A 72,089-nucleotide genomic window follows, 5' to 3' on the forward strand; every position below is an offset into this window, starting at 1 on the left:
TGCGAAGGTAGATAGACATAGGGCATGTTTGGATGAAACCCTGGTGATTCTCTTTTCAAACCCCAAACAACGTCTTCAGATGCACATGGTCCTATAGATGTTTTCTCCTCCTCCTCTATCTACACTTTGTTTCAGTAAATGGAATCTTATCTAGATGGGTTACGTGAAGATTAAATATGTATATTACATTTAACGTAAATACAAAAATGTACCTCAAAAGTTTAATCCAACATACATTACGAACATAGATTTTTATGTGTGTGTGTGTGTGTGTGTGTGTGTATATATATATATATATATAGACACACACACAAGATGAGATAAGAAGAATGTTGTTGAATAAGAATGAGACGAGGAGAAACGAACCCTAAAATAGGCGATAAGAGGGTACAGACGACCATTGTTGGAGTCAAAGATATAGTCGAATCATGAATTCAAAAGGTTTAAAATTATTTATTAGTCCAACCAAATGAAAACACCATAATATTTTGACAGCGTAGAGCACAGTCAGCACACACATAGCTTTGGAAAAAAAGTAGGGCCTTTGGCTGTTACTGTGCGGAGTGCGGCTACGATTACTCCACGTCAGTGTGACATCAGTGGTGTTAGAGAGGAAGAAGTCGACTGCCGGCTGTGTATACTAGACTAGATGCTACTCCCTCAACGCTTCCTCACTAGTGGCCACCTGCGCATTATTAAAAAAATTTCCTGCTCGCTCCTCGGTATGAGCTGTTTATGAGCGCATCATGATATAATCATCAGCCTGGTCAGCCTCACATAGGAACAGAGGCGTTCCAAACCGAAGCGGTTTAATTTGGCTTTCTCTACATCCATTTTGACCATTTTATTTATTAAAAAAATATAATTATTATTTATTTTAACTGTCATTTAATTTATCATATAATAAACTTCTAAGTATGACTTGAACTTTTTATATTTCTACAAATTATTTGATTAAATTTGGTGTTGGAAAGAAACAAAATGATCTATAATTTAGAATGGAGTGAGTATATGTTTGATTAACAAGATAGAATTCCTAATAAGTCTTCTGGCAGTGGCATGCGAATTCACCCAAGTTTATCTATGAACGTTATTAATGATTAATGAAATGGCCTATTTGTACATGACTATATGAAGATTGCTATAGGGATATGTTTTTGGAAATGAATGGTGCCTCGTACATATAGCATACTAGTGGTGTACCTACCTCGGCCGTTGAAAGATTGATTCATTGAGAGCTGCTCCCTACCTTGATGTTTATACGATGCAAACCGGGCATTGCTGGATATGGTCGTACAATTTTTTTTTTTGTGACAAAACTAGACATGACCCGGAGATAAAGAAGTGCAAAGCGGGATGCCACGTGCTTGTTTGCTCTCTCGTGCAAGTCAGATTTCTTGAGTAAAATTCACCGGGTTCCGGCGATATTTAAAATTGTTCAGATATACCATCTAGATCTCTAACATTTAAAAATACATTTCTGGTTACCTGAATTTGGTTTTGGGTACGGAATGATTGCCAACATAACCCGTGAAGTTGGCGCAGCTTACCAAACTAGCCCATATGGACCCACGTATATTTAGGGCCACATGTAAATCCCTCATCCGTTTTCTCTCTCCTCTCCTCTCCTCTCTCATATATACCATCCTCTTTCCCCCTCCATTACGGGCGGTCGGGGGAGCCACAAGGCCCCGCAACAGGCACAAAGGACCCGCAAAGCATAGCAGTTGGATGTCGAGGATAATGGAGCCACAACAGCCACTTTCTCCTCTCCTTTGCGTGGAATTCGCATCAAACAACTAATGGGCTCCCAAGGGATGTAGGGGAGGATGTGGTGGCGGTGCCATTACCCATTTGGCCACGCTTGGATCGGAGCAAGAGGACAAGGCCATCCTGGAGCGAAGCACGCATGAAACCTAGTGGCAAGCTGGCATGCAACGGGGTGGCAGCTGGTGACGGCATGCGGGCACAATGACGCCACTAATAAATAGGTTATACTTTTTCTTGAAAAAATTGGTACATGTTCCATATTTTTCTAATTTAAAATAAATTTATTATGGATTTTTAGAGATTGCACAAGACTTTATTATTTCTAAGAAAATTAAACCTCCATTGAAACAATTTTCAAATAGCTTAAGGGTGTTTTTTTTCCAGTTTTGGATAACCGGAGGAGGAAGAACCTAGGTTACCTGGTTTCATAGCTCAGGTTTGAAAATCGGACTACCGCGAAATGTTAGAGTTTTAAAATTGACTTTTCTCATAACAAAATGGTTCTTCTGCGGAGGTCTATGTCCCCTTCGAGAATTTATTTCATCATTAGTGATGTTCTAGTGGTAGCTTATATTTATATATTTGTGACAAAATTTTCATTACAACTAGTATTCAAATGCTACACGCAGAAGGCAAAGGTATAACGTGTTATAATTGGAAATCACAGACCACAGATACCCCAGATAAACTAAGGATCGAGTCATAATCCAGGGCTAGTGAAAACCAGGACGCAGCCGGCGAAGAAAAGCGAGGAGATTCCAGACTTGTTGTGCTTGCGGGTAAAAATCAGGTTTGATTTCTGTCTGTTGAAGCATGCCAATTCTGTTGTGTGTGTGTATATATATATATATATACTGAACCACCCCCTCTCCCAAACTCACAAAGCCAACGAGCCTGCTCCCCCTCGTCCCCTCCCGTGCAAAGCCATGTCCTCCCCCCGCGCGCCGCACGTCGTCGAGGACTGTCTGGGCATCGTGCAGCTGCTGAGCGACGGCACGGTGCGGCGCTCCACGGACTACTCCGTGTTCCCTCTCCTGGGCGGCGTGCCGACGGGGCTGCACGTGCAGTGGAAGGACGTGGTCTACGACGCCGCCCGCGGCCTGCGCCTCCGCATGTACCGGCCCACCGGCGAGCAGCAGCAGAAGCTGCCGGTGCTCGTGTACTTCCACGGCGGCGGCTTCTGCGTCGCCAGCTTCGAGCTCGTCAACTACCACGACGGCGCGCTCCGGCTCGCGGCCGAGCTCCCGGCGCTCGTGCTCTCCGCCGACTACCGCCTGGCGCCCGAGCACCGCCTCCCTGCGGTCTTCGACGACGCCGACTCCGTCCTCGCCTGGCTCCGCGCCCAGGCCTCCGCCGCCGCCGAGCCGTGGCTCGCCGAGTCTGCCGACTTCGGGCGGGTGTTCGTGGGCGGCGACTCGGCGGGCGGCACCATCTCGCACCACGTCGCGGCGCGCCACGGCGCTCCGCCTCGCGGGCTACGTCCTCCTCTGGACCTTCTTCGGCGGCTAGGACCCCACGCCATCGGAGGTCGCGTGCCCGCCTGTCGAACCCCTGGGCACGGCGCTGTTCCACCAGATGTGGCGCCTGGCGCTGCCGCCGGGCGCCACCATGGACCACCCCTTCGCCAACCCGCCCGCGCCGGGCGCCGTGCCGTTCGACCGCCTCGGCGACGGCGGCGCCTTCCCCCCGCCGGTACTCGTCGTCGACCCCGACCAGGACGTTCTGCATGACCGCGTGGTCGAGTACGTCGCCAGGCTGAAGGCCGCCGGGAAGGCCGTCGAGGCGTAGAGGGAGTCAAGCGTGGAGAAGGCGGCGAGGTCGGGCGGGAGGCGGCCGGCAAGCGCGGCGGCGAGGAGGCGGATGGAGACGAGGAGGAGAGCGGGGTCGGCGGCGAGGGAGAGGTTGGCGCGCGGCAGCGGGTGTGTACGCCAGCGGATTGGGTGAACGGCATGCGGGAGGAAGAAGGGACCGACACGTGGGCCCATAATGCCACGTCACACTCACACTCTAGCTGTGTCGCCATGTCATTTAAAACCACGGTGGTTTTGACCGAGGGGATCTGTGAATGGTTTTGTAAGTTGAGGGGTTCGGGGTGCATGGTTTTGTAGTCTAAGGGGACTCTAAACTCGAGGCATAGTTCGGGGGGACGGGAGGACTTTTTTCCGTTTGTCACGCATGATCTGTGCTTGCTTCTTGATTCTCTATTTTTGTTTTCCCTTCCTTTTTTTCTATTCTTTTTCGTTGTCACATTTATTTTTTGTTTCTGTTTTTAATACTTTGTGTTAATTTGTTTTTTCATCTTTTTTGTTTTGTGCTGTTTAATTTTTCCCTAGGCGTACATATTTTGTTTTCATGAGTCGAGAATATTTTACTTACTAAACTAGAATATGATATTCTTTATGTTAGAATATTTTTTGATGCTAGAATTCATTTGTGAAGCTGAATATTTCTCTTTGAAGGACTGAAGGTAGACTATTGTATTTTAAATTTGGAATATTTTCTATGAAGATATAATATTCTTCATTTGAAATTATATATTTTTTCCAGTGAAGGTCGAATATTTTTCTAGTACACGTTGAACAACGCTTTGTGCACATCTTACATTTTAAAGCTATTTTCCAAATATAGTCAGGTGGAGTCTTGTTTGAAGATTTTATTGGAAAAACAGGATGGAGTGATTGGATTTTGATTTAGAGTCAGGGTTTGGCAGCTATGGCTTTTTTAGTTTGTATTTTTATGGGACCCACACTGACTAAAAAAATAAAAAAATGCCAATCAATAGCACGCTATTGAGTGCCATTGTGAAGATGTTGCAGCCAGCTGTTTTGTTTACTTGCAGACGCACTCAAAGCGCGTCGGTTCAGCTGTTTTGTCTACTTTCTAAGTTATTGGGCTAAACAGCTGCGGTTTGGTAGTTTACGCAGTTTTGGACTAAAGTTTAGTCAGTTTAGATTTAGGCCTAGCTTCCTCAATGGTTGGGCTAAATAACTGCGCAATAGCTAAACTACCATGCCGAACATCGTTTGCGGAGACTTCTTTTACAGCAAACACAGATGATGCATCCGAGCATATCTGTCTGGAATGTACGTATCAACCAGGGCAATTGGGACTTGTGGTACCCATAGAGCAAATTTTGAAGATAGGTGGTACCTGCCACCAAACCAAATTGATTCAATATGCCTACCATGTTTGGATACTTTAGAGCTAAAGTTTAGCTGGTGGGTGTTTGTATACCATGAGCTAAAGTTTAGATGGATGGAAGTGTACATTGTCAATGGTACCCTTTATTTGTTGTTGTATTTGTATTGATAAGATAGGGGGAAGGGGTGGGGTAAAAAGGTCTTTTCTCAATTCCAGAGGCGAGGACCCCGCGCCGTCGGAGGCGGCGTGCCCGCCCGGCGAGCCCCTAGGCAAGGCGCTGTTCCACCAGATGTGAGATGTGGCGCCTGGCGCTGCCGCCCGGCGCCACCATGGACCACCCCTTCGCCAACCCGTTCGCGCCGGACGCCGTGCCGTTTGACCGCCTCGTCGGCGACGGCGGCGCCTTCCCCCCAGTGCTCGTCGTCGACCCCGACCAGGACGTGCTGCATGACCGCGTTGTCGAGTACGTCGCCGGGCTGAAGGCCGTCGAGCTCGTCGTGTTCGCGGGGCAGGGCCACGGGTTCTTCGTCAGGGAGCCCTGCGGCCAGGCCTCCGACGAGCTCATCCGGGTCGTCAGGCGATTTGTGCACGGCGAATAATTCGTTCGTCTGGATTAATTAGACTGTCGTCGTCGAAAGTGTGTGAGATTATCGGGAGAAATAAGGTGTGTCGTGCGTGCGAATTACTAGCAGCTTGAGCTTTCAGAAGAAACAAATCAGACGCGAACACGACGACAGAGTTTGCTGTCGGAATGATGGCTACGAATGCTATGAGCTTTTATCTTTCAGTTAACTTGGTAAACGGTTATCGTGAGTTTCATCTACGAATGCTCTGATCTTTAAGGAGCAGCAGTTGGCAGTGTACCACTGTACCATATCGAAAAGATAAAAACGCCATCCCCCCAAGCCCATATCATGCTACGTAAGTAAAGAGGGTGATACGTAACTATACATGTCCACGTGGGCGTGCCGGGCCGGCCCGGCACAGATCAACCAAGGCCTGGCACGGGCATGGCACGGCCCGCTTAGGCCCGCCAACCCCACCGGGAATTGCCGGGCCGGCCCACAGGCCATGGCGGCGGTCCAGGCACGGCACAGTTAAGGATGAACCTGCCGGGCCGGCCCGTAGCCCGCTAAAGCCTAGCGTGCCCATACGATTTAATTGTGAAAATGATAAAAAATATGCATAAGTTGAGATTTGAGCTCAAGACCTTAAGGTTCATCTCACTACCCTAGAAACCAAGTCAGACATGTTTTTTTTTGTTTGAACTCATATAGTTTGTACTAATATATGTATAATTACACCAAAAAAATAAAAAAAACAAAACATGCCGTGCCCGGGTCGGCACTGCGGGCCTGTCCTTTGGCCCAAGCACGGCACGGCGACCGTGCCGGTGCCGGACTCGTGCCGTGCTTTGGCGTGCCGGGCCACTGGCCGTCCGGCGGGCCGGCCCGGTTTTTACATGTATATACGTAACAGAAATTAAGAAGATAGCTCAAGCATCCTATATATATATATCTAATGGTAGCCACTATTTTTACACCAAGATCCTCCCACCCCACTAATTAGCTCTTCCTTCTTCTGACGGTGCGTGTTACCCTTGTGGAGCGGGAGCGCCGGCTCCTGATTCCAACTCCACTGCACGTTGTCCTTCAATAAGAAAACCTAAATGTGGCCCTCTCCTGCCCTAATACACACGTCATCCTAAGCTCCAAGCCTGCACTGTTAACTTAACTAACAGAATCTACTTGAATGGCATACAGTGGACCAAAGAAACTAGAACAGTGGCAGCCAAGGGATCAATATATTTGCGATGGCGTAGAAAGGATAGGTATAAATTGGAGGCATATAGGAAATTTATTCATTTAAACATGAGACAAATTTCATAACTAATCACAAAATGCTAGGCAGTAATATATAAACATGAATCATAATTAAATTAACCACGTCCAAGTGGTTTAGGAGCTTCACTATTCCGACTATTGGATTGTGAGGCTGTCCTCACCAGGGGCTTGCATATGGACTTGAAAAAAACTGTTCCCACTGTAGATGTACTGTTCACATAGAAGGTGGGATGCAAAGCCACTAGTGAGGACAGCCTGATAGGAGTTGGTTAGTCGCTCCTTCCTTGTGAAGATTTGATGCAGTGACGAATTGTTGCTATGTAGACCATAGAGAGAGTGTAGAACTGCCATGTAGATCATAGAGAGACAGTGTAGAACGTAGTCAGATAGCTTCAATAGTCGTGTAGTTGCACTACCTAGAAACATTATGGCTGCCCCTAGTGCAAGCTACACGGCTGCAATGGCTCAGAGATATACCACTCACTCTTCTCCTTGGTGCACACCAAGGTGAAGAGCTGGCGAAATCCAGCAGTTCAGTAGCGCAATAGAGGGAAGCAAATGGAAATTGTAGTGAATTGAATGTTTTCAATGTGTTCATATTTGAAATTTGGGCCTCACCATACACGAATCTTCAGTCGGACCCGATTCGCCGGACGACCACCTTTTTTTCTTTTTCTTGGTGAGAGAGTAGATATATTTGAGAACAGAAGCCGCACGTTGTCAGTTTGTCACGCATGATCGGTGCGTACTTGCTTCTTGGTTCTCTATTTTTGTTTCCCTTCCTTTTTTATTATTTTAGTTGTCTTTCATTTATTTATTTTTTCATTTTCTTTCTTTTTAATAATTTGCTTTAATTTTGTTTTGTTTCATATTTTTTATTTTGTGTTGTTAAATTTGTTTTCTAGGCGTACATGCTTTGTTTTCATGTGTTGAGAATATTATACTTACTAAACTAGAATATGTTATTCTTTATGTTAGAATATTTTTTCAGTGGCAGAATTCATTTGTGAAGGTGAATATTTCTCTTGTGAAGGACTGAAGGCAGACTATTGTATTCTAATTTAGAATATTTTTCTGTGAAGATATAATATTGTTCATTTGAAATTAGAATATCTTTTCCAGTGAAAGTAAAATATTTTTCTAGTACATATTGAACGATGTGTATATCTTACATTCAAAAATTATTTTCAAATATAGTTAGGTGCAGTCTTGTTTTGAATATTTTATTAAAAAAACCGGATGGAGTTTATTGGATTTTGATTTAGGTTTAGGGTTTGGCGGCTATGGTTTTTTAGTTGTATTTTTATGGGACTCACACATACTAAAAAAATAAAAAAATGACAATCAATAACCCGTTATTGAGTGCCATTGTGAAGAAGTTGCAGCCAGCTGTTTCGTCTACTTCCTAACTTATTAGGCTGAACAGCTGCCGTTTAATCTGATTCTTCAATTATTGGCCTAAATAACTGCGCAATAGCTAAACTGCCAGGCCGAACATGGTCAGCGGACGACGAGGGTTCCGACTAGTCAAAAAATAGTTGCGCCTATTTTCTAGCAGTATCTTTTCTTTTACAGCTAACACAGATGATGTATCTGAGCATATCTGTCTGAAATGTACATATCAACCGGGGTAATTGGGACCGGTGGTACCCATAGAGCGAATTTTGAAGACAGATGGTACCTGCCACCAAACCAAATTCATTCGATATGCCTAGGGCACGTTTGAGGGACATAGGAGTAAAATTTAGCCAATAAAATTTAGTCCATTTGTACGCAAACAAGCCAACTAAGTAGACTACAGTTTAGTCAAAGGTAAGCTAGACTTTAGGGGTTTTTTCCCAAAAAGCGAGCTAAAGTGGACTAAAATTCTTTAGAATTGCGAAAAGACCTTCTTACTCCCTTCCTCATATCTTATTGAGACAAATATAACAATAAATAAATGGTACTGTTGACAATATACACTTCCACCCATCTATTAGCCCATGGTATATAAACACCCACAAGCTAAACTTTAGCTCATGTATGCAAACATGCTCTTTTCATGTGTTGTGCTTAGATTATTATTGGAAAATGGAGATTCATCGAGCTTTGCCCTAACACTACGTATTGCGAGAGTACATTAGCTTAATATAAAAATGGTCTATATAAATTGTTTGAATAAGACGAATAACTAAGGATGTGTCTATTTGGCGGTTGATTGATATTTTACAATTCCGCCAGTCAACTATAGTGACCATCAGATCTATATCCAACGGTGAGATCCTACCTTATCCACTCACCCATCCCTCCTTTCTTCCTCCCGCAGCCCTGACGGCCCAGCATCCCCGCGCGTCACCCAATCCCCGCCCCGCCTCGTTCCTCCAGTGCTTCGTCTCCGGCCCCAGCATCCATTCCTCACCCCAAGCTCCCCCGCCGCCACCGCCGCCACCGCCGCCGGCTTCTCCGCCTCCGCCTCCGCCGCCGCCCTCCACCGCCGCAAGCTAGCATCGAGCTCCCCCGCCTACCGCCCTCCTACCTCGTCTCTAGGCCGCCGGATCCGGCCCTGCCGCCTGCCGCCATGCTAATCCAGTGGCGTGACGCCCCCGCCACCAACCCTCCCCAACCGCCGTCCTCCTCTGCCCGACCGGCGGCGCCCTCGCCGCCGGTCTCAACCACCGGCACCCCGCCACAACCGTCGGGCTGGCCACCGCCTAGGGCCCTCCTTCTAAGGCCGGAGGTGGAGGAGACAGCCCCAACCCCGAACCGCAAACCCCAACCCCAAACTCCGGTGACGGCATCTTCCCCGGCGAGCTCCCTTCTTCCCCAGCGTGGTGGCGTCGTCGACTAACGGATTGAAATCCATCAGGCGACTGCAAAGGAGTAAAACTCAATAACTAAAGATAAAAGGGCGTACCCAGTGCCGTAGGCTTCCCGCACCGTGCGGGGTCTGGGGAAGGGTATCAAGCCCCCGGCCTTACCCGCATAATATGTGGAGGCTGGGGCTCGAACCCAGGGCCTTCCGGTTACAGACGGTAGGCTGCTGCACCAGGCCCGCCCTTCAAAACTCAATAACTAAAGATTTTAGAGAAAAAAAATCAACTGCATCAAGTTAACCCGGCACATGCCCAGAAATGCTGTCAGTTCTTAGGCTAACCTCAGCAAGGCCTTCTATCCCACCACCGGCCCCACACTCCACTCTGTGAACAGTGTATCTACGGTGCATAACAGTTTTTATACTGCTAAATAAATATGCTGTGAACTTACTTTACTCTTTCATTAGCCGGGAAATCGATAAAAGTTGTGACAGTAGACTATCACAAAGAGATAGCGCGAGAGCTGTAGGGGTCTCCCAGGCTAGCTTCTAGAGCCAAGTCTCCGGAAGGATTCACAATTTCGTGGCTGCACGTTGCTACAGCCTACGGTACCAATTTTAAAAAATTATATTTTGAAATTAGATTGTTGTGCTCTCATGTGAAATCCTTCACATGCCACTGCCCTGTGTTCTGATCCCGTGAAATCACAAGTTTAGCAGGGCATCCAAAACGAGTAATATTCCGCAGCTTCTGCTTCTTATTCTCCTCTTCAAATCCTTCTCTTCGCGGAAACCTTCACAACTGCAAACAAAATGCCGAAGAGCCCTCTCATTGTAGCCAATGACCTACTCACAATAGTCTTTCCTGACACTAAATCCTTTCCCCTTAGCGTAGTTGTTATAAACTCGTATCCTTGTTCTTCACCATCAAACACCTTCCTAACAATTTCATTTTACTCAAGACCCGGCATTCCCTCCTGCACCAATAAAAAAACGGACATTAGTATGCCACGACCAAAAAGTTGCATCATCCTACAAGATTTCTTATGCATAACATGTTATTTGTCTACAAGCAATCATCAGTAAAGGAAAAAAATGACCAACCCCCAGTGAGAATTACTGTAGGCCTATCTTGAATTATGGTCAATTAATGGTACCTAGTCAACCAGACTTAAAAAAAGGGGTAATAAAAATGATGACTCTGGTTAAGGGGTACTAGCAAAATAATAATGCATCACAAGAAAATGAAATGCCAACTACAGTAGCAAGGATATTTGAAACAGAAATAGGAGCTTCGCCTTCCAGCGCAAATGTGTCAATGTAGATTCAAACACATCATTCTTACATTAATCGCAACTGTAATTAGCCAACAGAAGAAAAGACACTCATTCAACCATGAACAAGAAGAGTTAAGAAACGTTCAGAAATATATCTTTTCCACGTGAAGCAACTCTAACTGATTCTCCCCGTGCCAATACATATCTTAAAATAGCAAAGCTATTTTTGAATAGCATTCATCTTTAGAGCATCCCCAATTTTAGCAGTGAATAGCATTCTTCATGTGGCAATTGAGGCTTTTATTTATGTCGCTTGATAAGAAGGTATCACAATAAATAGATGTGCAAGACAAAACCAAGTACTCAACATGAATGGGTTCCATGCAAACAAAAGATATAGCAAATAAAGGTAAGGAAGCAAGCATAACAATTCTGAATGTGTGCTAGAGGCCGTGCTCCCTCATGCAAGCTATTAGAACACATATCTAGTATGCAAATATCCATGCCAGTCATATCACCATTTATTTTATCAGCAATCATAATGTCAGGAAAAAACAAAGCAAGCAATACACCATGGAAATTGCAATGCAGTTAACAGCTCGGTTACCAAATACAATGAATCAAATTCCCTTCATAAAGGAAGCATTCTAGCTGTTTCAGTCGTAGCATACAAATTTACATGCACAATCATGTATATTTGTAGTGATGGAGGCAGTGATGAGCGATCCCTGATGCAAAGTATGAACAAGATGGATCGAATGCCTGTAAAACGTAGATGATATTATTTTTTAAATCCGTTACAAGATATCCGTTGGGTTTAGACTAGTACCCACACCCGTACCCGCATGCAGGCACAAACTCGGACCCGTATCCGCACCCACCAGGTCGGGTATCCACGAGTACGCGGATATTTTATACCAATTGCTATCTTTAGGGGTGGGGGAGGGGGATGTGGGAGGGGTAGGAGAGGGCCATCCGATCGTCGCCTGCACTGGAGGCACCGCCGGCAAGGGGGAGGTCGGGGCGTGGGGCAGGTCGGGGCGGGCGGAGGCGCGGGAAGGAACACCGATGAGGAAGGCACGGGGTGGTGCGGCTGGGGTGGTGTGCGGGTGGAGCGGCGTGGCGGCGGGGTCGTGGCCGGCCGCGGGGGGCGGAGGAGGCGGCGATGGGGGCGACCAGTAGTGTAGGAGGAAGACGATATAGGAAACAAGGAGCCGATGAGGAAGTTCCAGTGGAGGAAGATGTTCTGCGCGTGAAGATAAGGCCGGGTAAGGTAGGATCCATGTAGGATCTTCTGTGTGGCAGAGGGTCACGTTAATGATAAAGTAAAAGCTATCTCCGGCTAGTCAAGTCCATAGTTACAATATATACCCATCTACAATGATAGTGATGCTGGGCATATAGATATACTCTTTAGGTTAATGGACAGTCCGCCAGAATAATATTAACAAAATATCCACTATTCAGCTGATCCAATCGCGTGGTCCAGGTAGCTCTATGGTTTAACACATTGTCAGGAAAAAAAATCTAGTTTTGGTCACACCGACAGTTTCCATTTGACTCTACACTTGGGTGGTCTCTCAACTAGTCAGAAACCGTGTACTGTTGACCGGCGACCGCGACTTTTCTACAAGCGTGCATGGCGTGCGCGAACTTCCCTGCACGTGGCCTCATATTCAGGTCCAGATATACTTATATGTATACTATGCTCTTGTTTAGTTGTAAAAACTTTTGAAATTTTAGTACTGCAGCTCTTTCGTTTATATTTGGTAATTATTATTCGATCATGTGTTAATTAGGTTCAAAAAATTCGTCTCACAAATTATAGACAAATTGTGTAATTAATTATTTTGTTTAACTACATTTAATACTTCATGCATGCGTTTAAAGATTCGATGTGACGGAGAATCTTGTAAAATTTTAGAATTTTGAATGCAACTAAACAAGGCTATATATGCAGCAGCTCGTTTTGCCCATACGCGTCGCGTAGTCTATAAATACGCATACGCGTCGCCACGCCAGCTTTCAAGCCACACAATCACAATCCCAACGAGTAAGGCCCCTGTCTCAGCCCTCTCCGCGAAGATGGTCGTGTTCGCCAAAGCAGCGCTAGCGCTCCTCGCCTGCGTCCTCTGCTGCTACGCCCCCACCCCGTCCTCGGCCGCCGCCGCCGACTTCCTCCGGTGCCTCTCGGCGTCCGTGCCGAGCCAGCTCGTGTTCACCCCCGGCTCGCCTTCCTTCACCTCCGTCCTGGCGTCCTCCGTCCGGAACCCGAGGTTCCTAACCCTCGGCACGGTGCGCCCGCTCTGCGTCGTCGCGGCCGCCAACGCCTCCCACGTCCAGGCCGCGGTCCTCTGCGGCCGCCGCCACGGGGTGCGCCTCCGCGTGCGCAGCGGCGGGCACGACTACGAGGGCCTCTCGTACCGGTCCGTGCGCCCGGAGGAGTTCGCGGTCGTCGACCTTGCCGGCCTCCGCGACGTGCGCGTCGACCGCGCCGCCGCCGCCGCGTGGGTGGGCTCCGGCGCCACCGTCGGGGAGCTCTACTACGCCGTGGCCGCGGCGGACCCGCAGCTGGCCTTCCCCGCCGGCGTGTGCCCGATCATCGGCGTCGGCGGCCACTTCAGCGGCGGCGGCATCGGCATGATGATGCGCAAGCACGGGCTCTCCGTCGACAACGTCCTCGACGCCACGCTGGTGGACGCCAGCGGGAGGATGCTGGACAGGAAGGCCATGGGGGAGGACCTCTTCTGGGCCATCCGGGGCGGCGGCGGCGGGAGCTTCGGCGTCGTGCTGTCATGGAAGGTGAGGCTCGTCAGGGTCCCGCCGAGGGTGACGGCCTTCACCATCCAGAAGACCGTCGCCCAGGGCGCCATTGACGCCGTGACCAAGTGGCAGACCCTCGCGCCGGCGCTCCCCGAGGAGCTCACCATCAGGGTGATCATCCAGAACCAGCAGGCCCGGTTCCAGTCCCTGTACCTCGGCACGTGCGACCAGCTCCTGCCGGTGATGAGCTCCCGGTTCCCGGAGCTCGGCATGTCGCGCGCCGACTGCCGGGAGATGTCCTGGCTGCAGTCGGCGCTCTACATCAACACCGGCAGCACCGGCCAGCCATTAGAGGCCCTCCTAAACCGGACGACCAGCCTGAGCACCTTCACCAAGAACAAGTCCGACTACGTGAAGCAAGCCATCACCAGGGAGTCGTGGCAGAAGATCTTCCCCTGGTTCAACGGCCCTAGCGCCGGGCTCATCATCCTGGAGCCCCACGGCGGGCAGGTCAGCCGCATCGCCGACGGCGACACGCCGTACCCGCACCGGAGCAGCGTCCTCTACAACATCCAGCACATCGCGTTCTGGTCGGGCGACGGCACGGCGGCGACGACCTGGATCAACGGCTTCTACAGCTTCATGGGCCAGTTCGTGACCAAGGACCCCAGGGCGGCGTACGTGAACTACCGGGATCTGGACATCGGCCAGAACGCGGTGGTCGGCGGCGTCACGAGCTACGATAGCGGCAGGGTGTGGGGCGAGAAGTACTTCGGGGCGGCCAACCTCAAGAGGCTGGCCATCACCAAGGGCAAGACGGATCCGGGAGACTACTTCCGGAACGAACAAAGCGTCCCGCCACTTGTCCCAAACAAGTGAGCCACACGTCGTTTAGATGTTCCCTTGATACTTTAATTAATTAATTCTTGTAGTTTTTTGGAAGGTTGCGTGTCGTGTTTCAACGTGTAAGTATTTGTTCTCTTGGACTCTGATTTTATAATTCAATACTATGAATCATTCAGGAGTCATCCAAATCTTTGAACACATGAGGGTAGCCCATTTTTTTAACGGAAATGACAAGGATTCTGGCCATCAAAGAAAGAGTTTTGGTTACTAAACTTTAAAGTTTAAAGTTTAGTCCATAAGATGATCCAAAATGTGGACTAAATCTTGGACTAATGTTTAGTTTTATCCCAAGTAAAGTTTAGTTCATTAGTCCTTTTTTTTTGAACGAGATGGAATGAGCTCTGTCTTTCAATTAAGAAGGAAAGAATAGAGTTTTATATATAAAAGGGGGCCTGGCCTCTAACCGAGGAATAGGATCAACCCCGAAAAGAACACATGAAACAGCCCCAATGTTACAACCCAAGAATCCGAAACTAGGAGGGTGTGTTACTAAAAGCCCTCTTGTAAAGCACAAGATCCTCCTTTACTCTTTCTGCCACCTGCTGCACGGATTGGAGTTTGTTTTCAAAAATACGTCGGTTCCGCTCTTTCCACAAGTTCCACATAATGTATATCACCAAACCGTTGAAATCCCGCCGCTGATTCTTGTGCACAGTCTTTGCTGCCTCCTCCCACCAAACACTAATGCAATCAAAATTTGCCGGATTGGTCTGTTGGGGGGAGAGACCAATTCTCCCAAGATAGGACCTGGCTCCAGACTGCCTGGGCAAAAGGGCAAAGTAAACAAAGGTGCTGACCAGTCTCCATAGGTCCATTGCAGAGAGCACATGAGACTTGATGCGGCCAACCCCGACGCGCGAGATTGTCAGCTGTTAGGACTTTATCTTGGATAAGAATCCAGGCAAATACTTTGCACTTGTTTTCTGTCCTCGCACGCCAGATGAGCTCCGTCTTGAAGCTCCTAAAGGACCCGATAAACTGAGCCCGATATGATGACCGTGCCGAGTAGATGCCATCAGGTGTCCATTTCCAAGTGATGGAGTCCTCAATCTCTGAATTTAGGGGCACTCTTTTAATTCGAATCCATAACGAGACAAACTCCTCAAGTTGGGTGGCGTTTGTTATTTTATTTTGTAGTGCGCTGATCCAAGAGTTGTTTGCCAGCTCTTGCGCTACTATTTTGTGCTTTCTTTGTACCAGTTCAAAGAGATGTGGGGCCAGATTCCTAGGTGCCTCTCCGTCTAGCCAGGCGTGGTGCCAGAATCTTGTTTTCTTTCCGTTACCAATAGTTATGGTGGTGGATGCATTGAACAAGAGACGATCCATCTCAGTGCAAGGAATTTCTAGGCCAGCCCAAGGTTTGTTCTCAGCATGCCATTTCTGCCACAACCATCGCATCCGAAGGGCTCTACCAAATTTGTCCAGGTCCAATACTCCAAGGCCGCCCAGGTCTTTCGGCTTGTTGACAGTGGGCTAGTTAACTAGGCAATGGCCACCATTTGCAACCTCTTCGCCTTTCCAAAGGAAGGAGCGTCATATCTTATCAATTTGTTTTCTTGCCCAGACTGCTAGCGGGAAGATTGTCAGATGGTATACCGGCATGGAGGATAGCACCGAAGTTACCAAAGTTAACCGACCAGCACGGTTCAGGAGTTTCCCTTTCCAACCTTGGAGGCGCTGTCCGATTTTTTCAATCAAAGGCTGCACATGAATTTTCTTTAGAGTGCGAGTGTGCAGTTGGAGGCCTAGATATTTGCATGGGAAGGCCATACGAGCCCCAGGGAAAGGTTGGAGCACATGGTCGAGATCAATATTCTCACACCTGATCGGGTGGACGGAGCTTTTCTCAAAGTTTGTGACTAGGCCGGTTACATTACCAAACCTTTCCAAGATATCTTTGACTGCCTGCACCCCATTTTGGTTTGGGTTGATGAAAATTGCAGCATCATCAGCATAGAGAGGTCCTGAATTTTGCCGTTGCGAGGGGGAGTGGTGTGAGTACTCCTTGCTGGGTTGCAAGGTCGAGCATTTTTTGCAGTGGATCGATGGCAAGGATGAAGAGCATGGGGGAGAGAGGGTCACCTTGTCGCACTCTCCATTTATGTTCAAAACTGTCCCCTTGGCTGCCATTAAGAAGTACTCTCGACGTTGCGGTGCTGAAGAGGAAGTTCATTAGTCCATAGAACCCACCTAATTCGGATTAAATTTTAGTTTTACTTATTTATGTATTTCAAATGATTTTCAACCTAATGTTTAGTCCATGGATCCAAATAGGTAGGGTTGAAAACGGTCGGAAATGGTAATTATTCGGTAATCAGTTTTTTGGTCGTTTTTCTTTGATTGCGAATAAATAGGATATAGAATCTTGTATACAAATTTGTATTCTTGTTTTGAGCATTGAGCTTGTAAAGATTCATAAAAGGTAAACCTCAAATTCATCCTATATTTTCTCAAATGATAGATATAAAATTCGGTATGGATTCGGAAACAAATTCGGTATTTTTTTCACTTTTTTTTGTTGTAGGGAGCAAATAATGCATAAAATAATTTATGCAAAATTTTATTCTTATTTGTAATAATGTGCTTGATAATATAAGAAATGATCACCATCCAATTTTATACATATCTATTTTAAAATATTAAATTTGTTCTAACAGTTCAGATTACCACTTTCATCCCTACAAATAGGCATGGACTCAAATTTAGTTACATAATCTTTAGTCATCTAAAGTTTAGTCTAGTCCTAGGTGATCCAAATGGAGCCAAATTCCATTGCATGCCAACCCTCAGCGGGTTTTGAACAGTGCCTGCATAAGGCAGCACTTGAGGACAGGCGACGTGAAGTTATTATCGTCTTGATATGTATAGCAGGGCCACTTTAATTTTTTCTCTGTCCCAACGAGATAATGCACCATGTATTATCTTGGGATGATTTTTGTAGTATTAATTAATAGTATAACAGATAAGAAAAATGATGAAACTAATAGTATTTGGGTTAGGACTGCCTAATAGACCAACATGGTTTTATACTACCCGTTCTTGTTTATATGACATCTCCAACAGCAATTTTAATTAGTGTTAATTGTCCTACGTTTCCATCAAACAAAAAAAATTGGAGGTAGTATAAATTACTCGGTACTACCGTTATTTATATTTTACTCAAAATACACCTAGTCTTAATTATAGTTTAGTTAGCAATGGCATTGTGGAAAATGTAACCCAAAATAATATCATATCATGTTCTCCATTACCCGCCTTTATTATCATATTAGAAAATAACGCCAAATGCAAGAAGAAAGGCAATATAATTTAATTGATGCATAAGTTGTCTGCATATTGCATTGACTTAAGAGATCAATGTTGCAACTCAAATGATATCTTTCATGTTAATTATAATAATAAATAAAAAGTAAAACGTAGATAGGTATAAAAAATAAAAGAAGACAAGACTCAATATAAGAGGATATAATTGAAAATTTGAAATACAAGAAAGCAGCGGAAGCACGATAAAAGCATGTAACATAGTTAACCCCTCCCAGATCATGTAGATGTTGTGGTGGTTTAACTTAGTGGAGCCATTATCCGGTGTTAAAAAAAATCACAAAGAGATGGGTGCCATGTCAGAATAGAGGACTCATCATCAATTAGTCTAGCTTCAAAAATGTAAATTATCCAGAAACAAACAAAAATATTCCAATAAAAACTTTCTAAATAAAAATTTAAAATAGCTAAAATTATTTATGAGAATAAAACAAAAATATTCTAAGAACAAAACAGTGAAAAGGTACTTCTAGAACAAAGAAAAACTAAAGAAAAATCATTCTGAAGAAATACAAATATTCAATAAAAATAGAAGTCTCATGACAAAATAATGTTTTGAAAGAAACTTTCCTTGAAAAAAAATTCTCCAAGGAAAAAGATTATTCCAAATAAGAAACAAAAATGTTCTATCAAAATAGAAAAAAGTTATGAGAACAAAAGCAAAATGTTCTAGAAAAGAAATTGTTGTGAACAAACAAAACAGTTCCAAGGAAAATTTGTTCCAAGTAAAAATAAAACATTTAAGAAAAGTACAAGTAGTTTATTTTAAGAACAAGAAAACTTGTTGCAAGAACGAAAAAAATGTTCCAAGAATAATACAAAATATTTCAGGGAAGGAAACAGTCGAGAAAATGTATACAAATATATTTAATTGTGATACTATACTGTTACAAATATATTTACAGCAGGGTTTTGGTCCAAATGGATCACAGCACCAACAGCCCGGACGTGGTCATGATGGATTCCATACCCAGTCTCGGCGTGTTGTTGGTGATCGTTCCTTTCAGCAGGAACTTGGCCATGCTGGACCGCAGCATCAGCAGCAGTTCGTGCCAGTGACTGTTGGGCGGGATAAAGCCGAGTCAAGCCAGCAGGGTGCAGATCGTGGTGCCCAACAGCAGCAAACAGAGCAAGGAGCTCTAAAGAAGAAGCGGCCTTTTTGTTTTCGTTGCAAGAGCAATGGCCACATCAGCGAAAATTGCAAGGCGGATCTTGACTGTATCATCTGTAATAAGAAAAATTCTCATTTGGCTGCAAAGTGCCCGATTTTGAAGATGCCTAAACCAAATGCGTCTTTCTTTTGATCGAGGAAGAAAGAATTTGCTTTTATCAGGATCACAGATGTGGATTACAATTTAGAAGCACCGGATCCAGCACCTACGGGTCTTGTTACTGTGACTGGCGGTCGACTCACAGCGGAGGTTGTTCAGTCAGAGCTCGCTTGCATCACTAGAGCTGATTGGAAGTGGGAGGCCCTACCTCATGATGAGGAGTCTTTTCTCGTTGCTTTCCCAAGTGATGATTCTTTGCAAAGCATGGTGTACATCGGTTATCACTTAAAAAATCATGGTGTCACTCTCACGATTTCGGTTTGGCAGAACAACTATGATATTATTCCCAAGTATGAGCTAGAAGATGTTTGGGTGCATATAACTGGGGTGCTGCATGCTTATAGGCACTACCTGGTTTTCTGGGCTGTTGGTACGGTGATCGGTGCAACTCTAGAAGTTAGTGGACATGCTTACGTATCGGAAGAAGGGAGTCATCAGAGTCAAGGTGGGGATGCTTGATAAAAGTCAACTACCTCACACGACAGATTTGGTTTTCGGCACAGAAGGGTACCTTGTCACTTTTACTCGAGAGGATGAGTTATTTTTGCCAGCCACAGTTCCACCGGAGGATAATGATCCCCATGGATCAAGATGATCTTGGGGATGGTGATGGCAACACCGAGGATTTTGAGAGGGAGGCTTTATCCAAAAAAATTGAAAAGCTCTAGTCAGGCTGAGAGCACTTTTCCCATGTCTGGTAATGTTGGTTCAGGTCCAGCCCCAATGCAATGCCGGATTGTAGTCACTCCTTTGGGGAAGTTTCGACCGTGTCCATCGTTAAAGCCTATTGTGCTCGATGGTACTTTCAAATCATCCATGATTGCGGTTACAAAACCAAGAGATGGTTTTAGGCCGGGTCCCGGGAGTATTGTTCGTAAGTATCATACCTATTTTTCATCAGATTCTGGTTGTGAGGTTATTGATAACTCACAATTTTCTTACTCTGATGCAGATAAGCAGCCTGTTTTTGAGGACGTTGTCTCCCCTACGGTGGTGTCAGACGCGGCTTCGATTGGGAATACAGGAGCCTCTTGTGCGGCACTTGAGGGGTCCACGGAGCAGGTCACAGTTACGCTTCCTCAAGATAATATTGATCTGGGCCCGTGTCCTCAGCATTGCAAATCACCGGCTGAGCAAGGTGCACGAGAGGGGGATGTTGCCAGCAGCTGCGAGGGCGGCATGGCCGCTGGGGAGTTGCGCACAGGCAGCAACAGCCTGGGGTTCCGAGCCACAGTAGCGCATGACAGTGAGCCGCTTTCCCCATCACCTTTGTCAGCTGTTTGTTGTGATAATTTCAGATCACCACACGATCCTTCTCATGCAGATACAGAGGTATCTGCTAGGGCGGGGGTGACAACACCCATCAGGCAGCATGGTGTGATGGCGTTAGGGCAGCCGGAGGTTTTCACGCCGGCAGCAATCACGACCCCCACCAACATAACCGCAGGTACGGAATGGGATGTTCCTTCAGGTGCTGGATCAGTATTTGTAGATGGTAAATGCTGCAGCGCTCGTGCTAACTACTCTTATTCTGCTGATGGTAATCCTGCAACAAATGAGCTAGTTCTGGAAAAAGCCAAAAGGCGGGCCACTATTAGGAACCTGGACAACCCGGCAGGGACATCCTCACCAGGTAACATCTCTTTTGCTTTAAAGTTACCAGTGGACAATAATGTTGAAAAATTAAAGACTATCGGGATATATATGGGTAGCAGCGCCAAAGAGATTAATGTTTCTTTTAATTCTCTGAAACGATTCGAAGTGGATAAAGTTACTGTTCAGCCAAAAAATAAAAGTGTGGATACCGTTGTAAATCCTTTTGATTTAAGTGATGAGGAGGATCTTGAAAATGATAACAAGTTCCTTTCCCACTTAATCAAGGACTTAATTGAAGTGGATTTGGATGACCCGGACCTAGGCACGAGAATCTGTGACCTTAAGGCGACCGGGCGTAAGTCTAAATCATCAGCTAAAAAAGCCAAGGCGCGGAAAAAGACCCAAAAACTAAACAAAAGTGTTTCCCCATGAAAGGATTCTACTGGAATAACAGAGGTCTTTCATACTTGGCTAAATATAGATACATCTCAGATGCAATCAGGGATCACAAACTTGACTTTGTGGCTGTCATGGAGACCGGGAAACAGGATATGTCTAGATCAAATCTTAATCGTCTTTCTGACGATGCGGATTTTATCTGGCATTGCTTCCCACCCAGGGGACGGTCGGGCGGTATTCTACTGGGAATTAACTCAACGGTCCTTGATTTGTCCATAATTGTGGAATGGGATTTTTTTATTAAGTTCCATCTGCGAAACAGAAATGATGACTTCAAATGGATTTTGATGGCAGTATATGGTCCGGCACAGGATGAATTCAAATATGCTTTTCTGTCGGAACTCGTTCGTACGTGTCAACAGAATCCGTGGCCCACCTTAATCGGGGGTGATTTTAACATCATGAAGCACAGTAAGGAAAAAAATAAAGATAACTTTAACCCTCGCTGGCCGTTCCTGGTCAATGCTATCATTGATAGCTTTGATCTTCAGGAGATAGATTTGACAGGGAGGCAGTACACCATTGCAAACTCTCTACCGGATCCAACTTATGAGAAACTGGATAGAGTTCTAATGACAACTGATTGGGAATTTAAATATCCGATGGTAATGGTGCATGTGCTGGATAGAGGCGTCTCAGATCATACCCTGTTACTTTTGGAAACAGGTGACCCGTCCTATATGGGACATGCAAAGCAATTCAAATTAGAACTCAGCTGGTTATCCCATGAGGATTTTAGAGAGCGGGTCACAGAAATTTGGAATAAACCGGTTAGCGGACAAAATTCAGTGCAACGCTAGAATAGAAAATTGGGGGCACTTAGAAAGCACTTGCGGGGGTGGGCTCGCCACCACCATGGGGTGTATAAAACACAAAAGGAAAACCTCCAATCGATAGTTACGAACCTTGACACCCAAGCTGAAAATAGAACACTCACAGATGAAGAGAGGAATCAACTGGAATTCGCCCGTGATGACTTGATAAAACTCCTGCGAGAGGAGGAAATCAAGTAATATCAACGTGCCAAAGTGACTGATGTTCTTTTGGGGGATAATAATACTCGATACTTTCAGATGGTTTCAAATGGCAAACATCATAAGAAACGTATCTTTTCCCTAGAACATGAGGGTGGGAAAATTGAGGGCCAGCACAACCTAAAAGATTACATCACCCAATTTTACAAAGAATTATTTGGTCCTCCCGAAGAGAATAATTTTACTCTAGGCGATAGGAATGATGACATTCCTCAAGTCAGTCCACTAGAAAATGCATTCCTCGTAGCCCCTTTCACTGAAAAGGAGATTCGGGATGCAATCTTTGATATGGATCATAACAAAGCGCTAGGTCCAGACGGCTTCCCAGCTGAATTCTATCAGCAGTTTTGGGACATCATCGAAGGAGACCTCATGCAAATATTCCATGATCTGCATAATGGTGATATTCCTCTCTTCAGCCTAAATTTTGGTGTCATTACGTTATTGCCAAAAACACAAGAAGCCAACAAAATTCAACAATATAGGCCAATATGCCTTCTAAATGTGAGTTTCAAAATTTTCACGAAAGTGGCGACAATTCGAGTCAACTCAATCGCAGATAACATAATTAGCCCTTCACAGACGGCTTTTATGCATGGCCAAAACATTTTAGAAGGAGTTGTGATATTGCATGAGACGGTTCACGAATAACATCGCAAGAATCAAAGTGGGGTAATCTTCAAAATAGATTTCGAAAAGGCCTACGATAAAGTGAGGTGGAATTTCCTTTTTCAGACGTTTCGGTTGAAAGGCTTTTCACACAAGTGGATTGAGTGGATTAAGTCTTTCATCTCAGGTGGAAGTGTAGCAATAAACATCAACGATGAGGTGGGTCCATATTTTCAAACAAATAAAGGACTTAGGCAAGGTGACCCACTCTCACCCATCCTTTTCAATTTAGTAGCTGATATGCTCACTCTTTTCATTAAGAGAGCAAAATCAGAAGGTTTGCTGAGTGGTGTGGTGCCTCATTTGGTAGATGATGGGCTATCTATACTACAATATGCTGATGATACAATTCTCTTTATGGACCATAACCTAGAGCACGCTCATAATATGAAGACTATTCTTTGTGCTTTTGAGCAGCTATCAGGCCTCAAAATTAATTTCCATAAGAGTGAAATCTTCTGCTTTGGAGAAACGAAGAATTACGAAAGTCAGTACATGGAACTATTTGGGTGTAACCCAGGTTCTTTTCCAATCCGATACTTAGGTATTCCGATTCATTTTAGTAAATTGTCTAATAGTGATTGGCTGAAGATCCAAGAATGGTTTGAAAAATGCCTTAGTAGTTGGAAAGGTAAACATCTTTCAACTGGAGGTCATTTAACACTCATTAATTCTGTTGTTAGCAGCTTGCCCATGTACATGATATCCTTCTTCGAAATCCCAAAAGAGGTTCATAAAAAGTTGGACTATTTTCGATCCAGATTTTTTTGGCAAAGTGACGAACATAAAAGAAAGTATCGGCTAGAAAGGTGGGACATCCTGTGCCAACCAAAAGATCAAGGGGGACTAGGGATTCACAATTTGGAATTAAAAAACATAGCTTTGCTCAGTAAGTGGCTAAACTGTCTGTTAACAACAGATGGTACATGACAGCAAATCTTACGCAATAAATACCTAGGATCTAAACCTTTGGTACAGGTCCAATGGAAGAGCAGAGATTCACATTTCTGGGTGAGCCTGATGAAGGTAAAACGTAATTTTTTAAGATTCGGAACTTTCATTATAAATGATGGGTCTCAAGTAAGATTCTGGGAAGACACTTGGTTAGGAAATAGTCCGTTACGGGATCAATACCCACAACTTTATAATATTGCCAAAAGAAGTAGGATACGGTGGCTGACATACTAAGTACACAGATCCCGAACCTCTCCTGTTGTAGAGATCTAATTGACAATAAATTGGTGATGTGAAACAATCTTGTCTCACATCTATCAACTATCGTTTTAAGCCAACAAAGGGATGGCTTCAAATGGAACTTAGACCACAAAGGTGTATTTTCGGTAAAATCACATTATCTGAGATTAATCAATCAGAACACTCCTAACCTAAATATGAGAATATGGAAATTAAAAGCCCCACTCAAGATAAAATTTTTCCTCTGGTATCATTAACGAGGCGTTATTCTTACAAAAGATAACCTTGCAAAACGGAATTGGCAGGGGAACCAACAGTGTTGTTTCTGTCATAAAAATGAAATGATACAACATCTGTTTTTTGACTGCCGATTTACGAGAATGGTATGGGCTTCGGTCTATGTGGCCTGAGACATACCAAAACCTCACAATATGCCTAGTATGTTTGGGAGCTGGCTCAATAGAATTCCTAAAGAATATAAGCCACTAGTACTTCTGGACGCTGCAGCCTTGTGTTGGTCTGTTTAGCTATGCAGAAATGCTATGGTCTTCGATAACAAAAAAATCTTTTTTTTTGCAGGTTATTTACTCAACTACGCACTGGCTCCGTACGTGGGCTATCCTTCAGAAGCATACTTTACAGGACAAGCTTGTAGCGGCATCTCATTTCTTGGAACAGGTGGCCAAGGATTTTTTTGCTCGGGCACATGGGTGACGGTCTAGTCTTAGGATTGACAGTCATTAGTGTCGAAGGCTCTTTGTCAAACTCTTTTAGGCTGTGTGTTGGTTAGGCAGAGGTCGGGAAAATTTCAAGACGATGTATCACCTTGATGTATTGTGTTTGAAATCAATAAAATTTCCCTTTTCAAAAAAAAAGGAAGGCAGCAGCCGGTCAGCCTGGGAGGGGCGAGAGAGAGCAGGGGAAGGGAGCCGAGGAGAGCAGGAGGCGAGGATGGGGGCACAGGCAGGCGGCGGTGGGAAATAGGAAGAGAGAGAGGTTGCAGGTGTGGCTTGGCTTGGCTAGAGAAATCGGAGGGTAGTTGGGGAGGTTGTGGGCCACATCAGCTAGCAGGCTGGGGCCCGAGAGGCTATACATTGTATATGCTACAAATCCTACATCCATCACCTGAAGGAGCGTGTGCCCGTTGTTGGGCTGGTATAGCGTATTCAGCCCAATAACACGGTACCGTCAAGTTCTATCACCTGAACACGGTACATTACAGGTTTGAGAAATTAATGGCCCAATAGTTGTAGCTGGGCTTAGGCTATGATTTGTCTGGTCAAGCGTAGTAGAGCTTTGATCTGTACACGTACGTACAGAGAACGTGGGCATGTGTGCATAGCCTGCAGTAGTGCAGTGCATTGACTTTTTCTTCTTTTCTTGCTATTTTACTTCAAAGACCTTGCTATATATTTTTCATGTTTTTGTTTATTGTTCCTTCTCTATTTCATTCGTCCAACATTTTAACTTATATTTGTATTCATTGTGTTCATTGTTCGTTCTAAAATTTTTTGTACATGCAATGAGGCCTTAGTTTTGTGCGCCACATGCTCGTTTTCTTTTTTTAAGGATAAGTGCGTGATTAGCTTACCTCTTTAGTGGGCCACACACCATATAAAGACATCAGGCCTCTCGGGCCATTTGGAGGGGAGCGCCATGTGAAAAAATAACCTTCTTTTCTTTTTCATTTGAATCTACTCTTTTTTTCTTCCTTTTCTAATCTCGCTTTAGGTATTTCTATTATGTATGTAATTAATCTCTTCTCCACAATGTTATAATAGAATTCCTCATTATTCTTTTATACTTTAAATAGATAATATTTATATCATTTAAATTTTCTACTTCTTTCTTATTATTTTTTTTTCAATAATTTACGTGCTTGAATGATATAAATACATTAATACTTGATTTTTTTTCTATTCTCTTCTTTTTTTATCTTTTATTCAGTTGATTTTTTTTTTATTTTGTATCTATTGTTTTTCTCTTTTTTTTTACTTTATTTTTATAATATAAATTTATTCTAGGTGTATAATATTTGCTCCATAAGTTTATATAATTTTTTTAATATGTAAATATTTTTTCCTTGAGTTTCAGGTATATAGATTTGTTTCTTTATGTCATATAATTTATCTTAAATGTAAATATCAATGTGTTGTTAGTTTACATAATTTGTTTAAGATGTATATATCTTTGTTTCATTTGTTCTGTGAGTATATATTGTTTGTTCAATATGTACATTTGTTTTGTTCCATAAATTCGTATAACTTGTTCCAACTGTATACTTTTTTGTTCCATAATTCATATAATTTGTTCATGGTGTACAATTTTTGTTCCATAAATTTATATAATTTATTTCAGGTGTATATTTATCGTAAAACATCTTCAATATGAAAAAAATTAAAAAATTATATTCAAAATTATCAAATATGGTATTACTTTAAGATCTTATCATAGAAAATACAATAGTGTAATTGAAAATTAAGTTGGATACTTGATTCGTGCCATATTGTATTTTAGCTTTAAACTTTCTTGCACCTGCAGTGATAGTATTATTTTATCTTTTATTGCATGCAATCATCCTCATCATCTTTAAATAGTACAAACAATAGATAGGTTCAGAAATAAACAGTAAACCAATGTAGCCCAACTATATTAACAACAAACTACTGTTTTTATGCAATCTTTTTATTTGCGGTGTACTATTAATGTTCATCATGTTTAATCTTTTGTTCAGAGAAGCCAACTATTTGTTTCTCCTACTTAAGTATTTGTTCGCAGTTGTCAAATTATTTTAGCTTCATTGAAAAAAAATATTTTTTTAAAAAAAGGTCAAGTCATCATTTTATGTTGTTGCTCTTATTCAGTGAAAAATGAATTCATATTTTGTTCTGAACCTGGGAATTTTTAGTCTTGTTATTCATGCTTGCTAATGTGCTAATAAATTAAGTGATGCATCCAAATAATCCTCTTTGGTTGGTTACGATTTTAGCTTGGTTTTTCATTGCCTAAATTCTGTCTAGCATCTTATCATCATCTTGCATCATACTCCATAGAGTAGTTCTTTTATGCACTTACTCGGCTAGTGATTGCATTGTTGGTTTTTTCACTCGCTTGCATTCTATCGTATCTTGCATGTAGATTCCGTAGCTGAGGACATGGTGTACCGGATCGTGGCTGAGCAAAGAGAGAAGGACCAGCTGGAGCAGCTTGAAGACCCCGCCCAAGGTCGGAAGAACCCAAAGCCTTGTTAGTACTAACATTGACTTAGTGTTACCCCAGGCAAGCCCCGAAGCATAACCCTTAATTTCAGTATGCAATGGTTATTTATTTAATTATTGTGCATTAAGTTTTTTAGGTGTTAATTGGAACCTTAGATGCATGATCCCTAGTTTCCCTCAGTTAATCTACTAGTATGTGTAGGTCGTTAGTACTACCATGCTTAACTAGGATTCAATAGAAGTCAAGTGATTTTCTGTCACTCGCGAGATATAGGACCTTGTTACTTATGGCAAAGTTACTTGAGAATGAAACAATGAGGAAGGAAAAATAGAGACCTGACAGGGAATGATATTGAGATGCTGGTGATGGCAACAGGACAGGGTCCTGGTGTCTTAGATGGCCTCGTCTGTGTCGATTGAGGACCGTACCATTGTTGGCAGTGTTGATCAAGGATTGAACAGTACGAACCACATGCCAGGAGGAGGAGGTAGTCGAAACAGGTAAACTAACTACCTGATTTGTAATGATACTTTGAATCACGACCTACTACTCTGGGAGTGGAATGATGGCAGATGTTGTATGTCGCCTTCGGGTTTACTGGGTGTTCGCCGTGTGGGGCTCCTCACCCGGGCTTTGGCAGGCGTGGTTCAGATGTCGGAGTGATGATGGGAACAGTTGTCACGTGTGGCCTGGTGCGGCGTGCACGTGATGTGTGTGTTAGGTCCACCTTACAAGGTTAAATGGATCAATTCGCCGTGACTCGTGGATATGATAGCTTTGATCTCTTTGTCGCATCGTAGTAAAGAAGTGGAATGAGAATGACAATGTGATGAGATATGTTTATGATATTCTTGGAAAATTAATGTGATATATCATGCTTGCTCTAGATATTTATGCAAACCTTGTTGATACTTGTTACTTTAAACTTGAGCTAAAATATTGAAAGTAAGGATCCACTATTAGTAGCTTTCCAGTAAAATAAACTCTAGAGCCAAAAGCATTGCATACTAGGAGTCGGCTAAGTATATACCATTAGTCGGGTAAGTCTTGCTGAGTATTAGTATACTCAGGGTTTGTTCTTGACCCTGTTTCAGGTGTAGCTGCTACTGGTTGGAGCTAACCAGGATTCACATCGGTGGGCTCGATGTGATATTCTCACGTCTTCGTAGTGATCGTGATTTTTTTTAAATTGAACTCCTGTTTTAAACTTTCGCTGCATGCTAAACTCTGTGTTGTAATTTAAATTTCAGAAATGTCTGCTTGTAATCATGTGTGCTCGTCTTTGTGTGAGACTTCCAGTGTATGTTTCGATCTATGATTACCATGGTTGAATCGTGGTTGAATCGGGCTTGACCCAACAGACTGCCGGGTTATACCGTTTTAAGTGCATATGTACCGGATTAAGATTAAAGATGAGGGTCAGTGCACTTAAGCCGATATAATTTGGGGGTGGTTCTGCCACAGCTTTGCCCCTCCTGTTCACTGTCAAAAAAAAGGGGGCTCAGGAGGGTGTTGCTGAGCTTCTAAACAAGGTGAAGAAGCTGGTTGTTCACCCTCCTTTTCCTGATTTCTCCTCCTCCTCCTAGCTCCAAATGGTTAGGGAGAGAGGGCTCCTCTGATGGAATCCGCTGGGGTTTGTTCTCGATCTTCGATGAGAGTGGGGGATAACTCAATTTGGGGAGGAGGAACGATGTTGTGCTACCCGACTACAACACCACAAGGGGCTGCGCCTTAGCGACAACTACACCGCCTCCGATTTGTGTTGTTCTTGCTGTGCCAAGAACAACCTTAAACCTGCAAGCAAATCGAAGAACAAGCAAGACACAAGTGGACAAGCAAACAGCACACAGACCTTGCCCAAAGGATGAATTCGATACACAAGTTTGGAGTCTTGAATCAAGCAAACAGGTGGTCTAATCGACACACACGCTCACCAGGAAGTAGCTGAAACTAAACTTACAACAAAATAAAATCGAAGTGTTCCTTGATGGCTGCTACTAGTGTATATAGGTGGGAAGGCAGCCATGAGGGTGCTGAGGTCGAAACCCTAACTTAAAATTAGCCCCTAGTGGGCTGGAGGAGATACAAGTGACTCAGCCCATGTCTGGAAGTCCGAATGTCATTTTGTTGATAATTCATAGCTCTGGACGAATCTGATGATGAGGTTGGATCTATCTAAAAGTAGACTTCAAGATCTTTCCAACGAGTACTCATGAGTCTCGAACAACCTCCGGAGTTATGATTTATGCCCATCTCAATCTGGTACTTCCTGCAGGTCCAAGCGCATGGTCCGAAAGGCTGGTCTGAGCTGGATGTTGTCTGATCTTCCTCCAGGTCCGAACTTGCTGCTCACACCCTCACACTTGGCTGGTTCATGACCCATGCTCCTAAATATAAGTAAACCATCATCATGATTTAGTAGCGTCAAATTCTGAGAACAATATGCACGGACAGCTAGGGACGAATTTACCTGAGGATTAAGCATGTAAGCTCGATCTCTAGTCATATAAGCTTGCTGTCCCATAGGTATGGTTGCATCCATTGCAGGGATGTCCACATCATCCTCACCTTCTTGCATTTGAGTCACCCTCGACTCAAGTTCTTGTTGAATTGTTGCTTGTGGCATAAAATCAGCCACACCACCAATACCTCCAATAGGCTTGAAAGGAGGAGGCCAGGGGGGCACTCAAAAACACACACCAAGTGATGGGCATGTGTAGAGCATGGGCTCATCATTCCAAACTGAATGGGAGGAGGTTGATGTAGAGCATGTTGAGGTTGCTGCAGCCGAGTTGTCGATGTTGCCATTCATGGTGAAATAGCTATGCTGGTACAATGGCATTCTTGAGCGTGCATCTGTGGCTGGCATGATCCCATCATCCCTCCCTCTTCAATCCCCAACCCCTTGTGGACAGTAGGTTCATTTGATCTCCATGGCCTCCTTGCTGGTGGTGATGAGCTCTAATCCCTTCTCCTTCCTTCCCTTCCTCCTCCTTCCTTCCCTTCCTCCTCCTTGCTCTAGGTGTGTGAGAGAGTGGAAAGATGAATAGAGAGTGTGTGAGGGAGAGTGAGTGGAGAGTGAGAGAGTGAGTCAAAATAGGATGGTGTTTCAGTTCCTCATAAGAGAGTGCCAGCTAGCCTGACCAGTGGGGCTAGGATGGCTCCAAAGGTGACAGCTCAATTCTGTGCATGAAGTGTTCTGGCGGATGGTCCACATGAGCGTCGGACGGTCCGTGAGAACACGAATAGTCTGAAAAACTCTGAGTCTGTGTAAGTGTTCAGGCGGACTATTTCGGTGGTGTGCCGGGATGGTCTGCTGGAATATGTAGTGCCCAGAAATGTGCAGTTTTCTATACAACTAGTTTCTAAACTTGAATTTAAGATGCTCTTGATGATGATGATTAGGAACATGTCACGCAAACCTCTCCATCTGGAAGAATCGCGTCCCGAGATTCGTCAAAATAGGTTTTATGCATCTAGAATTGAAAATTAAAGGAAAATAACTTTTTATTCCCTTCTAACCATCCGTATGGATTCAAACCCAACCCAAAACTGAAACAAAGCAATTGGTGGTACCTTAGGTCAAATAGGAGTGGGTATAGCTTTCATATGGTGTCTTGTACTTCCCAAGTGGTCTTTTCCACTAAATGGCGGCTCCATTGCACTTTCAGCAGCTTGATAGTTTTGGTTCTTGTCTTCCTTTCCGAAAAGTCCAAAATGGCATTGGGATACTCTTTATAGCTCAGATTTTGGTCCAAGTCAATTTCTTGCAACTCGACCAAAGCGGTGGGGACTTTGATACATTGCTTAAGTTGGGAAATATGAAAAACATTGTGAATTCCCATAAGCGAGTCCGGTAGAGCAAGAGCATAGGCGACTTCACCTCTCTTGGCATAAATTTTAAATGGTCCTACATACTTTGGTGCCAATTTGCCCTTCTCTTGAAACCTTTGAGTTCCTTCAAATGGTGCGACCTTCAAATACACATAGTCACACACTTGATAGTCCATTTTCCTTCTATGATCATTGGCATAGGCTTTGTATCTTTCTTGTGCAGCACTCAAACTTTGGTGAATTTGATCTACCTTTTCTTCAGCTTCTTGCACAAGCTTTGAGCCATAGAGACGTCGCTCTCCAACTTCCGACCAATTCAAAAGAGTTCGACAATCTCGGCCATATGGGGACATATTGATGCTTACTTGATGGTTATTGTTGTAAGCAAACTCAGCAAAAGTTAAGCAAACATCCCAGCTGCTACTATACATGATAGCACAAGAACGAAGCATGTCTTCTAAAATTTGACTGACTCTCTCTGTAATAATAAATTAATAAATGCTAACATTTTCTTTGATGTTTAATGTTGCAATAAGATTTTATTATTAGAATGCTAGTGTGCTGTATTTTATTACATATCTCTTATCATAATTATGCTTCCGCTATGCTTGTGTTTTAGAGGAGATGCTATCAAAATTTTATAGTTTTCCATGCTAGTAGTGTTGTGTAGTAGCAATGTAGCATCTCAGGAGTTTGTGGTCGGCTTGTGAAAAATAGACCAGGTACTAAGCCAGTGGGTAACTAATAAGTAAATAACTTGCAAATAAAATGAATATCCCTCCTTAAAAAACAATATCATACCTACATAGCTATAGCGACTAATAAGTAGCAGCCATTCGTAATAGAACTTGTTGTTTCAAGTCCCAAGTAATTCCTCATAGCCATAGCTTGCAAGCTAAGTAGCTGGAAAGTTACTCCCTCCAGTTCCCTAAAACAAGTCATTTTGGACATGGACACGGTCTACAAGAAACAACTTTGACCACTACTTTTTACTATAAAATATTTAAAAAATATAGTCAACTTTTTCTTTTATTAAACTATATTTCGAGATGAATCTACTTACGTCACTTTCACATTTTCAAACTCAACACAAAATAATTTATTTGTAGTCAAAGTTTAAAATATTTGACTTAGGACAATCTCAAAACGACTTGTTTTAGGGAACCAGAGGAAGTGAATAACAACATTCTAAGTCACCTTTCAGCGTGCAGTAATGTCTTGTGGAATAACCATCAAGGGATTTGGTTGCAATAGCCTGCCAGCGATTAAAGCAGGCAGTCAAGGAGTATTTTACCTAGGCATATGGGTGATGATCTTGTCTGGGGATTGATAGAGTATGTCTTTGTTCATATATATTTTTTAAGGCTGTCTGCATCTTAGATGTGTATAGGAAATGATCTCAAGATAGTTGTATCTGTTAGAGTATAATAGTCAAGGGTAGTATTGTAATCTCCTAGTGTCTAGGGTTTGGGTGCTCTCTTGTATATATACCCCTTTGGGACTATTGCAATACACACACACAGTTCAGTCTTCCTTCTTCCTCTTCACTTCCGTAACATGGTAACAGAGCTCCAGGTTGCTTGAATCCGTCCGCCACCCTCGTGTCCCGCTGCGCCGTTCCCGGGAGGATCGATTCTTCCCTCCTGGGGGTGGCAATCGTGAAGCCCCAAACCTATTTCCCTTTCTAGTTTGAGTCACAGCAGCAGAGAGCGGCGTACCCATTTTTTTCTCCTGTTGGTAGCAGCAGCAAGATTCGTCGCCCCACCCGCCGGCCGCCGTCATGGCCGCCTTAGATCCGCCCGTCGCGGATCCGTCATCGCTCCACCGTCCGTCCGCCGGCGCAGCAGCAGCAGCTGCGCGGCGCAGCAGCGCTGCCCGTCCGTCCGCCGGCTCTCCTCCGCATCATCATCTCCGCCCATCGAGGATCCGGCCATTCAGTCTTCCTTCTTCCTCTTTACTTCCATAACAGTATCATCTTTTTACTTCAACAAAAGCTTCATTTATTAAAAACTTAGCTTGCCAGCTTGTTGGAGTTTTATAATGAACCAAACTGGCCAAAGCCAAGATCCAGTTAGTCTTTATTACTGCTCCCGTTCCAGTTAGTATTTATTACTGCTCCCCTTCCTTTGGCTGTATTTTAATGTGTATTAATAAATGTATAATTTCATGTAGTAATTTTAGAAGATGAATAATAGTATCATTTCCATATAACACAATTGCTCAGCTATGAGAATATATCTATGGTCAAACCTGGAAAGTATGATGGCACATATATTAGGACTATGAAAAAAAAAGATGGAGGGAGTTGTTTTAGCTGGGTGCATACCTATCTGAGTCGGCCTGTTGTTCTTTCATGAGTTGGAGAAGTGATTAGTAAATTTTTATTACTTCCCATGAACTTTCTTATTCTACTCCAGTTTCTTTACCTTTAGGATCTCATGATGTCATGTGCGCCACTTTTAACAAAGGAGAAAAGACAGAAACCCTCCAAATGCTGAGCCATGACATTTTTCTCACACAACAGAATATACATGATCCATATGGAAAAAATACTCAGGTTCCCTTGCTAGTTATTTTGAACATATAAACTGTATAGAGCATAATTTTAATTAATTTGACCCATGTTTTCTGCTGCAATATGTCTACAAAGCATAATGACATTGCAACATTATAAAGCTACTTTGCATGACAATTATATGATTCTCATATACGCAATCCAAATATTTAACAAAATAATAGTGAAAGTTTCGAGGTCTCTACATCCTTTTCAAAATGGCTAGTATTAATGATCCTATGAAGCATTTACTTGTTTTACTAAAGGACCAAAGTATCTTTAGGAAAGAAAAAGCAGGCGAATGTCTCATGCTTTTTGGTATGAATAAGGAAAAGAAAAGAGCAGGGGACATGCAAGGAATCGTGAATGCTTTACAAGATGAAAGGGGCAAACTGTGCTCCCCTGGACAAGAAACACGCAAGGAATTGTGCATGCTTTACAAAATGAAAGGGCAACCTGTGGTAGCCTGGTACATTGGCAAACTTGTCTGCGCACCTCTGTTCTAACTGTAGCATATTGGAAGGCCTAATTAAATTTGTCAAATTCAAGTTCTGCTTCTCCTGCTGCTCTTATCCGTCAACATTGTCCATCCCACAGAAATGTAGAATAACTCAATGACATTTATATATCGGGTGTGCATGTAGGTTGTGGCAAGAAAAATCCTCAACTGATGGATTAGATTAATGCTTGTGCTGTTGCTGTTCTTGCTTGGTCTTCTACGGTGGAAGTCACCATGGACATGGAGGTACTGCTCTTTTGCATTCTTCAATAATGTTTAAGTTAAAAGTTGCTTGGTTTTCTACTTTAATTTCCTTCTAGCCAATTCTGGTGAGACATAAGAGTAAAGTGCATCCACCATACATGAAGTTGTATCAATGTTTCACTTTGGTCCAACAAATTGCAAACGTTGCACCCACCATACACCAAGTTGTTCATTGTGTGCAAATATAGTCCACTATACATTGGAAGTGCGTATTTTGCTAACATGACGTGCTAGAATAACGAAAGGGGCTAAAACAAAAAATTTGCGTGTTGTAATGAAACCTAGACTTACATCACAATGTGCCATGGTAGAACCTATGGAAAATTTGCAGCATAACTTCCATTATCATTGTTGCTAAAGTAGTTGAGCTTGGCATTTTGATAGGATTCAAACATATGGCATCCGAAGGCGGGACATTTTGACAAGAAATATGCGAAATGTAGTGTGTCTTGGATCGTCAAAAGCAGGAAAAATTTCCAATACCATAGTTCTAAAAGAAAGTGACATCATCCAAATTTAAACAAATTCGAAGTGAAATAGGCAAATAATATGGCATCCGGTGCATCCTGGGTCATATCAACCTCCTTGATAGTTGTATTTGGGCTGGGTTTCCATTTATTCCTAGCAAAAATTCAGACTCGCCGGCCGCCCTGAACCACGAATCACTTTTTTCTAGTTGCTGGCCGATGCAAGCAGATGATTTTTCTTGATTTTTAATTGGATCCGGTCGTCAGTGGCTGCTAGCTACTTCTTTAGTTATAAGTTCTGCTTCTTTCTTTTCTTTCCTTTTTTGTTTTGTTTTGAGATTTCCCAACCCTATAACCTGCTTTATGCAGAACACGGGAAACTTCACAAAACGTAACTCTACTTATTTCCTATCCCAAACTTAAAAAAACGTTGCCACTTCATCTCAGCCCACAAGGTGGCAAAGAAATTGTTAAGTAACCATCTTGGACGGTACATTAGCGTATTTTGCAACTTGATGTACCGTATTGTTACGTTTGCAACTTGTTGGACTAAAGTGAAACAATGATACAACTTCATGTATGGTGCATCAAGTTGAGTTCAACATCGCTTGCTCCATCCGTCTTACATGATGTAGTTCCATCTCACTGAACCTGTTGGCTAGCTTGCGAAAACATGCACGCACTACCGGATTCGCCTTGTTTGGCAAAGGCCTAAATGCACTCGGCAAAAGCCTTTGCCGAGTGCCGTCCCTGGGGGCTTGCGCCCACAGCAGGAGGCCAGGTCTGCTGCCGGTCGCCGCGCCACCGCTACCCCAAGCCACCGAAGACCCGCACACCGCCGCGGCCCCGAGCTGCCACCACCGCACCACCGCGGCCACCGCACGACACCGCGCCACCGGGGAAGGAAGAGAAGGAGAGGGGCGGGATGGGAGGGAGACCAGGAAGAGAAGGGGAAGGGTGGTGGGGAGGGAGACGAGGAAGAGAAGGGAGGGTGGTGTTGGAGAAAAGGGATCCACCGTGGCATGCGATTGGCGCAGGGGGTGGGAGCGTGGATCGATGATGTGGACGCCGCGTTGGATCCGCGTCTGGTTTCGCCGGTGGACCGTCCGCTGTCCAAAAGAGGACCGTCCACCGTTCAAGAAGTTCGGACATCCGAACTATCTGCATTAAGTTTTCGGACGTCCGAAAAGAACTGCTAGCGGACCGTCCGCGAAGCATCGGCGTACCATCCGCCGTTCACTTTGAATTTTCAGGGGGCGGGTGACGCCCCCACCTGCCCCTGCAAATGAATTTTTTTAATTCTAAAATTTTGTTTAAATGAAAACATATAGCAAAATATATCAAAAAAAAGTTGAAATTTTTACCATAAGCCTATTGTGACATGTAGAAATTAAAAAAATATTAAAACTATATTTCAACGTATATAATGGTTAAGAGTGTGAAGCCATAATATATAGCTCACTCACTCTACTCTCTCATACTACTCAAGACTTACTTTGTGGTTTCCACACTTATAATCGCTATATACAATGAAATATGCTTTTGATATTTTTTTCTAGTTCTATAAATCAAAATAGGCCTATGGTACAAATTTCACTTTTTTTGATGTGTTTTGCTATTTTTTTTTGAATTAAATAGATTTCTAAAATAAATTTAAAAATTATTTGTAGGGGTGGGTGAGGGGTGGCCCGCCCCTAAAAAATAAATTATTTTTAGGGGCGGGCCACCCTCACCCACCCCTATAAATGACTTTCAATTTTATTTCAGTAATTTATTTAATTCAAGAAAAATAGCACCGCGGACGGTCCGGCCTTTGGGGCGGACAGTCTGCTGGTTCGCACGTCCAAACTAGCTGATTATCTGCTGGTTCGCACGTCCAAACTAGCTAATTGTCTGCCCCTTAAGGCCAGACTGTCCGTCGGCTAATGTTTAATTACATAAAAAATTTAAAATTATCAAACGGATTCAAAAAATAACCAAAATTTGGTATGAAAGAATGTAAGTTGTGTTTGCCTATACAAAAAGTTTTGAAGTCAAACCCAAATTTGCCCGTCACTTTGACTCCAACTCTCTGGAACTTCTTGGGAGATGCTTCGATTTGTAAGCAACGCATGTGTCAACTTTTGTGAAACCTTCGTAATTTTTTGCCACAGCCTCCATGTATGATATCATGATATCATGACAAATCTCATGATTTTCAGACTTCATTTGCTTTTTATAGAATTTAAAAACTATCCAGCCACACGTTTGTGGTCATGTTTCGTGAACAAGATGTTCGATTTTTCCTTTGAATTCTTTGACAATGCATCAAATTGGACTCAATAACATGTATATCATTTTTCCATTCATTATACTACATTATTCGAAGCACTTGCAGTTCAAATTTGAATTATCCCCAAAATATCCTTTTAACAAAATAAATTAATTATATATAGCAAATTTAATGTGAAATATACCAAATTTTAATATGTAGTACTTCATATAGTATAAGAACAGAGCAAAAAGTTCGGGGGCAGGAGAGGAAGTTTTTTTAAATTTTTTTTGCCAGAGTGCTCCTAAAGCCACTCGGCAAATGTCCATTTTTGCCGAGTGCAGCAGGGTTTGCACTCGGCAAACAAATCTTTGCCGAGTGCCCCTAAAGGACACTCGGTAAAGAGGTAACGGCGGCAACGGCTGCCTCATGGACGCCGCACATGGAGGGCACATGCACAGATTTGCCGAGTGCTTTTAATGTGGCACTCGGCAAATAGATGGTTTGCCGAGTGTATTATTTATGCTGTGTGTTTTTCTTACTGCTCTCGGCAAACAACTTGTTTGCCGAGTGCCCGAGAAAAGGCACTCGGCAAACCTCCTGGCACTCGGCATATAGCTGGTTTCCGATAGTGACGACATACTGATGTTGTGAGTTATTTTCAATTGCCTATAGAAATGGTATAGGTATGTATGGCGTTGTGGGTGGCTGGGAATGCCCCCCCCCCTCTAGGACGCTAGGAAAATCTCGAGTCCTAGGGTAGCATGTGGATGTAAATGAGATTATATATAACTTCGGTGCAGCTGCAAAGTGAAGTACAGAAACTTTAGCAATCCGAATTGTTTCATGCAACGGTTGAGGTATCAGACAAGTATGTTTATAGAAGCTTCTAAAAGAGGGGAAATTTGTACAAGGTAGAGGAAGAATGGAGGAGAGATAGGATGGAGTCACAGATTTGTCTTGAGCAGCAGCTCGCCAGGATTTCAAGTTCTAGCCCTTTGACCCCTAGCTTCCCATAGATCACGGCTGGTCGTTCTCATCCTCATACTTCAGCAATTCATATTTACAAGATTGAAGATCAACAAGCAAAGCTGGACAAACATCACGAGTAGAAAAGCTATTTTAGATCTACATAGCATGACCAAGCTTCTTTCACATTCTATCAACTTAGCACAGTTCTCGGAATGCTCAGATTTCAAAGTAGGACAAAGCTTGCCTGTACCAAGAAAAAAGGTCCTAGACTTGGCTTCCTCTAAAGCAACCTTAGCTGTCTCAAACTCATAAGCCATGGAAGCATACTTGTGTTACACATTAATAAGTTTTTCCATATAAGCAGCTCGTTGATCACACTTAGTTTCATCAACAACTGTGGAGTAGATTTTAGAAGAAAGTGAAGTCTTTTAGTGGTATTTTCAAATTTCAACTTGTAATAAGATCTAATAAATCCGAACCACTCTTTATCGTATGGATAAAATATGATGAACCAATCTTGTGTACAAATAATAAAACAATATTCATCCCCACATATTATATGTGAATTAGATATATAAATAACAATTACCGTATAACTCAGCCTAGATGTTTACATGAATTTTTTTTTGTGAATTATAACTTATATACTTTTCTTTTGTTTTGGAACAACTGCCTGTGTTGTATAACTATCATAAATAGGTCTCATAATGAGCCATCTATGATAACCGTTGTCATAGGTATTTTCGAATCACGTGTGATAACCGTTAAAATAAACACTCAATCCCAAATGGCTCATGACCCACCTACAATGTGAGGTCCTGACATTTTGGGATCAGCATTTCTGTAGCAGTGATCTTCTGGTATGTACTTATTGATTTGTACAATTGATTAGAGCACATATGTCTGGCCAGAAAAATCTGTCAATCAATTATATGTAGCTTCAACGAAATAAGGTTTGGTCGACCGTGACCTCACTGTACTTATTGGTTCCTTTATTTCAGGAGATCTTTGGGTGGGATATTGATGAGGCCAAAGAGCAGATACTTGAATTTGTTAAGGGAAGGCCAGAGAAAAAAATTATATATTTTCATGGATGGGATGGTTTTGGGGCGTCCCCAGTCCTCAATTCCATAGCAAATGAACTTTCATCACGGAAAATGGATGCTCCCCAGGAACTATGCTTTGACAAAGTATTGTACATTGACTGCTCGGAATGGAAAAGTAGAAGGGAAATGCAGAGAGCAATTGCAGAGGAACTGAAACTTGACCGTGGAACAATGGCTATGTTTGATAACCAGGATGAGGAGGATGACTTCAATGGACTGGATAAAGACTCTAGGGATGTGATAGCAAGTATTGCAACAGAGATTGATCGAACACTGAGGGACTGTAAATTTATGATGATTTTTCTTAATGGAAGTGATAATGAGGTCGACGTCACTAGATTTGGCATTCCACAGATGACGGAATTCCATAAAAACAAAATGATATGGACATTCAAGAGAAGGTTGCTGACGATTCATAGCCGCAGTTCTGAGACAGCAGCAAAGTTAAGATACAGCCACCTTTTCCTCTCTGCTGCACTTGTGCATGGAGAGTATCAGATCAGAGAGCCAGAATTTTGTGCACTGGTGCATGGAGAGGCTACTACCATAGTTGCTCGGCACCAAATGCTGGATATGGACACAACAATGGCGACAGAATGTTGCCTCTTTGAGCTATCCCTACATTATAATTTCCACAGTATCACTAGATTGGGTTGGGCTGCTCATTCTTCTAACTACTGGATATGTGCTGGAATCTGTTAATATCAGTTAGTGTTCTAGGATCGACTAGACACGGATCAAGAGGGGTATCTTCAACCTTTCCTTTTCACAAGTGCAAAAGAGATCCTAGATCTAGAACACAGAGAACATATTAGAGTACAGAGAGAGAGAGAGACCATCACCACCGGAGGAGCTTGAGGCAGCCATCACGGGTTCGCTGATGAAGATCTGCTCTAGGGTAGCGGCGAGCGATGCAGCAGCTGCACGGTCGTAGTGGCGTTGTCGTGGACGGCGCCGCCGCCGACGAACCAGGGTTGATGGTGGCGGCGGTGAGACTTCCCACTGCTCCAGCGCCTCTCTCTAGATCGGCTAGGGTTAGGGAATGTGAGTGAGGGTGCTGGTGGCGCGACGAACCTCGTGTTGTGTGCCCCGGCCCCTCACCCCCTTTTATTTTGGCGCTGTGCAGCGGGGGCCCACCAACCATTAAGGGTTGGGCGCCCCCGATCAGGGCGCGGATTAAGGCCCCTAATAGACCGTTGGGTCTATTAGGAAGGAGATCAATCCAACATTCTCCCCCTTGATCTCACTTTGTACTTTAACTTTATACTTTAATATGAAACTTTTTCTTTTAGTTGTTCCATCACAGATAGATAAATAGAGCATGCTTTATCGTCACGGTCCAAGACCGATAGACTCAACAGCTACCATATACATCACTATTTTGAAACAAATTCTTTATCTTTTGGGCCCTTTTTATTCTCCAGAAATCACAGGCTTTCCCTTAAACCCATGCCGGCTATGTGTTCCATGAACACATTGGGTGGTAAGCCTTTAGTTAGCGGATCCGCAAGCATTTTCCTTGTACTTATATGCTCGAGTGTAATAGAGTGATTCTGGATTTTCTCCTTCACAACATAAAACTTTATGTCAATGTGTTTGGCAGCACCACTTGACTTATTGTTGTGAGCATAAAACACTGCTGGTTCATTGTCGCAGTACATTCTGAGTGGTCTTTGAATGCTGTCTACCACTCTTAAACCGGGTATAAATTTCTTTAACCATTCAACCTGCCCCGAGGCCTCATAACATGCCACAAATTCAGCATACATCGTCGATGACGCAGTGACGCTTTGTTTGGAGCTTTTCCACGATATAGCTCCCCCTGCGAGTGTGAACACATAACCGGATGTGGACTTTCGGTCATCGATGTCCCCCGCAAAATCCGCATCTGAGTACCCTTCTATCTCTAGGGAATCGGATTTTCTGTATGTTAGCATGAGGCCTTTTGTGCCTTGCACATAACGTAATACTTTCTTTACCATAATCCAGTGTGCCTGTCCTGGATTACTTTGATATCTGCCAAGTATCCCGGTAACAAAAGCTAAGTCAGGGCGTGTACAAACTTGAGCATACTGTAGGCTTCCGACAGCTGAAGCATATGGAACCGCTTTCATTTGATCGATCTCATACTGGTTCCTGGGACATTGAAATTTCCCAAATCTATCGCCCTTGACTATTGGAGCAGGTGAAGGCTTGCACATATGCATACTGTATTTCTTTAGAACTTTTTCTAAGTATGCCTTTTGTGACAGTCCCAATACCCCCTTTGTTCTATCTCGATGAATTTCAATTCCCAAAACAAATGAAGCTTCACCAAGATCTTTCATATCAAAGTTTGAGGACAAGAATTTCTTTGTCTCTAGTAGTAGACCAACATCACTACTAGCAAGTAGAATGTCATCCACATACAGGATCAGGAAAATAAATTTTCCACTTCTGAACTTTGCATAAATGCAATTGTCCTCCTCATTTTCTTTAAACCCAAATTTTCTTATGGTTTCATCAAACTTTAAATACCACTGCCTAGAGGCTTGCTTTAATCCATAAATGGATTTCTTTAAGCGACACCCCATATGTTCTTTTCCTTTCATGACAAAACCTTTTGGTTGTGCCATGTAAACATTTTCATACAAATCCCCGTTAAGGAATGCCGTCTTTACATCCATCTGATGTAACTCTAAGTCATAATGTGCCACCAATGCCATTATAATCCTGAAGGAATCCTTACACGAAACCGGAGAAAAGGTTTCGTTATAGTCTATCCCTTCTCTTTGCGTAAAGCCTTTTGCCACGAGTCGTGCTTTAAACCTTTCTACATTCCCTTTGGAGTCATGTTTTATCTTGTAAACCCATTTACAGCCCACTGTTTTGGCTCCTTTAGGAATTTCCTCTAAGTCCCAAACACCATTGGAACTCATTGATTTCATCTCATCCTTCATAGCTTCCAGCCATTTAGATGAGTGAATACTTCTCATGGCTTCTTCATACGAAGTGGGATCACCCTCCATATGAACCTCTTCTGTATTATAAATTTCATAGTCGCTAGAAATAGCCGACCTTCTTTCTCTTTGTGACCTTCTAAGAGCTACTGCTTGTGGCACATTTTGTGCCTCAACTTCTGGCACATTTTCCATAGGGGGCTGTAGCACCTCCTCCTCATGTCCAACCGCGGGTTCAGGCGGTTCCTGGATGACAGGTTCCAAACCTTCGCTCACAGTTGGTATGGGTGGAGTTACGACAGGTGTTGACACCGTAATAACTGGAATAGTTGGCGCAGCAACAACCGAAGAAGGTACTGACGTCACTATTTCAGGAACTTTTGGTGCAGCATCAACAGGTAGTGAGAAAAATGGCTCTTGAATCATAGGAGTAGGCACATACACCCGCTTCTCCTCAAGGTCAATTTCTCTAGGTACCATGCTCCTCCTGATCATTTCACTTTCTAGAAAGACAGCATGTCTCGTTTCTACAAACTTTGTATGTCTGTCTGGGCAGTAGAAACGAAAACCTTTCGACTTTTCGGGATAGCCTATAAAATGGCAGCTTACAGTTTTGGAATCCAGTTTTCCAATATTTGGATTAAACACTTTAGCCTCAGCTGGGCTCCCCCAGACCCGTAGGTGAGTCAGTGAGGGTTCTCTTCCTGTCCATAGCTCATACGGCGTTTTGGGCACCGATTTGCTTGGCACTCTGTTGAGAATATGGATGGCGGTTTTCAACGCCTCCATCCACAGACTCAATGGCAATGAGGAATAACTCATCATACTGCGCACCATATCCATTAGTGTACGGTTGCGCCTTTCAGCTACTCCATTTTGCTGAGGCTCCCCTGGTGTAGAGTATTGGGCAATTATACCATTTTCCTGTAAAAACCTCGCAAAAGGTCCTAGGAACTTGTCCATAAGGGGTATGTCGACCGTAGTACTCCCCTCCACGGTTTGATCTTACTATTTTAATTCTTTTGTCAAGCTGATTTTCAACCTCAGCTTTGAATATTTTAAATTTATCCAATGCTTCAGATCTTTCTTTAATTGGATAAATGTAACCATAGCGGGAGTAATCGTCTGTGAATGTTATGAACGAATCATAGCCATCCACACTTTTCACAGGAAACGATCCACATATATCAGTGTGAATTATTTCTAACGTTCCTGCACTTCGTTTGGCACCCTTTTTAATTTGCTTTACAAATTTTCCTTTAATGCATTCAACGCATTGTTCAAGATCAGAGAACTCTAGCTGTGGAAGAATTTCACTTTTCACTAATCTTTCAATTCTCCCCCTCGAAATATGGCCTAAACGACAGTGCCATAATTTCGATGAAGTATCTTGAGTTCTCTTTCTTTTCTTTGTTTCTTTCTCTGACAAGGATTCATTCACATTCACATTACATACAGAATGCACTTTATCACGCATAGATAATAAATAAAGATCATTGTAAAGGACAGCATCACCAATACAATTATTATCAAACCATAGTTCACATTTGCCATTCGCAAAATGACAACCAAAACCATCTGTGTCTAAGCGTGATACACTGATCAAGTTTCTTTGAAGCGAAGGAACAAATAAAACATCTTTTAATACAAGCATGAAACCATTAACTAGCTCGATGGAGACATCGCCAACAGCTTCAACATCTGCTTGTACTCCGTTCGCGACTTTAATGTGTCTTTCGCTTCTTTGCGTAGTCCTTGTCGAACGGAATCCCTGTAAAGAATTTGCAACATGCACAGTTGCACCAGAATCAATCCACCAAGTAGATTTAGAAAACTTTAAATACAGGGATTCATTAACAAATGAAATTACATTCTCACCATTCTTTGCCATTATCATCTTTAAATAAGCGGGACAATCTGCTTTACGATGCCCCTTGTCAAAACAATGAAAACACTCATCTTGTGCTGGAGTGCGCTGTTGCTGACGCTGTTGCTGATACTTCTGTGGCATAGGTGCTTTGTCTTTGGACTTTGGGGAAGAAGCAGCATGGAAAGGCCTTTTCTTGTTATTATGCACAAAATTGACAGACCCACCATTCTGTTTCTTGAGTCTATCTTCCTCTTGTGCACACATGGCAATTGCCTTTTCCATGTTCCACTTCTCTGGCTGTGAGTTATAATTTACAACGAATGTTGCAAACTCTTTTGGCAGAGAAGCGAATACCAAGTGCACCATAAACTCTTCTTTTAGATCCAAATCCATTGGTTTGAGCTTGGAGTTTAAAGCGCACATCCCCATGATATGATCTCTTATTGTACCGGCATTGCCATAGTACCTTTTTGTGATCAACTGCTCTATGATCTGTGTAGCATAAGTCTTTGAAGAACCAGTAAACTGATTCTTTATCTTTGCAAGGTACTCAGCAGCTGAATCACACTCTCCAATTGAACCCAAAATGTTAGGATCAATTGTGTTCTTTATAACTGCCACACATTTCTTGTTGGCGTTATTCCACTTTGTCTTTTCGAGATCATAAGCCATCTGTAAGGGAGCATAGTCCCTTTGCTTTTTCTGCCACTCAGCATCAGTGTCAGAATCTCCTCTCACTGGAGCCGGTGGCTCAGTGGGCTTTGGAGTGGTGATAATCTCATCCACTTCTCCACAGACGAAAGCAAGATCAACTTTCTTGATCCATTCACCATAGTTGTCTCCTTTTAGAGTCGGGATGTGACTGATGAATCCCATCAAATTCATCCCCGCTGAAAATTTCAAAAAATAGTGAGAACATAATAACAGTAATTGCATGTAAAATTCCAACGTTGGTCAAAATAGAACATACAACTGTTTATGCAATTAAATCTATATCACCGTTGGGCAAAAATAGAAATAAATGCAAAAAAACTATGAAATTACAGTATTGTAATTAACAACGTTGGTCAGAAAATTATCAATACCATAATCCTTAAAATAAGCTTTTAACCATGCTCTTAAACTTTAATTGTCTCGTTGGTTCGAATTAAAGTATAAAAGCAACTATATAATCTTAGCAGCGGAAACACGTAGGAATTTCTATTTCCAGAAGCAAAACTATAAACTTTTATCTCTAAACAATAAACACGTTGGTGCGAAATTGAATAGAGATCAAACTATAATCAAAACTATTGAAATTGCTTCTGGAAAAATAGAAAAAACAATAAAACTAAGCACTGTTCAGGCGGCCCTGAAGCGAAACGGCCCGCGGCCTGCTCGGGCACTTTTCCTTGGGCCCGAGGCCCGACAGCCAACGGCCGGGCCGCCGAATCGGCCCACCGCGGCGTCTCCTCCCCCCGCCCGCATGGGCCGCCTGCCGGCCCAGGAGGCGAGGCGCGATCTGGACCGTCGATCTTGATCGAACGGTCGCCCGCGCGTTTCGCCGGATCAAAACCGACGACGATGCGGCGTCCCTCAAACCCTAGCTCATTCTTTCCCTCCCCTTTCTCTCTCCTCGAAACGGAGGCGACGGCCGCTGGCCATGGTGGCCCGGCGGAGTGGGCAGGGCGGCGCCACCGCGGCTTGCTCGCCGGCGCGCGCGCTCGCCGGTGGGTGAGCGCGCCGCCGTCGAGCTCGCCATGGATGGCGCCAGGCTCTCGAGCCCCGCATGCGCGACCCCAGCGTCCCGGAGCGGCAAGCGGCGGCTTCTCTGTGCCGAGATGTCCGGCGAGCGGCGGCGCAAACGCGTCCCGCGCACCGGCGGCGGCAGTGACACGCGGACCAGGTAGGCCCCGCGCCTTTTCACCTCTAGGGTTAGGGTTAGGGTTACATTTTTGAGTTCGATTTGGAATCGATTCTCTCTGTTCTTTTCGATTTGCATCGTGTTCTTTATTTTCCTTCGATTTCTTTCGATTCATAGATGAATCCGTCTTTGCCCCTACTGGATCTATGCACTAGCATGACCTCTGATACCATTGTTAATATCAGTTAGTGTTATAGGATCGACTAGACACGTATCAAGAGGGGTATCTTCAACCTTTCCTTTTCACAAGTGCAAAAGAGATCCTAGATCTAGAACACAGAGAACATATTAGAGTACAGAGAGAGAGAGAGAGACCATCACCACCGGAGGAGCTTGAGGCAGCCATCACAGGTTTGCTGATGAAGATCTGCTCTAGGGCAGCGGCGAGCGATGCAGCAGCTGCACGGTCGTAGTGGCGTTGTCGTGGACGGCGCCGCCGCCGACGAACCAGGGTTGATGGTGGCGGCGGTGAGACTTCCCACTGCTCCAGCGCCTCTCTCTAGATCGGCTAGGGTTAGGGAATGTGAGTGAGGGTGCTGGCGGCGCGACGAACCTCGTGTTGTGTGCCCCGGCCCCTCACCCCCTTTTATTTTGGCGCTGTGCAGCGGGGGCCCACCAACCATTAAGGGTTGGGCGCCCCCGATCAGGGCGCGGATTAAGGCCCCTAATAGACCGTTGGGTCTATTAGGAAGGAGATCAATCCAACAGAATCATAGAAGGCAATAAAGAAATGGAGATCAGAAATGCATTGCATGGAGAGATAAGATGGGAGTGCGATGCTCCTTTGCTTCATTGTGTGCTTCAAGAATTGAATCCTACCTTTTCAGTAAAGAAGATTACAAAGCCTCCAGCTGTTTCTACGAGGTGTCTAGTTAAAGATCGTTGGATTTCGATCACCTCCCAGGAACATGAAATGGATGGTATGCAAGATATACCAGTAAGAGCATCGTCGGTCTTCTTGGCATTGGAAACACCAGGTCACCTGCAACCATCTGAAAGATCAGATCATCCACCAGCACTTGAAGGACAAGATTGCCCAGCCGTATTGCCATCTGACATGTTCAAATATTCCAGGAGCCTTGCTGTGCTGGTTCTCTCTTATTGTGCCTTCAGTTTTGCATCACCGCCTTTCCTCATGTGCAATAGCCTAAGATTTCTTGGTTTGGACAACTGTAAGCACAAGCCAAGTGAACAATATTGTGATACAGATGCAGAGTGGACATTCTTGCTTAGTCTATGGGTGTTCGAGATACGCTACACAGAATGGGACGAGATACTATCGAAAGAGAAAATGGATCTCATGAGTGACCTGAAGGAGTTAAATATAGAGGGAGTTAGGAGCTGGCAGTACATCAATCAACTAAGGAAAATACTACCCCACCTTTATAGGCTAAGGATTACCAATCCTAGGATTTATCAATCAGAAACAACAGATGCAGATGACTCATTTATGGACAAGGGAAAGCTACAAATACTTGATCTGTCTGGCAACAGGGAGATGAAAGTTGTACCAAGTAGCCTATCAAAGGCAAGTAGCCTTCAGGTGCTTCTTCTTGATGGCTGCCTTGGACTTGAATGTGTTATTGCGCCTCATACACTTCCATCAACTCTCATTTCCTTCAGCCTCGATGGCTATGGAGCAGCATCCCATTGGACACCAGCTATTAATCTACTACCCCCTGAAAATTGGCGTCCATCTTCTACAGGTCAGAAGGATGCCAAGATCTCCAGGATATGCCTAGAGGGCTGCACGAGTTTGGAGAATTTGTTTCTGCGTGGACTACCTAATCTTGTGGAGCTGGACCTGTCAGGAACTGGAATCAAAATACTTGACTTTACAACTATGGTGATGCAAGTCACATGTCTCAGACGATTGTTTCTGCTGGGCTGTGAGCGCCTTGTTGCGATAAGATGGGATCAGAAGAGTCGATATGCTATACATCCACAACTAGAGCTCCTATGCATTGACACACGAGCTGGGACTGGATATTCTCGGCCATCCATAAACCATACCAAAAAGTCCTTCAGGCTGCAGATACATGCCATTCTTTCGGACGCAAGGCTTGCTCGATCCTTGTGGCCAGCAATAGACTGCTACAGAGGCAAGGGCAGCCTTGTGGATGTTTATTTTAATATCCTTGTCACCTCTGCGCCTATTGTTTATAGTAGCGGGGAGGATGTTCAACCTGAAGCTACCCACAGGATGCTTGCAGAGGCAAAGCAGTATGATGATGTCCATGCCACGGCTGGTGATGCTCCAATGCAGGATTTCCCACAGGCTCCGACTACCAATTTGAATCGCCATGTAGGGATTTCCCAGGGGAGCCGTGGTCTGGAGAGCGAACTGCTTGGATATTTCCCTGCGCGTAATAATTTGGCTCTTCTGATGAGAAGGTGTGCTGACTGCCTGCACCTGCATGACATCTCAACCGGTGCAAACATGCCCATGAATGAATGGGATTACCTTAGGCAATGCCGTGTGGAGAGGTGCCCCAAGTTGGATACCGTCTTTCCAGGAACATATGGCTTCGAGGCTCTGGAGACTATTTGGGCATCGGATCTCCTGATGGCGCACTGCATCTGGAGCAAACGTGGCTCCTATCACCATTACAGCTCCTTTGGGGAACTGCAGCACCTGAACCTGCGTGCCTGCCCCAGACTCCGGTTCGTGCTTCCAGTGTGGGCTTCCTCCCTCCCCAGATTGGAGTCACTCCACATCATCAACTGCATGGATCTGAGGCATGTATTCATGCTGGGCGAAGAGCACCCAGAGGCACGCGTAACATTCCCCAATCTGACGACCATCCACCTGCATAACTTCCCAATGTTGCGGCAGATATGTGAGGCCCAGATGCTGATGCTGGCGCCAGCGCTCATGACCATCAAGATCAGGGGATGCTGGGACCTACGCCGACTGCCATCCATGGAAGGGCGTGGCTTACACATGGAGAAGCCGATGGTCGAGATCGAGAAGGATGTCTGGGATGCGCTGAAGTGGGACGGGTTGGAGGCTAGCCACCATCCCTCCCTCTTTGTCGAGCCACGCCACTCATGCTACTACAAGAAGAAATCGCTCAGGGGATCTGTCCTCAGGTACCTTTTTTTCCCATCATTCTTTGTCCTGACGCTAATTTCATATGTTAGTTTTGCTTAATCATTTCTTCTGTTGCCTAGGTGAGCTTCGAACTCATTGATTCTCCGGCTATGGATCCTGCCACTTGCATGTTTGTTGTGCTCCATCGTGTGCTTGTTTTGTTGGCCATCCCATCGATGGTTTTTCCATCATAAACTTTCTTTTTGATGGTCGTGTCGTGTGATAAACTTATAGGTGTGATTCCGTTGGATATGTCCAGCATGCATGTATCGTTTCTGTTGTCTCGGTTTGTTAAGACTTTAGAGTCCAGATTTGGGCTCCAGAGTTCAGATGGCGTGGAGCGAACGAGTTGTATGGGCGCACGATCGCCATGTTGATATTTCAGTGTACTGGTCGTCGGTTGATATTTTAGTGCTACTAGAGTGAACTGCTCTTTGGCTGGTAGCAATACCAGTGCACTGCTCGGTTGAATTTTTCAGTGCGACCACAGTGAACTGTTCTTTGTTTATTTGTTTTGCTTCGAATTGACTTGAGGATCTTATAAATCGTACTTAGGGTTAGTCGCTTTGCCGTGAGCAAGTGCCCTATGCCGAGTAAAAGAGATTCGCGTTGAACGTGTTGTTGGGATGAGAAAAATTTAAGACCACTTCGGTCTTACAATTGTTTGTGTCCTGTTCAGACACATTGACGGCAGGCTGGTGGCAGTGTCTTTTATGATCAGCAAGATCCGAATGGTTTAGCTAGGTCACTGCAAAGCCTTCCTAATCAGGTATGCATAGTGTGTCACTGAATCTTCTCTCCTATGTAATATTTCAACATCTTCCTTTAATTTGTTTGCAAAAAGTATTTCAGAATATGGTACCACTGCGTCGTGTGTTCTTTTTTTTATCTGGATAGGCTAAGTTGGGTTAGAATTTCAGAATATGTTACCACTGCTTGTTTTGTTGGCCATCCCATTCCCATCGATGGTTTGGGCCAGCTGATTTGATATGTAAGGTGTGATATAAAAAAATGATGGTCGCGTGATAGACTTATAGGTGTGATTCTGTTGGATATATCCAGCGTGCATGTATCGTTTCTTGTTTTTTCGGTTTGTTCGCAATTCAGAGTCCAGATTTGGATTCGCGGCTAGCTTCCCTGCTTCAGCTTGACTTGACACACGCTGACATCGTTGTGCCTTCAATGGAGCTTCACCAAATCTAAATAGAGTTTTAACTCTTGCTTCCGATGAGTTGAGGTTTGTGGGGACTGCAGGTGCCAAGGGTATATCTTACCTGACTGGCCTCCTGCCTGAGTGACTGTTTTCGTAGGTCAGGGTTTTCTTTTTTCCGAGGAGTGAGTGTGTGGTGTTGTATGGGGTTTCTTTCCTCCTTTTTATTCTTCTTAATATAATGGTACGTAATTCTCCTGTGTGCTCGAGAAAGAAAAAAAAAGATCGCGCGGAGCGAACGAGTCATATGGGAGCACGATCGGAGTCTTGGTATTTCAGTGTATTGGTCATCGGTTGATATTTTAGTGCAACTGTAGTGAACTGCTCTTTGGCTTGAAGAAGCCACCGCGCCAGTCGAAGACGCCGCTGGATCGAGGAAGGTTGGGCTGTCTCTCGCCCATGGCTGTCGGCAAGCGGGTAAGGAGCAAGCAATACAATGTGTTGGGGGTATGCCCTTGGCGTGCCACCCCCTCAACCCCCTATGATTGTAATTTCACCAAGCCTCCGGTATGGCCTATAAATACTCGAGGATATTACTGTGGAGAATGTGAATTAATGGTCATTTACACCTGAATTTATTGTGACCCGCTGTGTTCATCCCGGTGTTACCCATGTTCTTGTCCGCTTCTCACCCCTTCTCCTCTTCCTGTGGGACACCCTCGGCCACCTCCGCACTAATCCTTAGCGAGGGTAGGAGGCAGAGCAAAGCCCCCACAGTTGGCGCTGTTCGTGGGGATCCCATCGTACCACCTACCAAACCAACCATGGCCTGAAGGACCATAATCAGGGAACCACCCTCCTCCGACGGAGCCGTCAGTTCAACCTCCGCCGCCGCGGGCCAGGCTAACCAAATTGCACTACCTCCACGTGGAGTAGCACCAGCTCCAGGCGCAGAGATCCCAGATGCACCCATCGTCGTGGCAGGTCTGCCTCCCGGCGATGAGCGGCCTGAAGGCATAGACAACCCGGAAGACAAAAGGGCCGAGTGGGCCGAAGAACTGGGACTCACGGCCCTGAATGTATGAAAAGTTAAACAAGAAAAAGCGCCACATTGAGGCTCTGGAGAAGTAGGCCCAAGTACAAACAATCCGTCAGAAAATAGCCAAAGCCCAAGAAAAGCTGAGGAGAATGGATGAGTACCTCGCCTGCATCGAGGGCAACCTGGACCCTCTCCCAAACCCTGACCCTTCGTCCCGAACCCATCCTTGTCCTCGACCCCCGAGCCGACCCACCGCCACCCCTGCGGCCACCACCCCAAAACCCTCGCCTTCACCATCTCTTCGCAGCTGCCAATCAACCACTAAACCAAAGGAATCAACCACCACCTATGCCATACGACCCAAAATCCACCCCCACCCCCACCCCCCTCCCATTTCAAATTCTCCAAACTCAAAGATGGCCACCTGCCTACAACCCTTAGAATCTCCCAAGGTACAATGGGAACGTGGACCCTCATCAATTCATCATGAGTTACAAGGCAGCCGTCACGGCAGCAGGTGGCGACAAGGCCACAATGGCCAGGTCATTCGTCATTATAGCTAGAGATATAGCACATAGCTGGTACACCAATCTTCGACCTGGGTTCATTTTATCCTAGAGGGACCTCCGCGACAAACTGTGTTCCAACTTCAAAGGCGTTAACATAGCCCCAAATCACCCAATGGACATATTCAGCTGCGAGTAGGGAGCATCGATCGATAATCGAGGATAAGGGTATGAGTTTGTTTCACTCGATTCGATTGGTATGGCATGAGGGTGAATCTCGTAGCTGAATGAGGAACAGGGTCCAGAAAGAATGGCTCTAGAGACTCACCCCACAGGGCTGAAAGGTATTGACATGGATAACCTTTCATTGGTAGTGGGGGTAAAAGTAGAGATAAAGAAAGCAAAAAGATATGACGATGGAAAGGGTAGCAAGGGTGAAGGTAGAGGTAAGGAAAGACAAAAGGGTAAGATGATTTTTTTTGAGAAAAGTTAAAAATAGAGATACGAGGACCAACTAGGTTCGAAGAAAGATACAACAACCATTCCCCGGCAACGACGCCAGAAAGCTTGTTGACATTTCTTAGCATTGCTACCAGGTTGTGTCCCCAGCAACGGCGCCAGAAAGCTTGTTGGGTATTTTAACGACTGCGAATAAATCCGCAAGCGTACGGATACCGTTGTAGCTTTCACCCATGAGTATTCAAGGGTATCGTATCCACAGAGAACGTGTGTGCACTAACTCCTAACTTAGTCAGCCCAAGGACACGCCAAGACAGATGGCGAGTATAGAGAGGATTCCTGCAGTAGCACTAAAGATGAGTTAAAGGTCGATCTCTCGGGTAAGACTCGCTTTGGGCACCGGCTTACCCCTGAAATGGTCAGGAGACTCCGGTCAACAACTCTATGCTATATCCTAACGTGGGGGATTACAAGGGACCAACAGGACTGTCACCACCTGCGGCCTACCTCTACAAACCGTCGGATATAAGGCAAACAAAGGATAACCCTTAGCCCAGACACCACGTCTGCGCTACTAGTTACTACTGCAGTCTAACTATGTCTGTTGACTCATAGCAAACTATAGCACTCCGTATAAATACGGAGCGATGAACCCACGAGTAAGAGAACTGATCTCACTCAAACAAAAGTACTATACAAGACAAGAATCACAAATACCAACTTACTCATACCTGAGGAAGCCAGCATCCGTAGAGGTACAAGCTTGGAGAAGACAGCCGATAGGCCCGGCGCTTCCCCGAACTACTCCTCACCCTCCTACTCTAAGCACTAGCCTAGGCAGGACCTCGCCTTTGGAATGGAGCTCTACATCTTCTCTTGTGTGGTGTGTCTTTTGTGGGGGGCTTTCCTCCTTCTTATGTAGCCTTTCCAAGGGTGGATCCATGGTTGAACTCACGGGGTGGTACTATCCCCATCCGAAATCGGCGTAAGGAAGCAGTGGGAGACTCCAGGAGAAAGTTGGGCCTGATTGGGCCCAGTCAGGGGTCGGCCGAACCAGGGGTTCGCCCAGAACTAGGGGTTCGGCCACACCCCTTCTGAGGCCTTTCGAGCTTATCTTCGGTCAGTGCATTCCTCGTGGGATCCTTGTGTAGGTTTCTGGGTGCACGCCTGAAGAAAAGTTGGTTTAGCATGTCATTTTGGCCCTCTTTGTAAGTGTAACACAGGGTGTGATCTTCTGTGCATTATTCTGCATTCTATGTATGTTTTCCTTGGTATTTATCCATGGGTGCCTTCATAACATGTCTCACCAAAACTTGTGGAAATAGTTAGAGTGAAATCCCTATCTCTATGTTTGGTGATTCATTTGGTGTTGGATGATGCAGAAGTTGGTGGTTGTATTTTCAACTTAACGATCATCAACATTCACTAATTTATAGCCCTCGATGTTGGCTGCACACTTGTCAAGATGGAGGTACTTGAAACACTCCTTCTTCTCCTTAATAGCCCTTTGCACTACATCATTCCACCACCAGGTATCTTTCCCTTCCTGTTTGCCTCTCCTACTCACGCCAAACACCTCTGAGGCCACCTTCTGAACATATGTTGTCATATTTAGCCACATGTCATCTGCACTAATGAACACAGATCGATCGGATTGTATCTTTGATGTGGGGGGTTCCACCGCGTAGGTCGGAGGCGTCGGCTCATCGTGGCCACGCCGCTGCCTGTGCTTGACCTCACCACCACAACCAGTCTTGGCATGTGGTGGAGGAAATCCTAGCATCCCTGCTGTTGGCCCACAAGGGAGGAGATCCAGGCGCCGCTGCTGCTTGCCCGCGGGGAGGAGGTCCTAGGCGGTAGGTGCCACCACCACTCGCCCGCGTGTGAGGAGGTTTGCAGCTCCACCGCCGCTCGCTCACGGGGAAGTAGGATGACTGCTCGCTGATGATCTCGCCCATGATGTCATTCATCATGCGGCAGATCTTCTTGCCGATGTTGACCACCACGGCACCGCCATGGGCGGCGGCACAGGAGCCAGCGACTGAGCGGAGTAGGCCCGCGGCCTCCCTCCTCCTGTATGCGGTGGAAGGACCGGACACAGCGCGGGGAGAGGAGCTCGAGCTCACAGATCTACCGCCGCTCACCCGCGGGGGAGGAGGCCCTAGGCGCCAACACCGCTCGCCCGCGCAGGAGGAGGCCCCGGGCGCCACTGCCGCTCGCCCGTGGGGGAGGAGTGCCGTCGGTTGTGTTAACACCATTTTTTGGTACATGTCAATTTGTTGAGCAATCGATGGAGAATGGGCCGGCATTGGGACGAAGAAAAAGAATGAGAGCATATTAGGCCTTTGGGCCAGGAAGAGCGTCACAGCCGATAGAGCTAATAAAGGAGCCAACAAGGTAATGTTGGCAAATTATCTATTAGGATTTGTCTAGTTTAAGTTAGGAAAGTTTATTTCTTAATTCGCAAGTTGTGATCTTGCCGTATCAGCATCGGGGTCTGGGTTTAGGCCATACATAGCTGACCTCTGATGTTTGTAAATTTTGATCAACCACATCCAAACACAACCTTTACATTCATATGCATCTACCTTGCAGTATGGCGACTTCGCCCTAGTTGCAGTAGTTTTTCTCTTTATGAGTTATTCTCAGCAGGTATGTTCCATCGCTTGTTGAAAAGTTTCGAGTAGAGTTGCGTAGATGGATTCAGGTTGACGGTGCATTGCTTCTTCCTCTGTCTATGGTGCTCAAAGTTATCGAGCATGTTAGATCTGTCCAGCGGGATCTAACTGTTCAACAATTATCGAGCTCTCTAGATCCGTCCGGCGGGGTTTAGTTTGCTCACCAAGTTATCGGTAGAAGTTATCAATCTGTTAGGTTAATTGATCCATTAATCTAGCTTGTTGTTGCTTCTACCACCAAGTTATTGATATTTACTTAGTTCTCTCTAGGTTAATCTATTTGATCTAGTTTGTTCCAAGTTTATATCACAGTTATCAGTAATTGTTTAGATCTTACTAGGTTGACTCGTTAATCTGGTTTGTTTTAAGCTTTTACCATGATTTATCCAGTTTGGATCTGTTCGCTGTCGGCTGACCACGTGATTTTATCACCATAGCCGATAGGACTCAAATCTAGATGTTGTTCTCCAAAGCTGCATCATTTTAGATCGGCTTATCACATTAGATCGGCGGTACGGTAGCCGATAGCTGACGTCACCTGCACTCGGTTGGCTAGCCGATTGCACCCGAAAATTTATCATTTATCTTCCTTGTCAATTGCAGGTCAAATTGATTGGCACGCAAAGCGCACCACACGCGTGCCGACTAGGTTTGGTACTCAGAGCAAAGCAGATCTTCCCGGCCCTAGCGTACGTGAAGCCCGAGAACCAATCCGTGGGATTTTCGTGTCAACAGGTTGGGGGTGTAGCGGAGGGGAGAGAGGATGAGGATGTGGTGGGAGGGAGGGCGTGAAGGGGCAGGGTTAGCAAAGGCGCGAAGGGAAGGGTCGGGAGCCGGAGCCGGCTGGGGATGAGGAGGAGGCGGATGGTGGGGAACTGGGGCGGCACAAATCTAAGGAGAAGAGGAGGGGTGATGGAGGCAGAGACGTAGGTGGGAGCGGCGGCCGACGGAGGTAGAAAGATAAAGAGCTAGGGTTTTCAGTCGACTTGACTTTTATCCATCTCAGGATCGATCCAAATCGTTGGATCGGAGATGGACTGCTGAGAGAAGTTGGGCCTTAGGGGAAAACAGCCCTAGCCCGGTTTCTCAGCCCGTTTAATATTTTTCATTTTTATTTTTTATTTTATGGCACCATTGTGAAGTAACATGCAAAAATAATTATCTTATATGCATCAATATATTTTTTATATGTAGTAGACTACATATAAGTCGTTGAGTAGGAGTTTCAAAAATTTTGGAATTGATTCACTATTTTTTTAGAGTTTAAATGAATTTCTATGTGCTTATTGAAAGTATTCAAAATTAAACTATGTGTACCTCGAATAAGGTATGAAATTTTTTATAAAATCATATTTAGCCTCATATGTTCCATTATAACCCATATTATTGAGATATATCAATAATTCAATTGTTTCCTATATATAATTCATACTTCTATCTCCAAGATACCATAGAATAATATAATAATATCTAACTTTGGTCAGAAAATTCTACAAATTGGAATGGCATCATATTTTTGTTCCTTTTACTTTGCATAAAAAATCAAGTGGTTCTAATAGTATGCCACTATATATTGTTCACAAATGGATACCTCTCTCACATAGTTTCATATATCTCAAGTCAAACTTTAAGATTTGAATACCTCATAATATTTTTTGAACTTCTATGGACCTCAAATTTGAACACAATCTTATGTTCACCATAATATTAGAAAATATAAAATTATATTACCAATTGTTATGCAAAAATATGTTTTTTCTGGACTCTATTTACTATTTAGGTAGAAGAAAACAAGCCATAAAAAAAATCCAATAATATCGATTATCATACAAACAAAGGACACTAAATGAAAAATCGTGGTTTTAGAAAAAATTTAGGAGAAAAAACCATCAAATTTGGAGTTAATATAAGGGAGAAATAGTACTTACAAATTTTAATTCCGGATTAAAAAGAGAAATGTAAACTGTACATCTCACTCGATGTGCCGCAATAACTACAATATAATGCTGGAAGTTGTCAGAACTATACATGTATTGCAGTGGTAAGACTTTGTTCCCTCGTACGAGGGGTTGCGAGTTCGAATTCCTCTTGCCTCATATTTTCCATTTTAACTCTATCTTATGTTCCGAGATTGATATATTTTGTCGCTTTATATCTAACAAACAAAGTTGCAGCTCAGTGGTCCATGTTATCCTCATTGAGGGTTCGAGTCCTCTGCACCACTTCTTACCCTTTTTACCATTTTAGCTCCGCTGGATATTGGTTAAATAGAGTGTAACCCCACGAATAAAATCAAAAGAACTACCTGGTGGTGTAGTGGTTGGACCTACTTGTGAGCTGTGTCCTCTTTTTTTTAAAAAAAAATTCATTGATTTTTTTCTGATTTAATGCCCAAAGTTATTTTTTTCATGTTGTGTAAGTGTAATCAAGTGTCTCTCGGTCTAAGGTTCTAAGCTACATAGGAACTTAGGATGTCGTGTAATCAAATCTCTTACCTATGTAATAAGTTTTTTTTAATCAACCTATGTAATAAGTTAGAAATGTCATGTAACGATCGTTAGTTTGCTTCATTAAGCGTAATCTAGTTAGAATTTGGAGTCGTAGGGTGTTGAAATGGTTACAGCACCTGTGATATGTACGACTGTTGCCTTTACTCGATATCCGAAGAAACATCCGTGTCCGATGTTATCCGCATCGGGCTCGCTCCGTATTCGATACACATCTATTCATATTCGTAACCAAAGCAATCCATATGCATATTTGTATCCAAGGCTATTGGTATTTGAATCCAAATCCAATAGAAAATGTGAAAACAAATACAGTATCGATAATATCCGTCTATATCCAATCTGTTTACATCCATACGAGTAGGGCACATGGTTTGAAAAGAGGTTAAAACAATAGGGAAAAAATCACAAGTCATGCTTACAACACACCTATATATTTTCATATTGGCCCCCCTCAATGGATATAATCCCAAGATGATAATGCAATGATCATGAACTGTGCAATGGTGTCATTACTATGCCATGCATGAATGTTGTGGTAATGATCATGTGTAATAAGTTGTGGCTGTCATGATCTATTTTAAATTCATTCTGGTTTAGTTGAGCAAGAATGTTGATACATGAGTCAAATGTTGGAATTCAAGTTAGCCAGGGGAAGAATATACCACTGTTAGGATAAAACTGAATGGTCATCGAGCCATGGTTCTAAAAATTTCTAATTGATTATGATGCGAAGGTATTCCCAAAATTCGGCTAGGAGATTCATCTAAGGATAATATACTTATTTTGACTTTCAAGATAACAAGATTTAATAATTTGTACATCCTAAATCATGAATTCAAAATTTCTCAAATTTTACGGTGTCTATCTGAACAGCCTCAAACCGTGGTATTCAAAGTTTGGTCAAATCCAACAGTTAATTTTGCTTAACTTTGCTTTACCTAGGTGATATCCATTCTAAAATTTCAAACTACTTGATGGCATTATGTGAGACATAGGTCAAGTCATGCACCCCTAATAGTTATGAAATTTCGCCAGTAAATGGATGTAGATATTTCTAAAATTTTCTTATGAATAACACGAATTAGATTTGCTTTTATTAAGATGACTACCATCAAAATAGGAATATGCATAAATTGGAACACCATAATTAGTAATACGATTTTAGTCATTTCTCCTAAACAGTAAACTAGCATGGAATGAAAAGTCTGTGTTGGAAAGATATCGGTGAGGTATACCGCTGCTGATGGTTCCTCTTTTATTATTTGCATATTTTGAAATGGCCAAATTGTAGATAACTTGCAGAGTACTAAATTTGTCTAACATTTGTCTAACATCTCGGTGCGGCGGTATTCAAAATTAAGAACCCACAAACTAGGTATCTAAAAATCCGCAATTTTTGACAACACATAAAACTGAGTTACCTACAACTTTGTAATCATGAATTTGTTCAAATTTCATAAAAAAAATCCAAACGGAATTTACTGTCTAATGTAGACTCCAAAACTTCAGAAAACAGAGCCCTAACCAAACACACTTCCTCTAAAACTTTCTTATCAGTAAGATGATCTTGATGGTGAAGACTGTGCGAACGACAACACAGCTCAAGAACTCAATGTAGCAAGATCTGCTTTAGTGTAAGGAATTTATGAGGATTCTATATGCCCAACAAACCAACAAAATACAAGAGATGAATTTAAATGAATGACATGATGCATGCACATCCTATACATCCTATACAATTCCCAACTGCAAAAGCTTTTTGCTTGAGGCATTCAGTTCCCTGTAGTGTTTTTTCTGTATATTTGCCGATTTATTTGAGTTCACTGTAGTTATTGACTGATGCTATTTTTTGTTATGCAAGATGCAACTGGTTTCATAGTACAACATAGTAGACCTTGTTTTTTGTTAGATTAACTTACTGTTTGAAATATACAGAAACATGTGTGCAGGCTGTATATGGATGCTATAGTAGAGAAGCAAAAGAGTATCCGGTAACAGTATTTAGCGCTGGCACTCTGGTGATGGCAGTTGGTAGGAAATGAAGGTTGGTTGGTTGGTTATCTCGAATACTCATAAGATCCATTCTTCTCAATGTGAGCTATTCAGTAAAGATTGGGTCGTGCTAACATCACAAAATTGACATCTGAGTTGCAAGAATGGGGCTTTTGACCTAGAGATAATTTTCTCTCGCTATTGTGATATTGATTTGCAATAAAGTCCCATTGTCAATTAAGGTATGCATTTAACTACTCAGTTTGTACCTTAATTCTTCTGCAAGTTCTAATATTGACTATCTGCAAGAAAATAATATTGACCGCTTATATGATCTACTGGTGAGTTTCATTTTTTTCTGGTGATCATCTATATAGGAAAGAAATGGTTTCTGAGAACAATGGATTTCTTTTGCCATATGGTTGATGTGGATGTAAGAGTTTATGAGAAATTGGAGGCAGTCCAGAGTTCTATTGCACTTGATCTACTAGAAGGTTTGGAGTTCTGTTGATGTTGAGGGCTGTAGTGCTTCTTATAGTTACGTCCCAGTTTAAATGGAAGCAAGTGCCGTCAGTGAGTTAGAATCTACAGCTCGCAACCAGAAACATATTTCAAGTAGTAAAGTGCTTGTCAAGGGTAAGGTGAGTCACTGTTTTTAGCTGAATGCTTGTCAAGGATTCTCAAAGTTTCAGTACTTAATGTAGTATTGGCCTACAGAGAATTGTATTAGATTAGTTGCAAATTAATAAGAATGCTGATCCTTTGCGAATCCGTATTATTGTATTTTCAGTTTCTTCTCTTTTTTTTGGTTAAGAGAACCTTTATGTTATTTCTATTTTAGCTGATATGGACCTGTCCTTGAATTGTGTTCTGATGTGTCCATTCTTGACATTGTTGGCATTGCCATGTTGGAAAGTAAATGCTCAGTGGCAATTTCGTCAATGTCATCTAGGTCAAGTAATAAAGGGTTGGGATCAAGGCATCAAGATCATGGACCAGAAAATGCTATTCTTACCATTCCTCAGGCGTATGGAGGATCTGGTTCACCTCCAACTATTCCATTAAATGCAACCATGCAGTTTTTCACTAGAGTGGCTTATGGAGATTCTTAAGGAGGGATAGAAATGGGGTTCCTAATGAAATTCTTGATAGTATTTGGTTATTGACAGGGTACTTCCATTTCTCTGAATTATTGATATCATTTTTCATCAGAGTTGCATTTTTCATCAATATTATTTTTTAATAAGCTTATTGACAGAGTACTTCCAATAAGGGTAAAGTCTATTTTTGGCCATCCAACTCTTACCTCGGTTTGGTTTTGACCATTGAACTCCAAAACCGGGTATCTTCGACCACTCAACTATTAAAACCGTTCACATTTGGCCATCCGGCAGTTTTGCAGGGCGGTTTTCGCTAACGTGGACGCCATGCGGCAGTGGGGCCCACCTGTCAGTGTTACCTCACTCTCTCTCCTCTCTATATCTCCCTGCTCCCCTGGCTGACGGCGAGGCGGCGGCGCGAGCAGTCCGGGCGGCGACGTTCACACCCCTGCTCCCTTCGGCGGCATCCCTCCCCGCGGCGACGGAGTAGCTCCAGCAGTGGAGGAGCGGCAGCGACGGCGCGAGGAGGGACGGCGGCTCCAGCGTGGTCCGAGCACCGAACCGGCGAGCTCCGCGCCGCACGGGCGGGCGAGCTCGCGGCGGAGCGGGGGCCCTTCTTCCCTCCCCTATCTCGCCGCGCCTCCCTCTCCCCTCCACCCCCCATCTCCTGCGCCGAGCGCTCTTCTCCCTCCGCGCCGGATCGAGCAGGGAGCTCCTCCGCCGTGCCTCCCTCGAACTCGGATTCACGACGCGGCGGCGAGGCGAGGCACCATGCGCCCCTTCCCCAACTCCCTCCGCCGGCGAGGCGGGGCACCAGTGGCGCTCCTCGGCAACGCGGAGTTGCATCGCGCGATGGTCGGGCCCGCTCACCCGTGCGGCCATCGCCGAGGCCGACCTCGACCTCGCCTGCGGAACAGAGGCGCGGGCATGGCGAGTGGAGCCGCGGGGCCGCCCTCCCTCCCTCGATTCGACTCGGCGGCCTCGCCCTCCCTCCGCGGCGGCGTCACCAGCACGTGCGCGGGCGGGGCGGGCACAGCGTGGTGGAGCTGCGCGCGGAGCGGCGGCTGCACGGCGCGCGCGGGAGGGAGGAGGGAGGAAGAGCACTCGGCGGCGGCCCTTCACTCCCTCCTCTACAGGCGGCAGCTCCCCTGGTCACCCTCCTCGACCGGCACAACACGGCGGCCGAGGACGCAGACGGCGGCGAGCGCGAGACAACGGCGTGCGGGGGTCCTCGGCGCCGAACGCGCGGCTGCTTCCTCGACCCAAAGCCGTAGCCGCACGCCGCTCAAGAGAGAGAAAGAGGGAGATATAGAGAGGAGAGAGAGAGGGAGGTAACGCTGACAGGTGGGCCTCACTGCCACGTGGCATCCACGTCAGCAAAACCACACTCAAAACCACCAGGATGGCCAAATGTGACCGGTTTTGAGAGTTGGATGGTCAAGGCTACCCGGTTTTGGAGTTGGATGGCCAAAATCAAACTCGGGCAAGAGTTGGATGGCCAAAAATGGACTTTACTCTTCCAATAAAGCCGTAGTGCAAGTTTTTGTTTCACAGTTCAATCAATCTTCTGCAAGTTTTTGTTTCAAAGTCCAATTAGTATTCTGCAAGTTTATATTAATTTCCCTGAATTATGATAATTTCTATTTGAACTTCCTACCTTCAAATGTCTACGGATTTGGTGAGAGGGGTTGGTGCAGCTGGAGTTTTTATTGTTTGAATATTAAAATACCATGATTATAGGTTGGAACTGAGCATTAGCTAGCCTGGTCAAATTATATGGCATAATACGCCTAACAAGCATGTGCTAATGTATGAGAGTCATGTTGTGACCCAAAAATATGGAGAAAAAACAAGGTATATAATGTCAAACCCGGGGCAACGGGAGTGCTCACGGGCGTAGAATATTCTAGAGTAAAGGATAGCATATGGCATGTACCTTATCCTCTTGTAATTACCCGATTAGGCGTAGAACTAGTCGACATACAAGGGAAACTACTCGACCGGGCTCAAGTAGGACTCTAGGTTAGTATTCAGCTAGAATTTTCATGTAACCCTGTCTCCCATACTATATAAGGGCGGATAGGGACCTCTCCAAAACATACAATCTCTAAGGCAATACAAACCAACACACAGGACATAGGGTATTACGCTCTGGGCGGCCCGAACCTGTCTAAAGTTTCATATTCCTTGCACCTTCGAGTTTAGATCTCGGCCATCCCCTGCCTAAATCCTACCACCTCAGGGATCTGTGTGCCTAACGGGGGCACAACGTTTGTCTTCGGCTCTTGGATCTGCGTCGCCAACGGCTCGGGTGGTTTCAATAGCCACCTGGCTGAATCACCTGGCTGAATCCAAGGGGCTGGAGGCATCCTCACCAACCCAGCACAGCAATCTCGACGAGCTTCCAAGCAAACTCGATGAGATCATGCTCCTGGTTCACATCAAGGAGATAAAAAAACAGTCCATTTTCGATACAACGACAACTCGCTCCTTGACACCTGTCCTCGAATCAAACTCAACCCAATCCAAGGAACCACGCACTTGATTTCCCTTCGAATTACGTAACACAGCTTCTATCTATCAGAACGCCATTCAATTCGACACCCCTTCCTGGCAGGAGGAGGGTTTGGAGTACTTTATCCTCTTGTAACTACCTGAATAGGTGTAGAACTAGTCGACATACAAGGGAAACTACTCGACAGGGCTCGAGTAGGACTCTAGGTTAGTATTCGGTTAGGATTTCCATATAACCCTGTCCCCCCAAACTATATATGGGCGGACAGGGACCCCTCCAAAACATACAATCTCTAAGGCAATACAAACCAACACACAGGACATAGGGTATTACGCTCTCGGCGGCCCAAACCTGTCTAAAGTTTCGTGTTCCTTGTACCTTTGAGTTCAGATCTCGGCCACCCCTGCCTAAATCCTACCACCCCGACGAGGGCACAACGTTTGTCTTCGGCTCTTAGATCTGCGTCGCCGATGGCTCGGGTGGTTTCAACAGCCACCTGGCTGAATCCAAGGGACTGGAGGCATCCTCAACAACTCAGCACAACAATCCCGATGAGCTTCCTAGCGAACTCTATGAGATTGTGCTCCCGGTTCACATCAAGGAGATAAAAAACAGTCCATTTTCGACACGACTACAACTCACTCCTTGACACCTGTCCTCAAATCAAACTCAACCCAATCCGAGGAACCACGCACTCGATTTCCCTTCGGGTTATGTAACACAGCTTCTATCTATCAGAACGTCATTGAATTCGACACCCCCTCCTGGCAGGAGGAGGGTTCGGATCAACTACCTAAGGTCGGAGAGCTAGGAACCACCAATAGCCGGGAGGATCTCATCTTCGACGATTATTCATTTTGAAAGGAACAATTCGACAAGCCCTCCATGCTGGAGGAGGGTTCAGATCAACGACCTAAGGTCGGAGAGCTGGGAACCACCGGTGGCCTGGAGGATCTCATCTTCGACAATTATTCATTTTCAAAGAAACAATTCGACACCCCCTCCGAGCTGGAGGAGGGTTCGGATCAATTACCCAAGGTCGGAGAGCCGGGAATCACCACTAGCCCGAAGGATCTCTCATCTTCGACAATTTTTTGTTTTAAAAGGAACAATTCGACACCCCCTCCATGCTGGAGGAGGGTTCGGATCAACTACCTAAGGTCAGAGAGCTGGGAACCACCGGGGGCCGGGAGGATCTCATCTTCGACAATTATTCATTTTCAATGAAACAATTCGACACCCCCTCTGAGCTGGAGGAGGGTTCGGATCAATTACCCAAGGTCGGAGAGCTGGGAACCACTGCTGGCCGGGAGGATCTCATCTTCGACAATTTTTTGTTTTCAAAGGAAAAATTCGATACCCCCTCTCGGCAGGAGGAGGGTTCGGATCAACTACCCAAGGTCGGAGAGCCAGGAACCACCGAGGGCTGGGAGGATCTCATCTTTGAAATTTATTCGGATTCAGAGGAACAATCCAAAACTCTTTCAACTTTGATCGGCAAATGCATCCAAGAGCTCAAGTCAATTCCTCTCCCAAGAATAGACAACATCGATTTGATCAATGGAGTGGATCGCGTCTCACACAGCATCGCCGAGTGCATTGAATTAGCGAAATCCGCTCTCCAGCATCACAAAAGGGATGACATCCATCGAAAGTCTGAGGAGCTTAGTCCACGACTTGATCATCCAGGCGACATCTTCTCTGGGTTCAATCGGGTTGATTCCTCCCTCGCCGACTGCATCAAGTTGGCGGAAGCTACCTTACACCCGCAAAAGGAAAGCCCCGAGTCAGTATTTGGCCGGGAATTTTACAACTTTATGGCTGGACTCGACCATCCGGACCCAATTGACGATCTCAAACAATGGTCGGATAACATCAATGAATTTATGGAGGGGTTGTGCACTCCACTCTCCCCATATTTAGTTGATGACCCCTGGCAGCAATCAGATCCGGTTGAAGATTATCAGCAGTAGCTGGATGATGTTGCTCTCCGAGTAGAGATGGGACTCTCATTTTCAACCTTCCGATCCACCCTCGGATTGACTTACCCCGCGGTCCCTCATGAGCAGGATTTAGAATTTGAATCTCTCTCCAATCTGGAGAAGGATTTAGATGATCTACTTCTGCTTGGAAAAGAAGGGAATCAGGAAAGGTCTCTTACCTCCGATCGGGTCGATTGGGAATCAAAGAAGGAAGACCCAACCCACTCGGACTTTCCCCGCACCTTGATTATAAGTTCAACTCCTCAAGGTAGAACTGTACATTGGCAGGAGAAGCAGATTCACCAAACTCTCAGGGTTCCTAGTCTTCAGAGCAACGAGCTTCACTTCCAAGAAGGCACACTCTCTGGCGAGTTGGTTGGTTGTTTTTGATTCAGGTGATTTGGGCATGATGAGGTGGCTAGAGAAACCACCCGATCCATTAGCCATGCAAGCCCAGGAACCAAAAACTAGAGTTGTGCCCTTAGGCACGCTGTTGGTGTCACTTGATCCGGCCATCGAATTCGTTGATGAACTCGCCGAATCCCCTACCTGGCGCGCCAGCTGTCGGTGTTTAGCCACCAAGCCTGCTCAGGGATACCCTTAGCAGTAGGATTGTAGGTAGGGATCGACTGCTCTGGAACTCGATGGTGCAAGGAACACAAGGATTTAGACAGGTTCGGGCCTTGAGATGCGTAATACCCTACGTCCTGTGTGGTTGCTTGTATTACCTTAGGTGTTTATGTTTTTCGAGGGGGCCGCTGCCCGCCCATATATATTCCGGGGGAACAGGGTTACATGGAAGTCATAGCCGAGTACAGTTGGAGTCCTACTACAACACAGTCGGGTAGTTTTCCTTGTACTACAGCTAGTTCTTTGCCTATTCGGGTAGTTACAAGAGAGGTAAGGTACATCCATGTGCTATCCCTTACTCTAGAATATTCTATGTCTATAAGTAGTCCCGCTACCCCGGGTCTGACAGACCCCTCTCGAGAAGTCTTCATCGTGTGCCTCTTTGAGATCCATGAATCAGACGATGATCCCATGGAACGAGTCAATCTTCTCAACTACAACTCAGTTGACTTTGCCGAGTATCTCCCCGACGACAACATGGATACAACTATAACCGCAACAACGAAGATCAAGACCAAAGTCAGCCACAACTTTCCTCCTGCTCCTCCGAGTGTCACAGTCACCGTTCACATAGAAGATGACGAGGTTGACACTCAGGGGGAGCGCCGCAAAATTTGCAACCAGAAAAGAGCCATACGACGTCACCGCACAGCAGAGCATCGCCAATATTGGGGCGGCGACTCATACGACTACTCCAACAGCGACCTCCGCAACGTCATCAACATCGGTCATGATGCCCGCAACATAATCATCTCCAAAAGATGGGAGAGGGAAGAGATAGAGGCTTACAGCCCCATCTCCAACTATCGCATTCCTAAAGATTACCTGGAACAGCCTCAAAAGCGTCTGCACACAAGTAGCAGCCACCAACTGATCTCTCATGGTCAGCAGACCAAGAAGGCCAGCGCAGCTCAACAGCATTTCAATCGAGCTCTCCACGGACATTGCTTATGCCACCCAAAGGGTAAGCACTCTACGTTTGAGTGCCATGCTCTACGCAAGGCCCTAGGAGCTGTGACACCCTAGGTGTCTACATAATAAAACTACATTTATTTTCTATGCTTCATGTGTGAAATTGTTTGAGCAAGGGCCTATTTTAAAACTTTAAGGACCTTTGTGTAATTATGAATTGTTCTAAGGTCAACTGTATAGTTTTATTTGAATAGGTTGTGTGATTATAGCTTTTGTTGAGGGTTTATTTGCAAAATTTAATGTAGTCATTGCTTGGCAGGAAATCTTCTATTTCAGGCTAGATTCAAAGTGAATTTGCATTGAAAAAGACAAAAGTCCTTTGAATTCAAATTCTCTTTATGTTTTCAAAAATAACTCTTTAACATTTGATCAAATCAATTTTTGCACAACATCAAAGTAGTAGATCTTGAAAAGTTGAACAACTTTCATGTAGGGCACTTTTTCATTTGAGCCCTAGATCAAAAGTTATTGCTGGTTTACAATAAGGTCCCTGAAATTTCGGAAATTGCAAACTGGTCCCTTTTCCCCTTCCTCCTGCCTGCTTGCTCTGCTCCACGCCACCGTTGTTCAGCGCCGTCGCCGCTGTGGAGGGCCAGCCCGGCCACCTCCTGCTCGCGCTGGCCGCCCACGCGTCGCGCCCGACCTCCTCCACCGCTTTTTGCCTTCGCGCTGTGCCTCCCCTGCCTTGCCACGCAGCACCGAGCGCCCGCCGGCTGCCACCTCGCTGCCGCCGTGGAAAGCTCGGGACAGAGCCCCAGAGCCCAATCTCTTGCGCGCAGCGGCACTACAAGAACCCCCTCGACCAGTTTCCCCTCGCCCTTTCGCTCGCTCCCTGCCCAGAATCCCCAAAACGCCTCCGCCGCCCGCCCGAGCTCCGACGAGCTCGACCTCACTGTCGAACCCCCTCCTCCGCCCTTCCCCGCCCTCAATCAACCCCACCACCAGCTCCGCCTCATCCTCGCGCAGCTCACGGGCAACTTCTCCTCGCCCAGAACTCACCAGAAACCCTCGCCGCTGTTGAACCTCTGCCGCCGACCCGCCTGCTTGCGTCGCGCTGCCGCTACAGCTCACCCCAACCCCGATTCCGAGCACTAGAAGGCTTGGACCCCTTTAGCTCCCACGCCTCTTTCCCCTCGCCGCCGACGACCCCCTCGCCGGGATTCGGCCGGTCAACCCCACCGCCCCCCTCTCTGACAACGGCTGAGGACCCCCCCTGTTAGAATTCAAGAAACCCCAGGGGGCTGTCTGCAAAGCCCATGACTCATGTGAATAGTGCCACCAGGGACTTCTTTGTTATTTTTGCTGTAAACTTTGAAATTCCATAGACATTCAGAGAAAAATAAGAAAAATGCAAATCTTGATGTTTTGGAATCCTCTTAGAGAGATCTTTGCAGTAGAATAATAATATGATGGGTGTTAGTTGAGAGTTTTTGCTGTAAAAATAGATTTGTGTTACTAGTGTTTAAATGCTAGTTGTTTTTATCTTTTCCTTAACTAATGTTTGAAACCATGTATTGCTGTGAAATTTTTATGGTGATATGTTCATGTGACTGTAGTGTTGCTATAAAAATTTCGTGGTCAGTTCTCATGTTTAGCTATTTCTTTTATTTAATGCTTGTTAAGTGAGCTTTATTCATGTTAAATAGTTTCCTTGCTTCGAAAATCCTGGTAATTTTTGTAGAGACTTGTTTTAGTCATATGTTGCTATCTGTAAAAATTTGAGTACCAGTTCATGACTAGAACAGAAACTAAAAATGAATCTTGTTAACTTGCTATCAATTTTGTTTATTTTCTCAGAATTAATCCTCTGTATAATAAATCTTTAAAAATTTATAGTAGCTAAGTTAGCTCTGTGTAGACCTCCTGTTAATTGTCTAGCTTCTATTTTTCTTTGGTCTAACCTGTATAATTCAATCTTGATCTAGGAGTTGTCTGAATAAATGATTTGTCCTGAATAAATGGGTACATGTTTTGATATGATATTTGCAGAGTAGATCACTCTGTTTACCTTCTATTTGATGTAATTTTTTTTATTTTACTACTGAATGTGTACTGAGTGATTGATTTATTAGCAAACCATGTTTTATTTGCTATAGGAAACAACTACCGCTTGTTTATGAAGATTAGTGAGCTTCTTTTGTGCTGTTGATCATGATGCCTTGTGTAGTTATAAAAGTTAGTTATCTACTCTATAAACGATTGCCCATATACATAAGTTGTGTTGTTATTTGTAGACTACAACTTTATCGTGAAATGAGCGTGTTTGTAATTTCATCTATTGCATTACATATAGATACGACTGCTCTATCAGATGGAACATACGAGCTGATCCCGGATTCCGAAGGAGGTGATCTCGAAGCTCAAGTGAACACTGCTATACTAACTGAAGCCCCGGACCAAAGTTCGGAAGAGCCCAGGGCTGAAATAGTTTGTGACTACCGAGAAGGCAAGCCCCGGACATAACCTATATTTCAAATTATTACCATTTATTGTTATTACTTACTTGTGCATTTACAGTTCTTAAGATTTGAATTGAAACCTTAGATGCATGATCCTAGGAACCTATGTACTGAACACTAGACCTGAGTTCGAATAATTGCTAAGCTTATAGGACCGGTAAAAGTCGAGTGATTGCCTGTCACTCGCGAGATCTATAGGAATTGCTTGTTTACTTTCTGTTATCAATCTAAGGACGATAGACGGGGTCGTGTTTGATATCATGACCTTGTGTGAGACCCCGTCTGGGTTGATGAACTTGCTAAGGTCACGGTGTGTGGTAGTGTTGGTTAAGTTTTTGAACGTACTAGCCACATGCCGTAAATATGGTACGCGGTAAGCCTAGTAGCCGATCGGACCGGTGAGTGGATATACCTTCCACTCTCTCTTAGAGATAGGTTTTTAATTATGTTTATGTTGCGCAACACTGCGACTACGAGGAACAAGGTTGGACCTTGGTGCCCTGTAGTCGGGGAGAGTGGCACTATCCACAGGTCGGAAAGAAAGGTAAACGGTTGTTTGGGAACGACCCGACGGTGTTCCAAATGTGTGTGTTAGGTCTGCTTGTCCAGGTTAACAAATTCAATTCAAATCGTCTGCTTCTCACGGTTTGAGACTGCTTGATCTCTTTGCCACACAGAGTAATAAGAGTAACATTATTATGATCAATCTTGATGATTGCTTGAAGTTCTACTATGGTTGCATAGTAGTTGCTTACCTAGAATGGTTAATCAACTAGAATCTTGGAAGCTAAAATTTGAAAGTAAGGACCTACTCTTTATTGCTTTTCAGCAAAAGGAAAACCAGAGCCTCACAGAACCCTGCATAGTCTAGTTAGGTGGGCTACGTATACCCGTTGACGGTCAAGTCTTGCTGAGTATTAGAATACTCAGCCTTGCTGTTGAAACCCTTTTTCAGGTATGAATTTTGAGGACCAGGTTGCTAGTTTGTCTTGGCCCTGCTCTTTGCCTCCTGGCTGGTCCGTTGAGTGGGATCCGTCTTCGGCCGGCACTGACCCTGACGAGTGATACCTTGCTTGGGCTAGCTTGGTATACCTTTGCGATGTGTTGTAGCCGTCGTTTTCTCTTTCTGCTGCTTTTCAAACTCTGAACTTATAGTTATGGTTTGTACAACTGTTTTACTAAGTTTGGTTTTGTAATAATGTCTTGAACTGGTTGTAATCGCTACTGAGCTTGTGTTGTAAAACATGTGGTTGTAATATCTCTGGACTCGCCTTCATGCGTGGTATGCTTGTTCGATCCGAGAACCGGTGGTTGTATCGGGACGTTACCCGACAGACCAAGAATTGTTCCGTTTGAAGTGCGTTTGAGCCGGTGTTGCCTTTATGGTGATGGCCTGCGCACTTGAGCCGGGATAATTCAGGTGGTTCTGCCCCAGGAGCTCCACTTCTAGGCAACGCACCGCGTCACCTAGAAAACTACAACAATCACTCGGAGAAGATACATTATGAGTATTACCCTATTCTATGTTTCACTAGTTCATGCAAAATAACCATTGTTTAGTGCATATCACTCTAAACAAGTGGTACGTTAAAAAGTTCGTTGTCACATCAACTAGTATTTCCTAAAGGAAAGGAGGTTTCTAACCCTTAGAGTCACGGGAACCTTACCTTATTTATCTTGTATCTACAAAGTTGTTGGCTGCAATGCAGCAGTCCTATAAATAAAGAGTTGGTTTTGTCAGAAATCGACTACTTTGTCATTACGATCTGTGCTAAACTGGGTACTCGTGCAATGCGATTCATGCTACCATTACCATAGTTATGTACTTATTGTCCCTACCAAATTACCTCGAGTACATACCTTTCTCTGCTTCGTGGAGTCAAAGGCTCGGGTCTAATCAAGTAATTTTAGGCTTCCACGCCTATTAGGGCGTTGTCCCTACAAACTATCTCGAGTACCTACCTTTATCTGCTTCGCGGAGTCAAAGGCTCGGGTTTAATCGAGTAGTTTTAGGCTTCCACGCCTATTAGGGTGTTGTCCCTACAAATTACCTCGAGTACCTACCTTTCTCTGCTTCGCGGAGTCAAAGGCTCGGGTCTAATCGAGTAGTTTTAGGCTTCCACACCTATTAGGGCGTTGTCCCTACAAACTACCTCGAGTACCTACCTTTCTCTACTTTGCGGAGTCAAAGGCTGGGGTCTAATTGAGTATTTTTAGGTTTCCATGCCTATTAGGGCATTGTCCCTACAAACTACCTCGAGTACCTACCTTTCTCTACTTCGCGGAGTCAAAGGCTTGGGTCTAATCGAGTAGTTTTAGGCTCTCATACCTATTAGGGCGTTGTCCCTACCAAACTACCTTGAGTACCTACCTTTCTCTGCTTTGTAGAGTCAAAGGCTTGGGTCTAATCGAGTAGTTTTAGGCTCTCACGCCTATTAGGGTGTTGTCCCTACAAACTACCTCGAGTACCTACCTTTCTCTGCTTCGCGGAGTCAAAGGCTTGGGTCTAATCGAGTAGTTTTAGGCTTCCACGCCTATTAGGACATTGTCCCTACAAACTACCTCGAGTACCTACCTTTCTCTGCTTCGCAGAATCAAAGGCTCGGGTCTAATCAAGTAGTTTTAGGCTCTCACACTTATTAGGGTGTTGTCCCTACAAACTACCTCGAGTACCTACCTTTCTCTGCTTCACGGAGTCAAAGGCTCGGGTCTAATCGAGTAGTTTTAGGCTTCCACGCCTATTAGGACATTGTCCCTACAAACTACCTCGAGTACCTACCTTTCTCTGCTTCGCGGAGTTAAAGGCTCGGGTCTGATCAAGTAGTTTTAGGCTTCCACGCCTATTAGGGCGTTGTCCCTACAAACTACCTCGAGTACCTACCTTTCTCTGCTTTGCGGAGTCAAAGGCTTGGGTCTAATCAAGTAGTTTTAGGCTTCCACACCTACTCTAGCAATCCAGCATGTCGCTCTAATACGAGCGTGTAATTTCTGATTCGCCTAGATTCCGAACTACGGATCGCTTAAAGACT

The 72,089-nt window shown here is 44.5% G+C and overlaps 1 protein-coding gene and 2 pseudogenes across 1 annotated transcript; all 3 read left to right on the forward strand.

Annotated features, from left to right (window-relative positions):
- The first annotated feature begins 2,661 nt into the window (after nucleotides 1–2,661).
- On the forward strand, nucleotides 2,662–5,510 carry LOC120669357 (annotated as a pseudogene).
- Nucleotides 5,511–12,860: 7,350 nt separating this feature from the next.
- LOC120671081 (berberine bridge enzyme-like Cyn d 4) lies at nucleotides 12,861–14,614 on the forward strand. The gene has a single exon (XM_039951318.1). It carries the CDS (start codon nucleotides 12,909–12,911, stop codon nucleotides 14,463–14,465), a length of 1,557 nt encoding a protein of 518 aa, XP_039807252.1. The 5' UTR covers nucleotides 12,861–12,908; the 3' UTR covers nucleotides 14,466–14,614.
- Nucleotides 14,615–33,946: 19,332 nt separating this feature from the next.
- On the forward strand, nucleotides 33,947–49,555 carry LOC120671553 (annotated as a pseudogene).
- Nucleotides 49,556–72,089: the final 22,534 nt, after the last annotated feature.

Source organism: Panicum virgatum, chromosome 4N (genome assembly GCF_016808335.1).
Source record: "Panicum virgatum strain AP13 chromosome 4N, P.virgatum_v5, whole genome shotgun sequence".
In the NCBI taxonomy this organism is placed as follows: domain Eukaryota; kingdom Viridiplantae; phylum Streptophyta; class Magnoliopsida; order Poales; family Poaceae; genus Panicum; species Panicum virgatum.

Bases quoted from the DNA above. Each gene is read 5' to 3' on its own strand.
- LOC120671081 (XM_039951318.1), top strand. From the start codon at position 12,909: ATGGTCGTGTTCGCCAAAGCAGCGCTAGCGCTCCTCGCCTGCGTCCTC.